The sequence below is a fragment of the Salmo salar genome, unplaced genomic scaffold (assembly GCF_965601325.2).
Source record: "Salmo salar unplaced genomic scaffold, fSalSal1 ptg000721l, whole genome shotgun sequence".
Taxonomy (NCBI): Eukaryota; Metazoa; Chordata; class Actinopteri; order Salmoniformes; family Salmonidae; genus Salmo; species Salmo salar.
The window spans coordinates 227,024-299,112 of record NW_027675475.1 but is presented as its reverse complement, the minus strand read 5'-3'; the positions used below and the strand labels follow the sequence as shown (position 1 = coordinate 299,112).

The 72,089-nt window shown below is 42.2% G+C and overlaps 2 protein-coding genes across 2 annotated transcripts; one reads left to right on the top strand and one right to left on the bottom strand.

Moving 5' to 3' along the window:
- Nucleotides 1-22,107: 22,107 nt before the first annotated feature.
- On the bottom strand, nt 22,108-39,833 carry LOC145877208 (NLR family CARD domain-containing protein 3-like). The gene is made up of 4 exons (XM_082972507.1): nt 39,750-39,833; nt 39,394-39,622; nt 38,289-39,007; nt 22,108-22,218 (listed from the first exon to the last, which is right to left on the bottom strand). Exons 2-4 carry the CDS (start codon nt 39,575-39,577, stop codon nt 22,108-22,110), a joined length of 1,014 nt encoding a protein of 337 aa, XP_082828633.1. The 5' UTR covers nt 39,578-39,622; nt 39,750-39,833.
- A 19,490-nt stretch (nt 39,834-59,323) lies between these two features.
- Nucleotides 59,324-69,878, top strand: LOC145877213 (tripartite motif-containing protein 16). Its single transcript, XM_082972512.1, has 6 exons — nt 59,324-60,207; nt 60,641-60,736; nt 66,509-66,742; nt 67,463-67,622; nt 67,748-67,807; nt 68,039-69,878. The coding sequence occupies exons 1-6, from the start codon at nt 59,611-59,613 to the stop codon at nt 68,551-68,553; spliced, it is 1,662 nt and encodes a 553-aa protein (XP_082828638.1). The 5' UTR covers nt 59,324-59,610; the 3' UTR covers nt 68,554-69,878.
- Nucleotides 69,879-72,089: the final 2,211 nt, after the last annotated feature.

The window sequence follows — 72,089 nt, the reverse complement described above, 5'->3', positions numbered from 1 at the left end:
ACGCTTAAATCCCCTTTATGTCATTATTAAATCACCTTTATTATGTCATTCGTACAGCACCTTAATTATGTCATTATTAGATCACCTTTATTATGTCATTATTAAATCACCTTTAATATGTCATTATTAAATCACCTTTATTATGTCATTATTAAATCACCTTTATTATGTCATTATTAGATCACCTTTATTATGTCATTATTAAATCACCTTTATTATATAATTATTAAATCCCCTTTATGTCATTATTAAATCACCTTTATTATGTCATTATTAAATCACCTTTATTATGTCATTATTAAATCACCTTTATTATATAATAATTAAATCACCTTTATTATGTCATTATTAAATCACCTTAATTATGTCATTATTAAATCACCTTTATTATGTCATTCTTACAGCACCTTTATTATGTCATTATTAAATCACCTTTATTATGTCATTATTAAATCACCTTTATTATGTCATTCTTACAGCACCTTTATTATGTCATTCTTACAGCATTTGTATCTATTTATAAATGTTGATTTGCGACAAAATGGTTTATCAACTTCCATACTGATGCAGTCTGTTTGTAATTACTGTAGCTATCGAGGAGAAGGTCAATTCTGCTACTTGGCTTCGAGCTCAACTCAATTATAGTTGGATTGTCACGTCCTGACCCTAGTAAGTTGTCATTTTCTATAGTAGAGTGGTCAGGGCGTGACAGGGGCTGTTTTGTGTTTTCTATGTTTTCTACAAGACAAGACCGTGGGACAGGATTCCTGTTATATAAGGACAAGACAAGACCGTGGGACAGGATTCCTATTATATAAGGACAAGACAAGACCGTGGGACAGGATTCCTGTTATATAAGGACAAGACAAGACCGTGGGACAGGATTCCTGTTATATAAGGACAAGACAAGACCGTGGGACAGGATTCCTGTTATATAAGGACAAGACAAGACCGTGGGACAGGATTCCTGTTATATAAGGACAAGACAAGACCGTGGGACAGGATTCCTGTTATATAAGGACAAGACAAGACCGTGGGACAGGATACCTGTTATATAAGGACAAGACAAGACCGTGGGACAGGATTCCTGTTATATAAGGACAAGACAAGACCGTGGGACAGGATACCTGTTATATAAGGACAAGACAAGACCGTGGGACAGAATACCTGTTATATAAGGACAAGACAAGACCGTGGGACAGGATTCCTGTTATATAAGGACAAGACAAGACCGTGGGACAGGATTCCTGTTATATAAGGACAAGACAAGACCGTGGGACAGGATTCCTGTTATATAAGGACAAGACAAGACCGTGGGACAGGATACCTGTTATATAAGGACAAGACAAGACCGTGGGACAGGATTCCTGTTATATAAGGACAAGACAAGACCGTGGGACAGGATTCCTGTGAAGACACTGTAAGGACATGGAAGTGTAGTCACCAGCAGACATGGCAGAGGCCTTAGGAGACCCTTTAAGGCATGTCTGTCTGACTGACCAGCTGCACCAGACCAGCCACGATGATGACGCTCTTCAGAAAGTAGAGTTTTAGGGCACAACTTGATACAAAAAAACTCTAATAAAAAACAGAAAGTAAAAAAGGTAAGGTTATGTTAATAGATAATGCGTGTGGTTCTTGTTAGAAAAGAAGGACAAAGCCTTTCTCACTCAGATTTCCTTGGGATATAGTGTAAGCGCAATGGCTCTGTCTCAGCTGTTGAGATCATTGACAATTTATTGTGCAGACCTTATTGAGATAGTGGGATACGGACAGGGTTCCACTAAGGACATTATAAGGACACTAGGGTGTACAAGTACCAGCAGACATGGCTTTATCATCACACTGAAGGGCTTTACTTCAACAGGTGGACATGTACCTTGTACAGTGGCAGCCATTGGAAACACTTTGATGTCATAGCATATGAGGTTTTTTTGGAGACCCTTTAAGAATGGTCTAATGTTCTGTTGGCCATTAGCCCTGTATGGAATGTTTGTGCACATTCCTCAGAGGAAAACAGGAACCAAGTCGTATACTTAGGACAGGATTCAAATGGAGGCTGCGTTGGAGAACACTTGACAGTTAAAGGTAATTTCCGATTCAACCGACATCTGCAGCGTTTACCATAAATTCCATCACTGCTGACACAGGAACATTGCCTTTAAAAAGGTCTAAGGGCCCAGGGATGGGTTTCTACTAAGCTGACATAGGGAATTGTTTTAAGATGGTCATACCAAGTATCATTTAGATAATTCATTTGGACTTTTAGGACCCCTGTAAGTAATGAAAACAGATATTTGATTAGACATTGAATTTGGCCTTACTGCTATTAGCCCACAGAAACACATTGAATAACAACAGTTCTGTAAGGTTATACATGTATATTATGTAGCCTACATAGATAACGCATGCAGACACGTGCACAAAAAACACACATGCAAGCACATGTGTCGGATAGCTACGCACGCACACACACATCCACACACAAACACACCCCAATTAATGATGCGATGGAAGTGAGTCAAATGACCAAATTTCCCTCTAGTGGCCTCATGGGTGGAACCTTATTAATATGTTTCATCATTTCATCATTAATAAACATTATATTGGTTTAAACTGAGAAAATATGGTGTTTCTGTGTCAAATGGTTTTGTTATATTTCAGTCTTCTGTGATGTATATAAAGTGTAATATTGGGAGGCAAACTCAAAATTAAATACACTATATATATATATATATATACACACTATATATGGACACCCCTTCAAATTAGTGGATTCGGCTATTTCAGCCACACCCGTTGCTGACAGGTCTATAAAATCGAGCACACGGCCAAGCGATCTCCATAGACAAACATTGGCAGTAGAATGGCCTTACTGAAGAGCTCAGTGACTTTCAACGTGGCACCGTCATAGGATGCCACCTTTCCAACAAGTCAGTTCATCACATTTCTGCCCTGCTAGAGCTGCCCCGGTCAACTGTAAGTGCTGTTATTGTGAAATGGAAATGTCTTGGAGCAACAACGGCTCAGCCAGGAAGTGGTAGGCCACACAAGCTCACAGAATGGGACCACAGAGTGCTGAAATGAATAGCACGTAAAAATCATCTGTCCTCGGTTGCAACACTCACTACCGAGTTCCAAACTGCCTCTGGAAGCAACGTCAGCACAAACACTGTTCATTGGGAGATTCATGGAATGGGTTTCCATGGCCTGCAGCCGCCACTTTGTAAATGTATTAAACTGTGATAGAGAATCACTCTGTAAATGTATTAAACTGTGATAGAGGATCACTATGTAAATGTATTAAACTGTGATAGAGGATCACTCTGTAAATGTATTAAACTGTGATAGAGGATCACTCTGTAAATGTATTAAACTGTGATAGAGGATCACTTTGTAAATGTATTAAACTGTGATAGAGGATCACTCTGTAAATGTATTAAACTGTGATAGAGGATCACTCTGTAAATGTATTAAACTGTGATAGAGGATCACTCTGTAAATGTATTAAACTGGAATAGAGGGTCACTCTGTAAATGTATTAAACTGTGATAGAGGATCACTATGTAAATGTATTAAACTGGGATAGAGGATCACTCTGTAAATGTATTAAACTGTGATAGAGGATCACTTTGTAAATGTATTAAACTGGGATAGAGGATCACTCTGTAAATGTATTAAACTGTGATAGAGGATCACTCTGTAAATGTATTAAACTGTGATAGAGGATCACTCTGTAAATGTATTAAACTGTGCATTTTACCAGTTCCAGTCCCCTTCCTCCTGGGGATACTTTTTGAGAAGCTCTGTTCTGAGAAACTCAGTTCTGGTGACCAAATAAAAGTACATTCTACTCCAAAATGTATCAAAATAAAATTATGCTGACACCATCTAAAATATAACTTCCACCTCCAGAAATGAGCCCAATAAGATTTTGTTAAAAATGTTAAATTATTTTAACACATTGGACCAAAAACCTGTATGGATGGTATATTATCAGCTATAAGCAATAAACATTATCACCTGCAACCCAACTGATGCAGCATAGTGGCTATAAATACATAGGCTGAAGCATGGGGTTTGTCTATCTATATTATCACCTGTATGAACTGATGCAGCATAGTGGCTATAAATACATAGGCTGAATCATGGGGTTTGTCTATCTACATTATCACCTGTATCAACTGATGCAGCAGTGTCCACATGGTCTGATAAACACTCCTAACAACCCCACCACTAGGAGGTGTCCACATGGTCTGATAAACACTCCTAACAACCCCACCACTAGGAGGTGTCCACATGGTCTGATAAACACTCCTAACAACCCCACCACTAGGAGGTGTCCACATGGTCTGATAAACACTCCTAACAACCCCACCACTAGGAGGTGTCCACATGGTCTGATAAACACTCCTAACAACCCCACCACTAGGAGGTGTCCACATGGTCTGATAAACACTCCTAACAACCCCACCACTAGGAGGTGTCCACATGGTCTGATAAACACTCCTAACAACCCCACCACTAGGAGGTGTCCACATGGTCTGATAAACACTCCTAACAACCCCACCGCTAGGAGGTGTCCACATGGTCTGATAAACACTCCTAACAACCCCACCACTAGGAGGTGTCCACATGGTCTGATAAACACTCCTAACAACCCCACCGCTAGGAGGTGTCCACATGGTCTGATAAACACTCCTAACAACCCCACCACTAGGAGGTGTCCACATGGTCTGATAAACACTCCTAACAACCCCACCACTAGGAGGTGTCCACATGGTCTGATAAACACTCCTAACAACCCCACCACTAGGAGGTGTCCACATGGTCTGATAAACACTCCTAACAACCCCACCACTAGGAGGTGTCCACATGGTCTGATAAACACTCCTAACAACCCCACCGCTAGGAGGTGTCCACATGGTCTGATAAACACTCCTAACAACCCCACCACTAGGAGGTGTCCACATGGTCTGATAAACACTCCTAACAACCAGACCACTAGGAGGTGTCCACATGGTCTGATAAACACTCCTAACAACCCCACCACTAGGAGGTGTCCACATGGTCTGATAAACACTCCTAACAACCCCACCACTAGGAGGTGTCCACATGGTCTGATAAAGACTCCTAACAACCTCACCACTAGGAGGTGTCCACATGGTCTGATAAACACTCCTAACAACCCCACCACTAGGAGGTGTCCACATGGTCTGATAAACACTCCTAACAACCCCACCACTAGGAGGTGTCCACATGGTCTGATAAACACTCCTAACAACCCCACCACTAGGAGGTGTCCACATGGTCTGATAAACACTCCTAACAACCCCACCGCTAGGAGGTGTCCACATGGTCTGATAAACACTCCTAACAACCCCACCACTAGGAGGTGTCCACATGGTCTGATAAACACTCCTAACAACCACACCACTAGGAGGTGTCCACATGGTCTGATAAACACTCCTAACAACCCCACCACTAGGAGGTGTCCACATGGTCTGATAAACACTCCTAACAACCCCACCACTAGGAGGTGTCCACATGGTCTGATAAACACTCCTAACAACCCCACCACTAGGAGGTGTCCACATGGTCTGATAAACACTCCTAACAACCCCACCACTAGGAGGTGTCCACATGGTCTGATAAACACTCCTAACAACCCCACCGCTAGGAGGTGTCCACATGGTCTGATAAACACTCCTAACAACCCCACCACTAGGAGGTGTCCACATGGTCTGATAAACACTCCTAACAACCCCACCGCTAGGAGGTGTCCACATGGTCTGATAAACACTCCTAACAACCCCACCACTAGGAGGTGTCCACATGGTCTGATAAACACTCCTAACAACCCCACCACTAGGAGGTGTCCACATGGTCTGATAAACACTCCTAACAACCCCACCACTAGGAGGTGTCCACATGGTCTGATAAACACTCCTAACAACCCCACCACTAGGAGGTGTCCACATGGTCTGATAAACACTCCTAACAACCCCACCGCTAGGAGGTGTCCACATGGTCTGATAAACACTCCTAACAACCCCACCACTAGGAGGTGTCCACATGGTCTGATAAACACTCCTAACAACCAGACCACTAGGAGGTGTCCACATGGTCTGATAAACACTCCTAACAACCCCACCACTAGGAGGTGTCCACATGGTCTGATAAACACTCCTAACAACCCCTCCACTAGGAGATGTCCACATGGTCTGATAAACACTCCTAACAACCCCACCACTAGGAGGTGTCCACATGGTCTGATAAACACTCCTAACAACCCCACCACTAGGAGGTGTCCACATGGTCTGATAAACACTCCTAACAACCCCACCACTAGGAGGTGTCCACATGGTCTGATAAACACTCCTAACAACCCCACCGCTAGGAGGTGTCCACATGGTCTGATAAACACTCCTAACAACCCCACCACTAGGAGGTGTCCACATGGTCTGATAAACACTCCTAACAACCACACCACTAGGAGGTGTCCACATGGTCTGATAAACACTCCTAACAACCCCACCACTAGGAGGTGTCCACATGGTCTGATAAACACTCCTAACAACCCCACCACTAGGAGGTGTCCACATGGTCTGATAAACACTCCTAACAACCCCACCACTAGGAGGTGTCCACATGGTCTGATAAACACTCCTAACAACCCCACCACTAGGAGGTGTCCACATGGTCTGATAAACACTCCTAACAACCCCTCCACTAGGAGATGTCCACATGGTCTGATAAACACTCCTAACAACCCCACCGCTAGGAGGTGTCCACATGGTCTGATAAACACTCCTAACAACCCCACCACTAGGAGGTGTCCACATGGTCTGATAAACACTCCTAACAACCCCACCGCTAGGAGGTGTCCACATGGTCTGATAAACACTCCTAACAACCAGACCGCTAGGAGGTGTCCACATGGTCTGATAAACACTCCTAACAACCCCACCACTAGGAGGTGTCCACATGGTCCTAAATCACACCGTTTCCTCATTTTGTATCACATTCCAATGATAAAACTGGTCATGTTGCCTAGTGGTTAGAGTGTTGGGAATGTAACTGAAAGGTCACTGGTTTGAATACCTGAGCTGTCAAGGTGTAAATCTGTCTATGTGCCGTTAAGCAAGGCACTTAACCCTAATTTGCTCCAAGGGAACCGTACTACTATGGCTGACCCTGTAAAACAACACATTTCACTGCACCAATATGGTGTTTGTGACAATAAAACATTTTATGTATTTTTCTCTCAATTACAACAATTCATTTAACAATGCTGGTAACAGATCTTGATGACATTCCTCCAAGGACACCTTGACTTGCATTACATTCTCACTGCAGAAAAATATTCTCATGTTATTGAACCATAAATTGTACATATATGTGTTAGATAATAACCCTGGATGATGAATGTGTGAACTATCTTGTCATCTTTTTGGGTAACTACAATGGAACATTCTAGTCTTGAAGGACATGAACTGGCAGAACAGGTTTCAGCAAAGTATGGAGTCATTGTTTTCAGGAAGGTGCAACCATGACGATAGGAGAGACAGGAGGCAGACTAAGGGAAAGGGATAACAAACCAGGGTCACCATACTACTGTCTGACCCTGTACAACAACACATTACACTGCACCTATCATACTACTGTCTGACCCTGTACAACAACACATTACACTGCACCTATCATACTACTGTCTGACCCTGTACAACAACACATTACACTGCACCTATCATACTACTGTCTGACCCTGTAAAACAACACATTACACTGCACCAATCATACTACTGTCTGACCCTGTACAACAACACATTACACTGCACCTATCATACTACTGTCTGACCCTGTACAACAACACATTACACTGCACCAATCATACTACTGTCTGACCCTGTACAACAACACATTACACTGCACCTATCATACTACTATGGCTGACCCTGTACAACAACACATTACACTGCACCTATCATACTACTGTCTGACCCTGTACAACAACACATTACACTGCACCTATCATACTACTGTCTGACCCTGTACAACAACACATTACACTGCACCTATCATACTACTGTCTGACCCTGTATAACAACACATTACACTGCACCTATCATACTACTGTCTGACCCTGTACAACAACACATTACACTGCACCTATCATACTACTGTCTGACCCTGTAAAACAACACATTACACTGCACCTATCATACTACTGTCTGACCCTGTACAACAACACATTACACTGCACCTATCATACTACTATGGCTGACCCTGTATAACAACACATTACACTGCACCTATCATACTACTGTCTGACCCTGTACAACAACACATTACACTGCACCTATCATACTACTGTCTGACCCTGTACAACAACACATTACACTGCACCTATCATACTACTGTCTGACCCTGTACAACAACACATTACACTGCACCTATCATACTACTGGCTGACCCTGTACAACAACACATTACACTGCACCTATCATACTACTGTCTGACCCTGTACAACAACACATTACACTGCACCTATCATACTACTGTCTGACCCTGTACAACAACACATTACACTGCACCTATCATACTACTGTCTGACCCTGTACAACAACACATTACACTGCACCTATCATACTACTGTCTGACCCTGTAAAACAACACATTACACTGCACCTATCATACTACTATGGCTGACCCTGTAAAACAACACATTACACTGCACCTATCATACTACTGTCTGACCCTGTACAACAACACATTACACTGCACCTATCATACTACTGTCTGACCCTGTACAACAACACATTACACTGCACCAATCATACTACTGTCTGACCCTGTACAACAACACATTACACTGCACCTATCATACTACTGTCTGACCCTGTACAACAACACATTACACTGCACCTATCATACTACTGTCTGACCCTGTATAACAACACATTACACTGCACCTATCATACTACTATGGCTGACCCTGTAAAACAACACCTATCATACTACTATGGCTGACCCTGTAAAACAACACCTATCATACTACTATGTCTGACCCTGTATAACAACACATTTCACTGCACCAATCCGCTGTCTGTGACAATAAAACATTTTAAAAGCAAGCTAACATAGAAAATGACAGCATTGATTTTTTTTAAAATATAACAACAGTTAATTTAACAATGCTGGTTATAAATCTTGTTGACATACATCCAAGGACAGCTTGACTTGCATTACACTCTCACTGCAGAAAAAAATATTCTCATGAAATCACATGACTTCTAGTTAGAGAAAAGTATTCCTGTAAACACGGCCTGCTACAAGCAGGAAACAAGTTATGGACCAACTAGAAATGTCACATATCTGTTTGACAGTAAACCTGAAAGATGCATGTTAGAACTATCTTGTCATCTTTTTGGGTAACCACATTGGAACATTCTAGTCTTTAAGGACATGAACTGGCAGAACAGGTTTCAGCAAAGTATGGAGTCATTGTTTTCAGGAAGGTGTACCCATGGCCAGTGGTGTAAAGTACTTCAGTAAAAATACTATAAAGTACTACATAAGTCATTTTTTGGGGGGTATCTGTACTTTACTTTTGAATTTATATTTTTGATAATTTTACATCACTACATTCCCAAAGAAAATAATGTACTTTTTAATCTATACATTTTACCTGACATCCAAAAGTACTCGTTACATTTTGAATGTTTAGACAGGACAGGAAAATGGTCTAATTCACTTATCAAGACAACACATGGTCATCTCTACTGCCTCTGATCTGGCGGAGTCAGGAAACACAAATGCATCTTTTGTAAATTACGTCTTCGTTTTGGTATGTGCCCCTGGCTATCCATACATTTTAAAAACAAGATAATGGTGATGCCTGCTTTGCTTAATAGAAGGAATTTGAAACGATTTATACTTTTAATTTTACTTTTCATACTTAAGTATATTTAGAACCAAATATTTTTAGACTTTTACTCAGGTATGACAATTGGGTACTTTTTCCACAACTGTCTATGATGATAGGAGAGACAGGAGGCAGACTAAGAGCAAGGGCAGCCACCTGAACTACTGCCCTAGAAAAGACAAGGAGCAGTCTACACACACAGCCACCTGAACTACTGCCCTAGAAAAGACAAGGAGCAGTCTACACAAACAGCCACCTGAACTACTGCCCTAGAAAAGACAAGGAGCAGTCTACACAAACAGCCACCTGAACTACTGCCCTAGAAAAGACAAGGAGCAGTCTACACAAACAGCCACCTGAACTACTGCCCTAGAAAAGACAAGGAGCAGTCTACACAAACAGCCACCTGAACTACTGCCCTAGAAAAGACAAGGAGCAGTCTACACAAACAGCCACCTGAACTACTGCCCTAGAAAAGACAAGGAGCAGTCTACACAAACAGCCACCTGAACTACTGCCCTAGAAAAGACAAGGAGCAGTCTACACAAACAGCCACCTGAACTACTGTCCTACAAAGACAAGGAGCAGTCTACACACACAGCCACCTGAACTACTGCCCTAGAAAAGACAAGGAGCAGTCTACACAAACAGCCACCTGAACTACTGCCCTAGAAAAGACAAGGAGCAGTCTACACAAACAGTGAATCTGAGAAAAATGGTTTCAAGTTAGTTTTTTAGTCCATGCATATCAACCATGACCACTGATCTGACCTATGACCCCTAAAACGCAAAAGAAAAGTTCAATATCTAGAAATCTGAATGTGTTTATCCAGCTTTCTTGTTGTTTTTCTGTTTGATGGAACTAGTTGAGAGTTCTGTGTTATTTCTTATTTTATGTACCTTTATTTAACCAGGTAGGCCAGTTGAGAACAAGTTCTCATTTATAACTGCGACCTGGCCAAGATAGAGCAAAGCAGTGTGACAGAAACAACACAGAGTTACACATGGGATAAATGTCACGTCCTGACCAGTAAAAGGGGTTATTTGTTATTGCAGTTTGGTCAGGGCGTGGCAGGGGGGGTGTTTGTTTTGTGTGTTTCGGGGTTTTGACGAATGTTCTATATTTTCTATTTCTATGTTTATTCTAGGTTTCTCTTTCTATGTTGTGTTTTTTCAATGACCTCCAATTAGAGGCAGCTTGGCTCTAATTAGAGGCCATATTTAATGTGTTCGTTTTCACTTGTGTTTGTGGGTGGTTGTTTCCGGTTTAGTCTGTGCACCTTACTGGACTGTTATCGTCGTTATTTTGTTTGAGTGTGTTTACCTTCAATAAATACGAAGATGAGCAATATACCCGCTGCATATTGGTCCGATGATTTTTCCTCTTCAGACGAAGAAGTTTATGACAATAAACAAACGTACAGTCAATAATACAATAGAAAAGTCTATATACAGTGTGTGCAAATGTAGTAAGATTAGGGAGGTAAGGCAATAAATAGGCCAGAGTGGAGAAATCATTACAATTTAGCAATTAAACACTGGAGTGATAGATGTGCAGAAGATGAATGTGCAAGTAGAGATACTGGGGTGCAAAGGATTAAAAAAAGAACAAAATGGGGATGAGGTAGTTGGTTGGGCAATTTACAGATGGGCTATGTACAGGTGCAATGATCGGTAAGCTGCTCTGACAGCTGATGCACTGTGGCACTGTGATAGACTACATCCAATTTGCTGATTAGACTGTTGGAGGCTATATTGTAAATGACATCGCCGAAGTCAAGGATCGGTAGGATAGCCAGTTTTACGAGGGTATGTTTGGCAGCATGAGTGAAGGATGCTATGTTGCAAAATAGGAAGCCGATTCTAGATTTAATTTTGGATTGGAGATGCTTAGCGTGAGTCTGGAAGGAGAGTTTACAGTCTAACCAGACACCTAGGTATTTGTAGTTGTCCACATATTCTAAGTCAGAACCGTCCAGAGTAGTGATGCTTGATGGGCGGGAAGGTGCGGGCAGCGATCGGTTGAAGAGCATGCATTTAGTTTTACTTGCGTTTAAGAGCAGTTGGAGGCCACGGAAGGAGAGTTGTATGGCATTGAAGGTTGTTTGGAGGTTTGTTAACACAGTGTCCAAAGAAGGGCCAGAAGTATACAGAATGGTGTCGTCTGCGTAGAGGTGGATCAGAGAATCACCCGCAGCAAGAGCGTCATCATTGATGTATGTAGAGAAGAGAGTCGGCCCAAGAATTGAACCCTGTGGCACCCCCGTAGTGACTGCCAGAGGTTCGGACAACAAAGCCCTCCGATTTTACATACTGAACTCTATCTGAGAAGTAGTTGGTGAACCAGGTGAGGCAATCATTTGAGAAACCAAGGCTGTTGAGTCTGCTGATAAGAATGTGGTGATTGACAGAGTCGAAAGCCTTGGCCAGGTCGATGAAGACGGCTGCACAGTATTGTCTTTTATCAATGGCGGTTATGATATCGTTGAGGACCTTGAGCGTGGCTGAGGTGCACCCATGATCAGCTCTGAAACCAGATTGCATAGCGGAGAAGGTACGGTGGGATTCGAAATGGTCAGTGATCTGTTTGTTAACTTGGCTTTTGAAGACCTTAGAGATGCAGGGTAGGATAGATATAGGTCTGTAACAGTTTGGGTCAAGAGTGTCCCCCCCTTTGAAGAGGGGGATGACCGCAGCTGCTTTCCAATCTTTGGGGATCTCAGACGACACGAAAGAGAGGTTGAACAGGCTAGTAATAGGGGTTGCAACAGTTTCGGCAGATCATTTTAGAAAGAGAGGGTCCAGATTGTCTAGCCCGGCTGATTTGTAGGGGTCCAGATTTTGCAGCTCTTTCAGAACATCTGCTGACTGGATTTGGGAGAAGGAGAAATGGGGGAGACTTGGGCGATTTGCTGTGGGGGTGCAGTGCTGTTGACCGGGGTAGGTGTAGCCAGGTGGAAAGCATGGCCAGCCGTAGAAAAATGCTTATTGAAATTCTCAATTATAGTGGATTTATCGGTGGTGACAGAGTTTCCTATCCTCAGTGCAGTGGGCAGCTGGGAGGAGGTGCTCTTATTTTCCATGGACTTTACAGTGTCCCAGAACTTTGTCGATGGCGGTTATGATGTCATTTAGGACCTTGAGCGTTGCTGACCAGCTCTGACACAGACTGTGTGTGTCCAGTATGTGTGTGAATGTGTGTGTGTCCAGTGTCTGTGTGTGTGTGTGTCAGTGTGTGTGTGTGTGTGTTATTTCCAGGGACACTGAGGAGGCTTCATAATAAACCCTAAACCCTGGATAGAGGGGCTCAGTGAATGTGGAGGTGAATGTGATCAGGTGGGTCAGTGTGTCAGAGGAGGCTCTATAGAAGGACAGAGTGCCGGCTGGCCAGTCCAGATACACTCCTACTCTGTGGGAGCTGGAGGAGGGGACGTCTATGGTAGTGTGATTATTATTATGCCAGGCAGTGTAACTGTTGTCAGAGCAGGACAGACTCCAGGAATTGTCATTGTATCCAAGACAACAGTCATCAACCCTTCCTCTCCTGCTGATTCCTTTATATGTCACTCCTATATCAGCCCCTCTCCCTCTCCACTCTACCTCCCAGTAACAGCGCCCAGTCAGACCCTCTCTACACAGCACCTGCTGCCAGTCCTGAAATCTCTCTGGGTGATCAGGATATGGCTTCTTCTCTCTTTTATGTGTCACCTTTCTGTTCGCATCAGACAGAGAGAGGAGTCTGTTTACTGTGTTTAGGTCCAGTGTGAGATCACAGACATCTGATGGATGAAACCAGACACAATATTAGAAATCATCATCATTCACACACACACACACACACACACACAAACACACATTGTTAAAGGAACTCTTTGTAAACGTTGGTGTCCCTGATTTCTGCTTCTGTAGAACTACAGATGATATTTAATATGACCAAGTCAGTAATGATGGTGGTCTTTGACTTAACTTGAATTAAGACTTATTCTTAGTCATATTCTTCACAGCAGTCAACACTCACATTTTCTAAGTCCAGGTTTCATTGTGTACTCTCCACCATGTTCCACACTGTAGCGGAAAGCAGAAGAACAGACAGTCATTGAGGGATACACCTGAACACACACACACACACACACACACACACACACACACACACACACACACACACACACACACACACACACACACACACACACACACACACACACACACACACACACACACACACACACACACACACACACACACACACACCTTTGTCCAAGTGGTGGTCAGAATGTTTGTCTTAACTAGCCTGAGAAGTCAAACATGTCTGATATGAACATTGACATAAACCCTCTACATACTTGAGTTTCTCCAGTCTGCAGTGTGGATCCTCCAGTCCAGCAGAGAGCAGTCTGACTCCTGAGTCTCCTGGGTGATTGTAGCTCAGGTCCAGCTCTCTCAGGTGTGAGGGGTTTGACCTCAGAGCTGAGGCCAGAGAAGCACAGCCTTCCTCTGTGACTAGACAGCCTGACAGCCTGCAAAGAGTCAAATCATATTAAAATCACACTGCTATTCTTTGGTGGTGAATATAGTGGCAGTATATTTTTTCAACATATTCAGATATATCAGTGTCCTGAAACCTGCCATATCTATTCATAAATTGAATGAATACATTACATGACATATTAATATTAATACAATTGAATAAATCAATGTGTCATTATTTGAAATGACAAATTATCCTTGACCGCAACGATTACATCAAACTTGTGACTCAAACTCGTTGGTTGCATTTGCAGTTTGTTTTGGTTGTGTTTTGCCCAATAATAAAATGGTGGATGTTGACTGGAGTAACATTCTGTCTAAGTGAGTAGATAACATGTTTCTAAACACTACTAAAAGCATCCTGATGATGCCAGGATTAAGAAAAATCATGAATGAATCATGAATAATAATGAGTGAGAAAGTTATAGAGGCAACAACAAAACATGCTAACCTCTCACCATTACCAATAACAGAGGCTACAACAAAACATGCTAACCTCTCACCATTACCAATAACAGAGGCTACAACAAAACATGCTAACCTCTCACCATTACCAATAACAGAGGCTACAACAAAACATGCTAACCTCTCACCATTACCAATAACAGAGGCTACAACAAAACATGCTAACCTCTCACCATTACCAATAACAGAGGCTACAACAAAACATGCTAACCTCTCACCATTACCAATAACAGAGGCTACAACAAAACATGCTAACCTCTCACCATGTCCAATAACAGAGGATACAACAAAACATGCTAACCTCTCACCATTACCAATAACAGAGGCTACAACAAAACATGCTAACCTCTCACCATTACCAATAACAGAGGATACAACAAAACATGCTAACCTCTCACCATTACCAATAACAGAGGCAACAACAAAACATGCTAACCTCTCACCATTACCAATAACAGAGACTACAACAAAACATGCTAACCTCTCACCATTACCAATAACAGAGGCTACAACATAACATGCTAATAACAGGGGAGGTTAGCATTTTTTATGATCTCTGTGCCTCTTTAACATAAATCTTCAATAATACTCCAACCGGACGATTCAAATGTCTTCAAAAATGTAATGGAACACAGCTACCTCTCACGTGAACGAGTGCAACTGAGGCCATGTCATTCTCACAGTCATCTGACTACAGGACCACTTGTTCGCTCTCTGTTCACTGTAAAAGCCTGAAACAACATTCTAAAGACTTGACATCTAGTGGAAGCCTTAGGAAGTGCAAAATGAACCCTAAGTCACTGCATACTGAATAGGCCAAGACTTGAAAAACTATAACCACTTCCTGGTTGGATTTTTTCTCAGGTTTCTGCCTGCCATATGAGTTCTGTTATACTCCCAGACATCATTCAAACAGTTTTAGAAACTTAAGAGCGTTTTCTATCCAAATCTATTAATAATATGCATATCCTACCTTCTGGGCCCGAATAGCAGGCAGTTTAATTTGGGCACGTCATTCATCCAAATTTCCGAATACTGCCCCCGTCACTAAAAAGTTAACAAACAGATCCCCGACCATTTCAAATCCCAACGTACCTTCTCCGTTATGCAATCTGGTTTCAGAGCTGGTCATGGGTGCACCTCAGCCACGCTCAAGGTTCTAAACGATAACATTACCGCCATCGATAAGAGACAATACTGTGCAGCCATCTTCATCAACCTGGCCAAGGCTTTCAACTCTGTCAATCACCGTATTCTTATCGGCAGACTCAATAGCCTTGGCTTCTCTAATGACTGCCTAGTCTGGTTCACCAACTACTTCTCAGAAAGAGTTCAGTGTGTGAAATCGGAGAGCCTGTTGTCCGGACCTCTGGCAGTCTCTATGGGGGTGCCACAGGGTTCAATTCTCGGGCCGACTCTTTTCTCTGTATACATCAATGATGTTGCTCTTGCTGCTGGTGATTCTCTGATCCACCTCTACGCAGACGACACCATTCTGTATACATCTGGCCCTTCTTTGGACACTGTGTTAACTAACCTCCAATCAAGCTTCAACGCCATACAACTCTCCTTCCATGGCCACCAACTACTTTTAAATGCTAGTAAAACTAAGTGCATGCTCTTCAAACGATTGCTTCCCGCACCCTCCCGCCCGACTAGCATCACTACTCTGGACGGTTCTGACTTAGAATATGTGGACAACTACAAATACCTAGGTGCCTACTTAGACTGTAAACTCTCCTTCCAGACTCATATTAAGCATCTCCAATCCAAAATGAATCTAGAATCGGCTTCCTTTTTCGCAAAACAAAGCCTCCTTCACTCATGCCGCCAATCATAGCCTCGTAAAACTGACTATCCTACCGATCCTTGACTTCGGCGATGTCATTTACAAAATAGCCCGCAACACTCTACTCAACAAACTGGATGTAGTCTATCACAGTGCCATCCGTTTTATCACCAAAGCCCCATATACTACCCACCACTGCGACCTGTGTGCTCTCGTTGGCTGCCCCTCACTACATATCCGTCGCCAAACCCACTGGCTCCAGGTCAAAGCCCCGCCGTATCTCATCTCACTGGTCACCATAGCAACATAGCATGCGCTCCAGCAGGTATATATCACTGGTCATCGCCAAAGCCAACACTTCATTTGGCCGCCTTTCCTTCCAGTTCTCTGCTGCCAATGACTGGAACGAATTGCAAAAATCTCTGAAGCTGGAGTCCTATATCTCCCTCTCTAACTTTAAGCTTCAGCTGTCAGAGCATTGTATCGATCGTATCTGTACACAGCCAATCTGTAAATAGCACACCCAACTACCTCATCCCCATATTATTACTTAAATAAAAGTGAAATAAAATAAAAACAATTATTCATAATCATGGTAGCATCCACATGAATGTAAAAGTGTTCAGAAACATCTTCTATTCTTACTGACAATACAAGTGAAGTGACAAATGTAGAAAAATAATATTGGACCAAACACTAAACTTTTGACTAAATTAATTTTTCCAAATAATTAAGACTTCTTCAAAAGGGAGAACTATATACATAGTGCTTTCAATTCTAAAAGGTAAAATATATATGCATTAATACCTTTAAATAAAAGGTGACATTCTGTACATGATATGAACACCATGCTCAGTTGGTAGAGCATGGTGTTTGCAACGCCATGGTTGTGGGTTCGATTCCCACGGGGGGCCAGCAGAGAAATGAAATGTATGAAGTTGTATGAAATGTATGCATTCACTACTGTAAGTCGCTCTGGATAAGAGCGTCTGCTAACTGACTTAAATGTAAAATGTAAATGTAAAAACATTATATCTCAAATCCAAAATGCTGGAGCATAGCACCAAACACATATGGTGTGGACTATGTGTGTCTGGTAAACACATGTGGATCTGGTGAACAGTTATCACTTGTTGACCAACTACAGGAATACTGACCTCAGAGTCTCCAGTTTACAGTGGGGATTCCCCAGTACAGCAGAGAGCAGCTTCACTCCTGAATCCTTCAGGTCATTGTTACTCAGGTCCAGCTCTCTCAGGTGTGAGGGGTTTGACCTCAGAGCTGAGACCAGAGAAGCACAGCCTTCCTCTGTGACTAGACAGTCTGACAGCCTGTAAAGAGTCAAATCATATTAAAACCACACTGCTATTCTTTGGTGGTGAAAATAGTGGCAGTATATTTTTCTAAACGTTCAGATATATCAGTGTCCTGAAACCTGCCATATCTATTCATAAATGGATGTTTCATTATTAGAAATGACAAATGATCAAAGTATTGCTTGTAGAGAGAAAAATGTATAGTACAACTATTTGAGTAGACTGACCAGACCAGTTTAAAAAGCAGTATCAGTCAAAAGACAGACAGTGAGGTATCAGATATAGATTGTATTGAGTATACAGTCCACACCATATCTATTTTGACAGTGAAGCTAACATTTTAAATGTGGCTCTATACTCCAGGATTTTGGATTTACGATCAAATGTATGATATGAGGTGACAGTATATAATGTCACCTTTTATTTGAGGATATTTTAATACATATCTGTTTCACGGTTAAAAATGAAACCACTTTATGTATCTAGTCCCCCTATTTGAAGAAGTCATAAGTATTCTGACCAATTCATTTATAGTGTATTAAAGTAGTCAAAAGATTAGTGTTTGGTTGTAAACTAGTTGGTTGCATTTGCAGTTTGTTTTGGTTGTGTTTTGCCCAATAATAAAATGGTGGATGATGACTGGATAATTTTCTGTCTAAGTGAGTAGATAACATGTTTCTAAACACTAAATGAATCCTGATGATAACATGATTAATACAAATCATGAATGAATCATGAATAATAATAAGTGAGAAAGTTACAGAGGCTACAACAAAACATGCTAACCTCTAACCATTACCAATAACAGAGGCTACAACAAAACATGCTAACCTCTCACCATTACCAATAACAGAGGCTACAACAAAACATGCTAACCTCTCACCATTACCAATAACAGAGGCTACAGCAAAACATGCTAACCTCTCACCATTACCAATAACAGAGTCTACAACAAAACATGCTAACGTCTCACCATTACCAATAACAGAGGCTACAACAAAACATGCTAACCTCTCACCATTACCAATAACAGAGGCTACAACAAAACATGCTAACCTCTCACCATTACCAATAAGAGGATACAACAAAACATGCTAACCTCTAACCATTACCAATAACAGAGGCTACAACAAAACATGCTAACCTCTCACCATTACCAATAACAGAGGCTACAACAAAACATGCTAACCTCTCACCATTACCAATAACAGAGGCTACAACAAAACATGCTAACCTCTCACCATTACCAATAACAGAGGCTACAACAAAACATGCTAACCTCTCACCATTACCAATAACAGAGGATACAACAAAACATGCTAACCTCTCACCATTACCAATAACAAAGGCTCATTCCTAATTATTCACGATTCATTAATGATTATTCATAATCATGGTAGCATCCACATGAATGTAGAAGTGTTCAGAAACATCTTCTATTCTTACTGACAATACAAGTGAAGTGACTCCAAAATGACAGGACATTATTCACCATTAAGTTTCTATTTGGAAAAATTTACTCTAAAACACAACCCAATTTAACCTGTTATGGCTAGGGGGCAGTATTTTCACGGCTGGATAAAAAACGTACCCGATTTAATCTGGTTACTACTCCTGCCCAGTAACTAGAATATGCATATAATTATTGGCTTTGGATAGAAAACACTCCAAAGTTTCTAAAACTGTTTGAATGGTGTCTGTGAGTATAACAGAACTCAAATGGCAGGTCAAAACCTGAGAGATTCCTTTACAGGAAGTGGCCTGTCTGACCATTTCTTGAACTTCTTTGCCATCTCTATCTTTTACAAAGGATCTCTGCTCTAACGTGACACTTCCTACGTCTTCCATGGGCGCTCAGAGCCCGGGAAAAACCTGAATGTCGTCATCCCAGCCCCAGGCTGAAACACATTATCGCCTTTCTCAAGTGGCCGATCAAGGGACTGTGGGCTTAGGCGCGTGCCCTGGCCGCCCCCGTCTTTGTGATTTTTCCTCTGTTTGCCGAAAAGGAGATTCCCGGTCGGAATATTATCGCTTTTTTACGAGATAAATTGCATAAAAATTTATTTTAAACAGCGGTTGACATGCTTCGAAGTACGGTAATGGAATATTTAGAATTTTTTTGTCACGAATTGCACCATGCGCACGACCCTGATTTACCATTTCGGATAGTGTCTGGGACGCACGAACAAAACGCCGCTATTCGGATATAACGATGGATTATTTTGGACCAAACCAACATTTGTTATTGAAGTAGCAATCCTGGGAGTGCATTCTGACGAAGACAACAAAAGGTAATCAAACTTTTATAATAGTAAATATGATTATGGTGAGTGCTAAACTTGCCGGGTGTCTAAATAGCGAGCCCGTGATGGCTGGGCTATGTACTTAGAATATTGCAAAATGTGCTTTCACCAAAAAGCTATTTTAAAATCGGACATATCGAGTGCATAGAGGAGTTCTGTATCTATAATTCTTAAAATAATTGTTATGCTTTTTGTGAACGTTTATCGTGGGTAATTTAGTAAATTGTTAGCAAATTCCCCGGAAGTTTGCGGGGGGTATGCTAGTTCTGAACGTCACATGCTAATGTAAAAAGCTGTTTTTTGATATAAATATGAACTTGATTGAACAAAACATGCATGTATTGTATAACATAATGTCCTAGGTGTGTCATCTGATGAAGATCATCAAAGGTTAGTGCTGCATTTAGCTGTCTTCTGGGTTTTTGTGACATTATATGCTAGTTTAAAAAATGGGTGTCTGATTATTTCTGGCTTGGTACTCTGCTGACATAATCTAATGTTTTGCTTTCGCTGTAAAGCCTTTTTGAAATCGGACAGTGTGGTTAGATAAAGGAGAGTCTTGTCTTTAAAATGCTGTGAAATAGTCATATGTTTGAAAAATTGAAGTTTTTGTATTTTTGAGGAATTTGTAATTCGCGCCACGCCTATCATTGGATATTGGAGCAGGTGTTCCGCTAGCGGAACGTCTAGATGTAAGAAGTTAAAACTGTAGGCTTCACTGTCCAAACACAGGACTATGTGTGTCACGACTCCCGCCGAAGCCCCTCTCCTTGTTCGGGCGGCGTTCGGTGGTCGACGTCACCGGCTTACTAGTTGCCACCGATCGATGTTTCACTGTTCGCTTGGTTTTGTCTTTATTGTGTACACCTGTTTTGATTTTCCCTAATTATGTTCATTATTTAAACCTCTGCATTTCCTGTTTGTCTTGTCGGTGATTGTTTGTCTGTTTTATGTAGTTGGAGGTGTTTCTCCAAACTATGTATTTTTCGATGAGAAGCTTTATTGATAATTTTAGTAAACACGTTTGTTTACCTTTATCCCTGTGTCCTGCGCCTGACTCCTCCACTTCTCTAAGAAATCCATTACAGAATCACCGACCACGCAATGGAATCAGCAGGAGAAGCCAGTTCTCCTATTCATATGGAGGAGCGCGATCAGCTGCAGGCGAATATGATCCAGAACCTTATGACTGCCATGGATTGCGTGCTGCTGACCATGGAGAGAGTGGAGAGGAAAGGATGTCCAGTCGACGCAGCCACACCACCGCCCTGCACACCTCTGGATCATATCCAACCGCCGTCTAGATCCAGTGGGATTCGGCTCTCGCTCCCGGGAGTGTATGACGGAGCAGCTGCCGGGTGTCAGGGGTTCCTACTCCAGCTGGAGCTCTACCTGGCGGCTGTCCAGCCACCGCCCTCGGGACGCGAGAGAGTGAGCGCCCTCATCTCCTGTTTGACTGGTAAAGCCCTAGAGTGGGCCAACGCCATCTGGGAGGTGGAAGATCCGACTCGGGATAACTACGAGGACTTCTCCCGCCGCTTTCGGGCAGTATTTGATCATCCACCAGAGGAAAAGCGGCGGGGGAGCGCTTGTTCCATTTAAGACAGGAGATCGGGAGCGCTCGGGAGTTTGCACTGGATTTTAGAACTCTGGCGGCTGGTGCAGGATGGAATGAGCGGGCCCTGATCGATCACTACAGGTGTGGTTTGCGAGAGGACGTTCGTAGGGAGCTAGCCTGCAGGGACACCACCCTCCACCTGGACCAGCTGGTGGACTTATCTATCCAGCTGGATAACGTGCTGGCCTCCGGCGGACGTCCGGATCGGGGTCCGTTGGTTCCATCCTCCAGTCCCTTAGACCCAACACCGATGGAGTTGGGCGGGGCTGGTACTAGGGAGACCGGAGGGGAAACCGTTCCATGCACCAGAGGTGACCGCAGAGGACACACTGCTGGTCGGTGCTGGGGAGGTTTTCCAGGTAGTCGAGGTGGTAGGCGGAACACTGGTGGTTCATCTCAGGTGAGTAGGCACACGACTCACCCAGACCCCCCTGTTGCTCACATGTGGTTGTCTATAAGATTTCCGGGGTTTTCCCTGCATTCCCAGCATAAGGCGCTAGTAGATTCAGGCGCAGCTGGGAACTTTATTGATCGGTCTTTGGCCAATAGATTAGGGATTCCTATTGTTCCCGTTGATGTTCCCTTCCCTATACATGCCCTAGATAGTCGTCCTTTGGGGTCTGGGCTGATTAGGGAGGTCACAGTTCCCATTACTATGGTGACGCAGGAGAGTCATGAAGAGAGTATTAGTCTCTTTCTGATTGACGCTGCTGCGTTTCCCGTTGTGTTGGGGCTTCCCTGGTTGGCTTCTCATGATCCTATTATTTCCTGGCAACAGAGGGTTCTCAAGGGATGGTCCTGTCAGTGTTCAAGAAGGTGTTTAGGTGTTTCCTTAGGTGCCACTACGGTGGAAAGTCCAAACCAGGTTTCCACCATGCACATTCCTCCTGAATATGCCGATTTGGCAATCACCTTCTGTAAAGGAAGGCGACTCAATTACCACCCCATCGACCGGGGGATTGTGCGATAAATCTCCTGGAGGGTGCTGCACTTCCCAGGAGTCACGTGTGTCCTCTGTCACAGAAGGAGACGGCGGCTATGGAAACATATGTCGCTGAATCTCTGGGACAGGGATACATTCGACCCTCCATTTCACCTGTCTCCTCGAGCTTCTTTTTTGTGGAGAAGAAGGATGGAGGTTTACGCCCGTGCATTGACTATCGAGGTTTGAACCAGATTACTGTGAAATACAGTTACCCGCTACCTCTGATCGCCAGTATGACAGAGTCATTGCTCAGGGCGCGCTTCTTCACAAAATTGGACCTCAGGAGCGCGTACAACCTGGTGCGTATCAGGGGAGGGGATGAGTGGAAGACGGCATTTAGCACTACTTCTGGGCACTATGAGTACCTCATCATGCCGTATGGGTTAATGAATGCTCCATCCGTCTTCCAATCATTTGTGGATGAGATCTTCAGGGACCTGCACGGGCGGGGTGTAGTGGTGTGTATATAGATGATATTCTCATATACTCCACCACCCGCGCTGAGCATGTGTCCCTTGTGCGTACGGTGCTTGGTTGACTGTTGGAGCATGACCTTTACGTCAAGGCAGAGAAATGTCTGTTCTTTCAACAGTCCGTCTCCTTCCTTGCGTACCGTTTGTCCGCGTCAGGGGTGGAGATGGAGACTGACCGCATTTCAGCCGTGCGTAATTGGCCGACTCCAACCACGGTAAAGGAGGTGCAGCGGTTTTTAGGGTTTGCCAACTACTACCGGAGGTTTATCCGGGGCTTTGGCCAGGTGGCGGCTCCCATTACCTACTTACTGAAGGGGGGACCGGTGCGGTTGCGGTGGTCGGCTGAGGCGGACAGAGCTTTTGGTAACCTGAAGGCTCTGTTTACCACGGCTCCCGTGCTGGCGCATCCTGATCCCTCCTTAGCGTTCATAGTTGAGGTGGATGCATCCGAGGCTGGAATAGGGGCTTGCTATCTCAGCGCTCGGGTAACCCACCAAAACTCCGCCCCTGTGCTTTCTTTTCGAAGAAGCTCAGCCCGGCGGAGCGAAACTATGACGTGGGGGATAGGGAGTTGTTAGCTGTTGTCGGGGCTCTGAAAGCGTGGAGACATTGGCTTGAGGGGGCTAGACACCCTTTCCTCATTTGGACTGACCACCGAAATCTGGAGTATATTCGGGCAGCGATTCTTTCACTCTTTCCTATAAACCAGGTTCCCAGAACGTCAAGGCAGACGCACTGTCCCGGCTGTATGATACAGAGGAGCGGTCCACAGAGCCCACTCCCATAATTCCAGCCTCATGCCTGGTGGCACCGGTGGTATGGGAGGTGGACGCGGACATCGAACGGGCGTCACGTGCAGAACCCACTCCCTCCCAGTGTCCCGTTGGGCGCGTGTACGTGCCGTTTGATGTTCGCGATCGTTTGATCTGTTGGGCCCACACATCACCCTCCTCTGGTCATCCTGGTATAGGTCGGACGGTGCGCTGCCTTACAGGGAAGTACTGGTGGCCCACGTTAGCCAAGGACGTGAGGGTTTATGTCTCCTCCTGTTCGGTATGCGCACAGTGCAAGGCACCTAGACATCTGCCCAGAGGGAAATTACAACCCCTTCCCGTTCCGCAACGACCGTGGTCACACCTATCGGTGGATTTCGTGACGGATCTTCCCCCGTCACGGGGTAATACCACGATCCTGGTCGTTGTGGATCGGTTTTCTAAGTCCTGCCGTCTCCTTCCTTTGCCCGGTCTCCCTACGGCCCTACAGACTGCGGAGGCCCTATTCACCCATGTATTCCGGCACTACGGGGTGCCTGAAGATATAGTCTCTGATCGGGGTCCCCAATTTACGTCTAGATTCTGGAGGGCGTTTATGGAACGCCTGGGGGTCTCGGTCAGTCTTACCTCAGGGTTCCACCCCGAGAGTAACGGGCAGGTGGAAAGAGTCAACCAAGAAGTGGGTAGGTTTCTGCGGTCCTATTGCCAGGACCGGCCGGGAGAGTGGGCATCATTTATCCCTTGGGCGGAGATGGCCCAAAATTCCCTACGCCACTCTTCCACTAACCTTACCCCTTTTCAGTGTGTGCTAGGGTATCAGCCGGTCCTGGCAACATGGCATCAGAGCCAGATCGAGGCTCCTGCGGTGGATGAATGGTGTCGGCACTCGGAGGAGACATGGAACGCTGCCCATGTACGTCTTCAACGAGCCATCAGGCGGCAAAAGGCGAGTGCCGACAGCCACCGCAGTGAGGCCCCGGTTTATGCACCGGGGGATCGGGTCTGGCTCTCGACCCGAAACCTGCCCCTTCACCTGCCCTGCCGGAAGCTGGGTCCGCGGTTTGTGGGGCAATTTAAAGTCCTGAGGAGATTGAACGAGGTTTGTTATAGGTTACAACTTCCCCCTGATTATCATATTAACCCCTCGTTCCATGTGTCTCTCCTCAGGCCGGTGGTGACTGGTCCGCTCCAGCAGTCGGAGATACGGGAGGTTCCTCCGCCCCCTCTGGACATCGAGGGGGCCCTGGCATATACCGCACGAGCCATTATGGACTCCAGACGTCGGGCGAGGGGCCTTCAGTACCTCGTGGAGTGGGAGGGGTATGGCCCGGAGGAGCGAAGCTGGGTACCGGCGGAAAACATCCTGGATCCGTTGTTAATCCAGGATTTTCACCGCTTCCGTCCGGATCGCCCTGCTCCCCGTCCTCCGGGTCATCCCCGAGGCCGGTGTCGGCACGCTGCTGGAGCCGCGCGTCGGGGGGGGGGGGGTACTGTCACGACTCCCGCCGAAGTCGGCCCCTCTCCTTGTTCGGGCGGCGTTCGGCGGTCGACGTCACCGGCTTACTAGTTGCCACCAATCGATGTTTCACTGTTCGTTCGGTGTTGTCTTTATTGTGTACACCTGTTTTGATTTTCCCTAATTATGTTCATTATTTAAACCTCTGCATTTCCTGTTTGTCTGGTCGGTGATTGTCTGTTTTGTGTAGTTGGAGGTGTTTCTCCAAACTATGTATTTTTCAATGAGAAGATTTATTGATAATTTTAGTAAACACGTTTGTTTACCTTTATCCCTGTGTCCTGCGCCTGACTCCTCCACTTCTCTAAGAAATCCATTACAATGTGTGTCTGGTAAACACATGTGGATCTGGTGAACAGTTATCACTTGTTGACCAACTACAGGAATACTGACCTCAGAGTCTCCAGTCTGCAGTGGGGATTCCCCAGCCCAGCAGAGAGCAGCTTCACTCCTGAATCCTTCAGGTCATTGTTACTCAGGTCCAGCTCTCTCAGGTGTGAGGGATTTGAACTGAGAACTGAGGCCAACACTTTACAGGATGTGTCTGTGAGTTTACAGCCAGTGAGTCTGCCAACACAGAAGAAATACAATGACAGACAGGTTGTATTAAAATGATACGCTTAGCTTTCTGTTTACGCTGTTACCCTGCACAAATAATGTGTTGGGTTTGACCACCGAGCTGAGACCAGAGAAGCACAGCCTTCCTCTGTGACTAGACAGCCTGACAGCCTGCAAAGAGTTAAATCATCTTGTAGAGAGAAAAATGTATAATACAAATATTTTAGTAGACTGACCAGACCAGTTTTAAAGCAGAATCAGTCAAAAGACAGACAGTGAGGTATCAGATTTAGATTGTATTGAGTATACAGTCCACACCATATCTATTTTGACAGTGAAGATAACATTTTAAATGTGGCTCTAAACTCCAACATTTTGGATTTCAGATCAAATGTTTCATATGAGGTGACAGTATATAATGTCACCTTTTATTTGAGGATATTTTAATACATATCTGTTTCACCATTTAGAGATATAAAAGCACTTCATGTATCTAGTCCCCCTATTTAAAGAAGTCATAAGTATTCTGACCAATTCATTTATAGTGTATTAAAGTAGTCAATAGATTAGTGTTTGGTTGTAAACTAGTTGGTTGCATTTGCAGTTTGTTTTGGTTGTCTTTTGACCAATAAAAAAATGGTGGATGATGACTGGATTAATCTTCTGTCTAAGTGAGTAGATAACATGTTTCTAAACACTAAATGAATCCTGATGATGCCATGATTACTACAAATCATGAATGAATCATGAATAATAATCAGAGAGAAAGTTAGAGACTACACAAAACATGCTAACCTCTCACCATTACCAATAACAGAGGCTACAACAAAACATGCTAACCTCTCACCATTACCAATAACAGAGGCTACAACAAAACATGCTAACCTCTCACCATTACCAATAACAGAAGCTACAACAAAACATGCTAAGCTCTCACCATTACCAATAACAGAGGCTACAACAAAACATGCTAACCTCTCACCATTACCAATAACAGAGGATACAACAAAACATACTAACCTCTCACAATTACCAATAACAGAGGCTACAAAAAAACACGCTAACCTCTCACCATTACCAATAACAGAGGCTACAACAAAACATGCTAACCTCTCACCATTACCAATAACAGAGACTACAACAAAACATGCTAACCTCTCACCATTACAATAACAGAGGCTACACAAACATGCTAACCTCTCACCATTACCAATAACAGATGCTACAATAAAACATGCTAACCTCTCACCATTACCAATAACAGAGGCTACAACAAAACATGCTAACCTCTCACCATTACCAATAACAGAGGCTACAACAAAACACGCTAACCTCTCACCATTACCAATAACAGAGGCTACAACAAAACATGCTAACCTCTCACCATTACCAATAACAGAGGCTACAACAAAACATGCTAACCTCTCACCATTACCAATAACAGAGGCTACAACAAAACATGCTAACCTCTCACCATTACCAATAACAGAGACTACAACAAAACATGCTAACCTCTCACCATTACCAATACCAGAGGATACAACAAAACATGCTAACCTCTCACCATTACCAATAACAGAGACTACAACAAAACACTTGTTGACCAACTACAGGAATACTGACCTCAGAGTCTCCAGTTTACAGTGGGGATTCCCTAGTCCTGCAGAGAGCAGCTCCACTCCTGAATCCTTCAGGTCATTGTTACTCAGGTCCAGCTCTCTCAGGTGTGAGGGGTTTGAACTGAGAACTGAGGCCAACACTTTACAGGATGCGTCTGTGAGTTTACAGCCAGTGAGTCTGCCAACACAGAAGAAATACAATGACAGACAGGTTGTATTAAAATGATACGCTTAGCTTTCTCTGTTTACGCTGTTACCCGTTTACAAATAATGTGTTGGGTTTGACCACAGAGCTGAGACCAGAGAAGCACAGCCTTCCTCTGTGACTAGACAGCCTGACAGCCTGCAAAGAGTCAAATCATATTAAAATCACACTGCTATTCTTTGGTGGTGAAAATAGTGGCAGTATATTTCTTCAACATATTCAGATATATCAGTCATGAAACCTGCGATATCTATTCAGAAATTAATGTATCATATTATAAATTACAAATGATCAACGTTTTGCCTGCAGATAGAAACATTTATAGTACAAATATTTGAGTAGACTGACCAGACCAGTTTAAAAGCAGTATCAGTCAAAAGACAGACAGTGAGGTATCAGATTTAGATTGTATTGAGTATACAGTCCACACCATATCTATTTTGACAGTGAAGATAACATTTTAAATGTGGCAATAAACGCCAACATTTTGGATTTCAGATCAAATGTTTCATATGAGGTGACAGTATATAATGTCACCTTTTATTTGAGGATATTTTCATACATATCTGTTTCACCATTTAGAAAAATGAAAGCACTTTATGTATCTAGTCCACCTATTTAAAGAAGTCATATATTCTCTGACCAATTCACTCATAGTTGCTTAAAGTAGTCACAAGTTGAGTATTTGATCCGATATTCCTTGAACGCAGCGACTACATCAAGCTTGTGACTCAACCTCGTTGATTGATTTTGCAGTTTGTTTTGGTTGTGTTTTGGGTTGTGTTTTGCCCAATATTAAAATGGTGGATGGTGTAACGTCTGCTTCCAGCTCACACTCTCATACACATAGATCCCCCTGAACGCAGCTCACTCTCCAGATCCCAGTCACCTGAATTCTGATCACTTGTTCATACACCTGTATGTCATTATCAAACTCTATTTAGTTCAGTTCTTTGCACCCCCATCATTGTGAAGTGTTGTTTGTTTTGTGACACAAGGCTATACGGAGGGCTGCATTTCCCGTGATTTACTCCTCCCGTGAAAGATAGTTTTTGCCTGCCTCACTAATGATGTCTTTTGCCGTTTCCCTGCCTGTACTGTTGCCTTTTTGGAACCCCTGTGTATGACCTTCTGCCTGCCCCTGGACCCAGCTACCTGCCTCCTCCTGTGGTCCTTTACAATAAACACCTGGTGAGCCCTGAGCTTGAAACCAGCTCTCTGTCTCCCATCGTGTTCATTACAGATGGTGACTGGAGTAATTTTATTTACAAGTGAGTAGATAACATGTTTCTAAACACTACTAAAAGCATCCTGATGATGCCATGATTAAGAAAAATCATGAATGAATCATGAATAATAATGAGTGAGAAAGTTACAGAAGCTACAACAAAACATGCTAACCTCTCACCATTACCAATAACAGAAGCTACAACAAAACATGCTAACCTCTCACCATTACCAATAACAGAGGATACAACAAAACATGCTAACCTCTCACCATTACCAATAACAGAGGTTACAACAAAACATGCTAACCTCTCACCATTACCAATAACAGAGGCAACAACAAAACATGCTAACCTCTCACCATTACCAATAACAGAGGATACAACAAAACATGCTAACCTCTTACCATTACCAATTTATTTATTTATTTCACCTTTATTTAACCAGGTAGGCAAGTTGAGAACAAGTTCTCATTTACAATTGCGACCTGGCCAAGATAAAGCAAAGCAGTTCGACACATATAACAACACAGAGTAACACATGGAGTTAAACAAATGTAACCCTCTCACCAGGCTTGAATATGACTCTCACAATATTAACATATGTAGAGTATATCAACAGCATGGGATGTTAGGTGAGAAGGACATCTCCAATAAGAATTCCTATTGTAAACTATCTAGGGTTATGACAATAGGGTATTAACTTCAGATGAAATGATTATAGGTTTCTGTTATTGAATCAGGATAAACCATCCCATGCATTAAATTGAAACAATTAATGACTCCACCAAGGCAACATACATAACTTTCCATGTGTATTAAAACATTTTCAAACACAAATACATGTTCAGACACAACATCAAAAGAAATAAAAAAATAATAAACCCCAATGAGTCGTGCACAACCCGTGTCCAAATTAAGCCCCTCACATTGTGGTTACTCACGACTTGGTAGATATTCCCTCAGCGAAGTATGGCAGTTCCATGCAGGTTTCCTCACCAAGTCCAAGGCAGCACAGCTACCCATGCAGACAGTACTCCTTAGTAACCGATATCCCCATGGCAACACGAACTCGTTAAGCTTCCCAAGCAATTATCTCCCGGTGTCACACGATGCTAGGCTAACCTCTAGGCTGGCTAATACCTCCACGATGAGACGGTAGCTTCAGTCTTTACTAAGTTTTAACAAAATTATAACAACTCTTTTATTAAATAAAACATGTATTTCCCTTCATGTCTTAGTAGCTATGGGTTTTGTTGTAGTTCTGTCGTCTTCTTTTATAATTTTTCTTCACCAACCGTCCTGAGGTAAAACGTCCATCCTTTCATCAACGTCTTTTTCCCTCCCGTTAACCAGGTCAACTCCCATTGGCCACAACTTAACAAGCGACCTTATTGGTCAAAACGTAAACTTCAAAGTAAAACAAACTATTCACTTATACATTAAATAAATATTTCTTCAAAAAGCATAATGCATTAACAACATTACAGTTTAGGAGCAATTCAATCATCTTTTAAATATAATACCAATTAATTATAACAAATAAACTCAATACTTGTTTCAAACAAGGGTATTACACAAACATACAGTCAATAATACAGTAGAAAAATAAGTCTATATACAATGTGAGCAAATGAAGTGAAATAAGGGAGGTAAAGGCAAAAAAAAGGCCATGGTGGCAAAAAAAATAAAATAGAGCATGAAAAACACTGGAATGGTAGATATGCAGTGGAAGAAAGTGCAAAGTAGAAATAGAAATAATGGGATGCAAAGGAGCTAAATAAATAAATACAGTAGGGGAAGAGGTAGTTGGGCTAAATTATAGATGGGCTATGTACAGGTGCAGTAATCTGTGAGCTGCTCTGACAGCTGGTGCTTAAAGCTAGTGAGGGAGATAAGTGTTTCCAGTTTTAGAGATTTTTGTAGTTCGTTCCAGTCATTGGCAGCAGAGAACTGGAAGAAGAGGCGGCCGAAGGAGGAATTGGCTTTGGGGGTGACCAGGGAGATATACCTGCTGGAGCGCGTGCTACAGGTGGGTGCTGCTATGATGACCAGTGAGCGGAGATAAGGGGGGACTTTACCTAGCAGGGTCTTGTAGATGACCTGGAGCCAGTGGGTTTGGCGACGAGTATGAAGCGAGGGCCAGACAACGAGAGCGTACAGGTCGCAGTGGTGGGTAGTACTGTATATGGGGATTTGGTGACAAAACGGATGGCACTGTGATAGACTGCATCCAATTTATTGAGTAGGGTATTGGAGGCTATTTTGTAAATGACATCGCCGAAGTCGAGGATCGGTAGGATGGTCAGTTTTATAAGGGTATGTTTGGCAGCATGAGTGAAGGATGCTATGTTGCGAAATAGGAAGCCAATTCTAGATTTAACTTTGGATTGGAGATGCTTAAAGTGAGTCTGGAAGGAGAGTTTACAGTCTAACCAGACACCTAGGTATTTGTAGGTGTCCACATATTCTAAGTCAGAAGCATCCAGAGTAGTGATGCTGGACGGGCGGGCAGGTGCAGGCAGCGATCGGTTGAAGAGCATGCATTTAGTTTTACTTGTATTTAAGAGCAGTTGGAGGCCACGGAAGGAGAGTTGTATGGCATTGAAGCTCGTCTGGAGGTTAGTTAACACAGTGTCCAAAGAAGGGCCAGAAGTATACAGAATAACACCAATAACAGAGGGGGTCTGATCTTTGTGCCTCTGTAACTTTCTCATTCATCATCATTAACGATTCATTCATGATTATTCATAATCATGGTAGCATCCACATGAACGTAGAAGTGTTCAGAAACATCTTCTATTCTTACTGACAATACAAGTGAAGTGACTCCAAAATGACAGGACATTATTCACCATTCAGTTTCTATTAGGAAAAACATCATCCAAAACACAACCAAGACAAACTGCAAATGAATTCAACAAGTTTGTAGAATCACAAGCTTAATGTAATCACTGCAGGCATGGAATATGGTACAACTACTAAACTTATGACTACTTTAATACAATATAAGTGAATTTGTCCAAATAATTAAGACTTATTCAAATGGGAGAACTACGTACAGAAAGTGCTTTAATTTCTAAACGGTAAAACAGATATGCATGAAAATACCCTCAAATAAAAGGTGACATTATGTAAGGTCACCTAATATGAAACATCTCAAATCCAAAATGCTGGAGCATAGCACCACATTTAAAACTGTAAGCTTCACTGTCCAAACACATATGGTGTGGACTATGTGTGTCTGGTAAACACATGTGGATCTGGTGAACAGTTATCACTTGTTGACCAACTACAGGAATACTGACCTCAGAGTCTTCAGTCTGCAGTGTTGATCCTCCAGTCCAGCAGAGAGCAGCTCCACTCCTGAATCCTTCAGGTCATTGTTACTCAGGTCCAGCTCTCTCAGGTGTGAGGGGTTTGACTCCAGAGCTGAGACCAGAGAAGCACAGCCTTCCTCTGTGACTCCACAGCCTGACAGCCTGCAAAGAGTCAAATCAAATTAAAATCACACTGCTATGCTTTGGTGGTGAAAATAGTGGCAGTATAATTTTTCAACATTTTTCAGATATCAGTGTCCTGAAACCTTACATATCTATTCGTAAATTAATGTATCATCATTAAAAATGACAAATGATCAAAGTATTGCCTGCAGATAGAAACATATATAGTACAAATATTTGAGTAGACTGACCAGACCAGTTTAAAAAGCAGTATCAGTCAGAAGACAGACAGTGAAGTATCAGATTTAGATTGTATTGAGTATACAGTCCACACCATAGCTATTTTGACAGTGAAGCAAACATTTTAAATGTGGCTCTGTACTCCAACATTTTGGATTTCAGATCAAATGTTTCATATGAGGTGACAGTATATAATGTCACCTTTTATTTGAGGATATTTTCATACATATCTGTTTCACCATTTAGAAAAATGAAAGCACTTCATGTATCTAGTCCCACTATTTAAAGAAGTCATGTGTTTTCTGACCAATTCACTCATAGTGGCTTAAAGTAGTCACAAGTTGAGTATTTGATCCGATATTCCTTGAACGCAGCGACTACATCAAGCTTGTGACTCAAACTCGTTGATTGATTTTGCAGTTTGTTATCGTTGTGTTTTGGGTTGTGTTTTGTCCAATATTAAAATGGTGGATGGTGAAACGTCTGCTTCCAGCTCACACTCTCAAACACGTAGATCCCCCTGAACGCAGCTCACTCTCCAGATCCCAGTCACCTGAAATCTGATCACCTGTTCACACACCTGTATGTCATAATCAAACTCTATTTAGTTCAGTTCTTTGCACCCCCATCATTGTGAAGTGTTGTTTGTTTTGTGACACAAGGCTATTCGGAGTGCTGCATTTCCCGTAATTTACTCCTCCCATGAATGATAGTTTTTGCCTGCCTCACTAATGATGCCTTTTGCCGTTTCCCTGCCTGTACTGTTGCCTTTTTGGACACCCTGTGTATGACCTTCTGCCTGCCCCTGGACCCAGCTACCTGCCTCCTCCTGTGGTCCTTTACAATAAACACCTGCTGAGCCCTGCGCTTGAAACCAGCTCTCTGTCTCCCATCGTGTTCATTACAGATGGTGACTGGAGTAATTTTATTTACAAGTGAGTAGATAACATGTTTCTAAACACTACTAAAAGCATCCTGATGATGCCATGATTAAGAAAAATCATAAATGAATCATGAATAATAATGAGTGAGAAAGTTACAGAAGCTACAAAAAAACATGCTAACCTCTCACCATTACCAATAACAGAGGCTACATCAAAACATGCTAACCTCTCACCATTACCAATAACAGAGGCTACAACAAAACATGCTAACCTCTCACCATTACCAATGTATTTATTTATAAGCACCTCACATTGTGCTTACTCACTACTTGGTAGATATTCCCTCAGCGAAGTATGGCAGTTCCATGCAGGTTTCCTCACCAAGTCCAAGGCAGCACAGCTACCCATGCAGACAGTACTCCTTAGTAACCGATATCCCCATGGCAACACGAACTCGTTAAACTTCCCAAGCAATTATCTCCCGGTGTCACACGATGCTAGGCTAACCTCTAGCTGGCTAATACCTCCACAACGAGACGGTAGCTTCAGTCTTTACTAAGTTTTAGCTAAATTATAACAACTCTTTTATTAAATAAAACATGTATTTCCCTTCATGTCTTAGTAGCTATGGGTTTTGTTGTAGTTCTGTCGTCTTCTTTTATAATTTTTCTTCACCAACCGTCCTGAGGTAAAACGTCCATCCTTTCATCAACGTCTTTTTCCCTCCCGTTAACCAGGTCAACTCCCATTGGCCACAACTTAACAAGCGACCTTATTGGTCAAAACGTAAACTTCAAAGTAAAACAAACTATTCACTTATACATTAAATAAATATTTCTTCAAAAAGCATAATGCATTAACAACATTACAGTTTAGGAGCAATTCAATCATCTTTTAAATATAATACCAATTAATTATAACAAATAAACTCAATACTTGGTTCAAACAAGGGTATTACACAAACATACAGTCAATAATACAGTAGAAAAATAAGTCTATATACAATGTGAGCAAATGAAGTGACATAAGGGAGGTAAAGGCAAAAAAAGGCCATGGTGGCAAAGTAAATACAATATAGCAAGTAAAACACTGGAATGGTAGATATGCAGTGGAAGAAAGTGCAAAGTAGAAATAATGGGGTGCAAAGGAGCTTAATAAATAAATACAGTAGGGCAAGAGGTAGTTGGGCTAAATTATAGATGGGCTATGTACAGGTGCAGTAATCTGTGAGCTGCTCTGACAGCTGGTGCTTAAAGCTAGTGAGGGAGATAAGTGTTTCCAGTTTTAGAGATTTTTGTAGTTCGTTCCAGTCATTGGCAGCAGAGAACTGGAAGGAGAGGCGGCCGAAGGAGGAATTGTCTTTGGGGGTGACCAGAGAGATATACCTGCTGGAGCGCGTGCTACAGGTGGGTGCTGCTATGGTGACCAGTGAGCGGAGATAAGGGGGGACTTTACCTAGCAGGGTCTTGTAGATGACCTGGAGCCAGTGGGTTTGGCGACGAGTATGAAGCGAGGGCCAGACAATGAGAGCGTACAGGTCGCAGTGGTGGGTAATACAGTGGGGAAAATTTTTATTTTATTTTTTTATTTCCCTCATTAAAATGCAAATCAATTTATAACATTTCTGACATGAGTTTTTCTGGATGTTTTTGTTGTTATTCTGTCTCTCACTGTTCAAATAAACCATTAAAATTATAGACTGATCCTTTCTTTGTCAGTGGACAAACATACAAAATCAGCAGGGGATCAAATACTTTTTTCCCCCACTGTATATGGGGCTTTGGTGACAAAACGGATGGCACTGTGATAGACTGCATCCAATTTATTGAGTAGGGTATTGGAGGCTATTTTGTAAATGACATCGCCGAAGTCGAGGATCGGTAGGATGGTCAGTTTTATAAGGGTATGTTTGGCAGCATGAGTGAAGGATGCTATGTTGCGAAATAGGAAGCCAATTCTAGATTTAACTTTGGATTGGATATGCTTATAGTGAGTCTGGAAGGAGAGTTTACAGTCTAACCAGATACCTAGGTATTTGTAGTTGTCCACATATTCTAAGTCAGAACCGTCCAGAGTAGTGATGCTGGACAGGCGGGCAGGTGCAGGCAGCGATCGGTTGAAGAGCATGCATTTAGTTTTACTTGTATTTAAGAGCAGTTGGAGGCCACGGAAGGAGAGTTGTATGGCATTGAAGCTCGTCTGGTTAGTTAGTTAACACAGTGTCCAAAGAAGGGCCAGAAGTATACAGAATAACACCAATAACAGAGGGGGTCTGATCTTTGTGCCTCTGTAAATTTCTCATTTATCATTATTCACGAATCATTCATGATTATTCATAATCATGGTAGCATCCACATGAATGTAGAAGTGTTCAGAAACATATTCTATTCTTACTGACAATACAAGTGAAATGACTCCAAAATGACAGGACATTATTCACCAATCAGTTTCTATTTGGAAAAACATCATCCAAAACACAACCAAGACAAACTGCAAATGAATTCAACAAGTTTGTAGAATCACAAGCTTGATGTAATCACTGCAGGCATGGAACATGGGACTAAATACTAAACTTATGACTACTTTAATACAATATAAGTGAATTTGTCCAAATAATTAAGACTTCTTCAAATGGGAGAACTACGTACAGAAAGTGCTTTAATTTCTAATTGGTAAAACAGATATGTATGAAAATACCCTCAAATAAAAGGTGACATTCTGTAAGGTCACCTAATATGAAACATCTCAAATCCAAAATGCTGGAGCATAGCACCAAATGTAAAACTGTAAGCTTCACTGTCCAAACACATATGGTGTGGACTATGTGTGCCTGGTAAACACATGCGGATCTGGTGAACAGTTATCACTTGTTGACCAACTACAGGAATACTGACCTCAGAATCTCCAGTTTACAGTGGTGATTCCTCAGTCCAGCAGAGAGCAGCTTCACTCCTGAATCCTTCAGGTCATTGTTACTCAGGTCCAGCTCTCTCAGGTGTGAGTGGTTTGACTCCAGAGCTGAGACCAGAGAAGCACAGCCTTCCTCTGTGACTCCACAGCCTGACAGCCTGCAACGAGATCATCATGACTTCACAAACACACTGTTAATTTAACACCAGTAGTGTAGAAGGACAACGGTAGATGCATTAGGTTTATTCTCTCAAACAACATATAGATTCATCTTCCGTCTCCTAGAATTGTATGGTCATATTGTTATACTAGATTGAATATCTGATTCAATATGTTATTCAATATAATATTATATACATATTATAATACATATTTTTCTCTAAACTGAATATTTCCTCCAGATGATTCTTCCAGATGATGTCATTTTATTTACTCACAGAGCAGCTCTGGAGGCTTTGACCACTGGCAGCAGCCTCAGAAGACCTTCCTCTGATCTGGAGTATTTCTTCAGGTCAAACACATCCAGCTCCTTTTCTGAAGTCAGCAACACAAAGACCAGAGCTGACGACTGTGCAGGTGACAGGTTGGGTTCTGAGAGACTTCCTGATCTCAGGTAGCTTTGGATCTCCTCCACTAGAGAATGGTCATTCAGTTCATTCAGACAGTGGAACAGATTGATGCTCCTCTCTGGAGAAGGATTCTCCCTGATCTTCTCCTTGATGTAGTTCACTGTGTCTTCATGGCTCTGTGAGCTGCTTCTTGTCTTTGTCAGTAGACCTCGTAAGTGCTTCTGATTGGACTCCAGTGAGAGGCCCAGAAGGAAGCGGAGGAAAAGGTCCAGGTTTCCTGTCTCACTTTGTAAGGCTTTATCCACAGCACTCTTGTAGACAGTAACTTCAGACTTGTCTCTGTACAGCAGAGAAAAGATGCTGGACTTTGTTTGCTGTTTGTCCATGAGATTCTCATTTTTGTTGATGAATGAGAGGAACACATACACAGCAGCCAGAAACTCCTGAATGCTCAGATGAACGAAGCAGTACACCTTGTCTTGGTACAGAACACATTCCTCTTTAAAGATCTGTGTGCACAATCCTGAGTACACAGAGGCTTCATTGACATCAATGCCAGCCTCTTTCAGGTCTTCTTCATAGAAAATCAGATTGCCATTCACTAGCTGTTGAAAAGCCAGTTTTCCCAGTGACAGAATGCTCTCTTTATTCCAGTGTGGACCTGTCTCTTCTTTCCCAAGATACTTTTCATTCTTCTGTTTGGTATGAAACACCACAAGGTGTGTGTACATCTCAGTCAGAGTCTTGGGCATCTCTTCTCTCTTATGTTTCAGCATGTGTTCGAGGACTGTTGCAGAAATCCAACAGAAGACTGGAATGTGGCACATGATGTGGAGGCTCCTTGATGTCTTTATGTGTGAGATGATTCTGCTGGCCAGGTCCTCATCACTGAATCTCTTTCTGAAGTACTCCTCCTTCTGTGGGTCATTGAACCCTCGTACCTCTGTCACCTGGTCAACACACCCTGAAGGGATCTTATTGGCTGCTGCAGGTCGGGTAGTTATCCAGAGGAGAGCAGAGGGAAGCAGATTTCCCTTGATGAGATTTGTCAGCAGAACATCCACTGAGGTTGACTCTGTGACGTCCCAACAGATCTTGTTCTTCTGGAAGTCTAGGGGCAGTCGGCACTCATCCAGACCATCAAAGATGAACACAACTTTGTACTTGTCGAAGTTTGAGATTCTTGATTGTTTGGTTTCCATTGAGAAGTGATAGAGAAGTTCAATCAAAGTGTGTTTTTCCCCTTTCATCAAATTCAGCTCCCGAAAAGGGAATGAAAACACAAATTGAACATCCTGATTTGCTTTTCCTTCAGCCCAGTCCAGAATGAACTTCTGCACAGAGACTGTTTTTCCAATGCCAGCGACTCCCTTTGTCAGCACAGTTCTGATTAGTTTGTCTTGTCCAGTTAAGGGTTTGAAGATGTCGTTACATTTGATTGCAGTCTCTGGTCTTGCTTGTTTCCTGGTTGTTGTCTCAATCTGTCTCAGCTCATGTTCATTATTGACCTCTCCTGTTCCTCCCTCTGTGATGTAGAGCTCTGTGTAGATCTTATTGAGAAGTGTTGGGTTTCCTTGTTTAGCGATCCCCTCAAATACACATTGAAACTTCTTCTTTAGATTAGATTTGAGTTCACGTTGGCAAATCACAGCAAGCTCATCTGAATGAAGAAATAACACAGAGGATATTAATATTACGTCTGTTTTAATGTCTACAGTATTGAAGGACTGTTAAAGTTTTAAAATAATAATTTATTCTCTTAAGTGACTGTATAAATGTATCAATGTTTTCTTAATGCATTACAGACTGGTGTGACTGATTATATTATTATTGGTGTTATTGATGGTATTATTAATGTTGTCTCTCTCTGTCTCTCTCTCTAAATTAATCAACACAACACATCCCTTCTGCTACTTGATGAGGTCACAAGGTGTTGTGTTAAGGTTGCTACAATATCATTGAGTTACACAGCTACTTTAGCTGTACTTTAGCCACAGCTTTTAAATGTTATAAAACAGCATTCAACATGAGGCAGACATATCTTACATTTCTCCAGTGTGTCAGCAAGCTCCTTCCGGTTCATTTTCCTCAGGACGTGCAGTGTGATCTTCAGAGCCCCCTCTCTGGCACTGCTCTCCTGCTTCTCATCTTCAGCATCCACCACTTCCTCCTCCTGCTTCTGACTCTCAAAGCCTTCTGGGAGTTCAGGACCAAGAATCCTCTTGAACATCTTCAGCTCGTTCTTCACAAATGTTATAATTTTCTCTTCAAGCAACTGAAATAAATCAAGTAAATAAGTTAAGCAAGAGAAGAAATGCTTTCTCATTAACACATGAATTAATAATTGAAAGAAACATTACTTGAGGAAAACAAAAACAAATGTACATAACAGGATCACATACACTGAATATAGAGTCCAGGTCTGTTTGATGACTCTGGGAAGACTGACCACTGAGAATCTCTGACTCTGATCTCTCCTGTTGGTTTCTGTGGACAAAACATGAGATTACAGTACACACACACACACACACACACACACACACACACACACACACACTGTTTTAGGACTATGAAAATGGACTAAAGTAGGAGAAATGACTAGAGACAGTGTTGTTTAACACACTGACCATGACCCATGAGTTCTTCTTACCTTTGTTCAGTAGAAAAGTCTCCCTCTCTAAAGTGTATAGGATGATTCATAGACTTGTCACTCTTCATGGACACACAGCTGGGAACAGGGGAGGCTGGTCTCTCCTGCTTGATTGGTCTTCAACACAACAGAGACAAACATTACATCTCTCATCTACTCTGATCTCAGATGGGGAACATAAGAAGAGTTCCAAAACGCAACATATCACTTTACAGAAATGAGCTTTTATTGTTTAAAGAAATTATGTATAAATTATTACATCTCTCACAGACAAGGATTTGTTTCAAATCTATCACTTGATGGTTTCATTTCAGAGAGACAAAAATCTTTTTTTTTATGCAAAATGCTATATATCTCCCTCACTCTCAAATGTGACCGACCGGCTCAATTTGGTAATTAACTAAATAACTACATATATAGTGATTTTGGTTTATGTCAGTTTAATTGTTTGTTATGGTATAAGTTGTTATTTTATTGTAAGTGATAAAATTAACTAGTAATTCTCAGTAATTACTACTTTAGTAAGGAATAACACATTTTTTAAGCACTACTGCAGTTGCTAAATAATTTCAATAGATGGGAGCATAAGACCACAATGACATTTCAGAATATTAGTTTAGTTTTCTCCCTGGATACACCACCACTCCCCGCGCTTCCTGCAGAACCCCTGCAGTACCTCCGCAGACCCCGGATTGAGAACCCCTGATTTAGCAGATGCTCTTATCCAGAGAGATTTACAGTAGGAGCATTCACCTTAAGATAGCTATTTATTTAGGAAATAAACTTAATGAATTCTTCATAAAATTGTCATCTTACCTCTTAGCTTTGGTGTCATGTCCCCCAGAGAGACGCATTTTGGAGGCAGGGGCCCCCTCCTCTCTCTCCCCAGAGAGATGCATTTTAGAGGCAGGGCCCCCCTCCTCTCTCTCCCAAGAGAGATGCATTTTAGAGGCAGAGCCCCCCTCCTCTCCCTCCCCAGAGAGACTCATTTTAGAGCACTGACCCCTGTAAACAGAGATCCAGCATGTTGGTTGTGGTTAACACAGTGACAACTAAACAGAGATCCAGCATGTTGGTTAACACAGTAACAACTAAACAGAGATACAGCATGTTGGTTGTGGTCAACACAGTAACAACTAAACAGAGATCCAGCATGTTGGTTGTGGTCAACACAGTGACAACTAAACAGAGATCCAGCATGTTGGTTGTGGTCAACACAGTGACAACTAAACAGATATCCAGCATGTTGGTTGTGGTCAACACAGTAACAACTAAACAGAGATCCAGCATGTTGGTTGTGGTTAACACAGTGACAACTAAACAGAGATCCAGCATGTTGGTTGTGGTTAACACAGTGACAACTAAACAGAGATCCAGCATGTTGGTTGTGATTAACACAGTGACAACTAAACAGAGATCCAACATGTTGGTTGTGGTTAACACAGTGACAACTAAACAGAGATCCAGCATGTTGGTTGTGGTTAACACAGTGACAACTAAACAGAGATCCAGCATGTTGGTTGTGGTTAACACAGTAACAACTAAACAGAGATCCAGCATGTTGGTTGTGGTTTACACAGTAACAACTAAACAGAGATCCAGTATGTTGGTTGTGGTCAACACAGTGACAACTAAACAGAGATCCAGTATGTTGGTTGTGGTTAACACAGTGACAACTAAACAGAGATCCAGTATGTTGGTTGTGGTTAACACAGTGATGTCCTAAACAGAGATCCAGCATGGAAAATAATCCTGCAGAAACAGGACATTTTAATTATTGTGTGGATTATAATTAATGAACCGTTTTAAAATGGAAAAGTGGAATTTATCATCTTCAGAAACCTATTCTAAAGTTTAATTACACTCAAATACACTACAAGTTTAGTTTTTCTGCAACAGGGTGATCAAATTAAGATCCTAAATCTGTACAGATTTTATGTCTTTATCTGAAAAGGGCAGTTTGAGTTATTAGCAATAACATTGCAACTGTCAGGTGATGTAAACCTCTGTGATTGGATGTTATAGACCCCCATACATATCCCCATGTACAATTATGTGTACAGATGTAGGATCTTAATTTCATCACCCCCCACTACAGAAGAACTTTCCAGCAATGCAGGAAATGTAAAACTTGTAGTGTATTTGAGGTTTAAAAAAGCTTCTGAAGTTTATAATTTCCACTTAGAAATTTCAGACTTGAGTTTTCCTTACGAAAAATGTAGTAACCCCTTCAAAAATGTCCATTAATTATAATTAACATAATAATTCACATTTTCTGTTGCTGCAGGAATATTTTCCTGCTGTAGTAAACTGGCTCAAATTAAGATCCTACATATGTACGTGCAAATGTACTTGGTGAATAAAGGTGATTGTGATTCTACAAAGGTTGAGTCTCTAGATTCCCTTGCTGCTCTGGAGAAATAATGAAATGGTTGTCATGGTGATTTAAACAGGGACCTGGTTACCTCCCAACTCTGATGTCATTTGTTACATTTCACCCTGTTGATAAAGGCAGCTACAAGGATGAACCCAGAAGACACCTCTAAATCAACACTCACTGATATTATCCTGAAATCCTTTCACTCATATTGTGGTGTCTCTTCGTTTAACAGATAGTCTATGATATTAATATTGTAGCAAACAGTGGTGCAGGGCAGTGAACCCAGGTCGCTGGTGAACAAGGAAAACACCCTATGCATCGCACAAATAGGGTTAACCCAGTATTTATTTATTTATTTTACTAGGCAAGTCAGTTAAGAACAAATTCTTATTTTCAATGATGGCTTAGGAACAGTGGGTTAACTGCCTTGTTCAGGGGTAAACAACCGATTTTTACCTTGTCAGCTCAGGGATTTGATCTTGCAGCCTTTCGGTTACCAATCCAACGCTCTAACTAACCACTAGAGCGTTGGAGCGCAGCTACCTGCCGCCCCAAGTAGGGTTAACCCAGTATCAGTATCAATAGGGTTAACCCAGTATCAGTATCAATAGGGTTAACCCAGTATCAGTATCAATAGGGTTAACCCAGTATCAGTATCAATAGGGTTAACCCAGTATCAGTATAAATAGTGTTAACCCAGTATCAATATCAATAGGGTTAACCCAGTATCAGTATCAATAGGGTTAACCCAGTATCAGTATCAATAGGGTTAACCCAGTATCAGTATCAATAGTGTTAACCCAGTATCAGTATCAATAGGGTTAACCCAGTATCAGTATCAATATGGTTAACCCAGTATCAGTATCAATAGGGTTAACCCAGTATCAGTATCAATAGGGTTAACCCAGTATCAGTATGAATAGGGTTAACCCAGTATCAGTATCAATAGGGTTAACCCAGTATCAGTATCAATAGTGTTAACCCAGTATCAGTATAAATAGTGTTAACCCAGTATCAGTATCAATAGGGTTAACCCAGTATCAGTATAAATAGGGTTAACCCAGTATCAGTATCAATAGTGTTAACCCAGTATCAGTATAAATAGGGTTAACCCAGTATTAGTATAAATAGGGTTAACCCAGTATCAGTATCAATAGTGTAATCCCAGTATCAGTATAAATAGGGTTAACCCAGTATCAGTATAAATAGGGTTAACCCAGTATCAGTATCAATAGTGTTAACCCAGTATCAATAGTGTTAACCCAGTATCAGTATCAATAGTGTTAACCCAGTATCAGTATCAATAGTGTTAACCCAGTATCAGTATAAATAGTGTTAACCCAGTATCAGTATTAATAGTGTTAACCCAGTATCAGTATCAATAGGGTTAACCCAGTATCAGTATCAATAGGGTTAACCCAGTATCAGTATCAATAGTGTTAACCCAGTATCAGTATCAATAGTGTTAACCCAGTATCAATAGTGTTAACCCAGTATCAATAGTGTTAACCCAGTATCAGTATCAATAGTGTTAACCCAGTATCAGTATTAATAGGGTTAACCCAGTATCAGTATCAATAGTGTTAACCCGGTATCAGTATCAATAGTGTTAACCCGGTATCAGTATCAATAGTGTTAACCCAGTATCAGTATCAATAGTGTTAACCCAGTATCAGTATCAATAGTGTTAACCCAGTATCAGTATCAATAGTGTTAACCCAGTATCAGTATCAATAGTGTTAACCCAGTATCAGTATCAATAGGGTTAACCCAGTATCAGTATACATAGTGTTAACCCAGTATCAGTATCAATAGGGTTAACCCAGTATCAGTATCAATAGGGTTAACCCAGTATCAGTATTAATAGTGTTAACCCAGTATCAGTATTAATTAGTCCCGTGCTTCGACTACTCAGACCCCTCACACATCCGGTCCATTCTGATGACCTCACAGACACCATACCACTTCTGACACCAATGTAGCAAACAGCTGGGCAGGGAAGTGAACCCAGGTCGCACCTGTAAAAGGTCAACAACCGACGCATCGCGCCATTGGCACCAATTGGGTCACTTGGTTGGAATTGTGAAGTGGCTCAATTACATTATCATATGAAATGTAGAGAATCACTACACTATAGAGGAACTATTATACAATTACATTATCATATGAAATGTAGAGGATCACTACACTATAGAGGAACTATGATACAATTACATTATCATATGAAATGTAGAGGATCACTGCACTATAGTGGAACTATGATACAATTACATTATCACATGAAATGTAGAGGATCACTGCACTATAGTGGAACTATGATACAATTACATTATCACATGAAATGTAGAGGCTCACTACACTATAGAGGAACTATGATACAATTACATTATCATATGAAATGTTAAATGTAGAAGTATAATATCTGAATATTGATATATTGAATTTGACTTGACCACGTCCAGTCTGCTCCATTTATATGATTAAACTGACACCAACCTGTCTCAGTAGTAGTAGACTGTTAGGAGTGTTTTACTGTCATTCACTATACTAACATTACACCAACCTGTCTCTGTAGTAGTAGACTGTTAGGAATGTTTTACTGTCATTCACTATACTAACATTACACCAACCTGTCTCAGTAGTAGTAGACTGTTAGGAGTGTTTTACTGTCATTCACTATACTAACATTACACCAACCTGTCTCAGTAGTAGTAGACTGTTAGGAGTGTTTTACTGTCATTCACTATACTAACATTACACCAACCTGTCTCAGTAGTAGTAGACTGTTAAGAGTGTTTTACTGTCATTCACTATACTAACATTACACCAACCTGTCTCAGTAGTAGTAGACTGTTGGGAGTGTTTTACTGTCATTCACTATACTAACATTACATTTAATTTATCTACACACTTTACAATAATCCCTGGCAGGATTCTCACCTTGTAACCTGACTTCATTGCGATTATTTTCTGTTCTGTTCTGTATATTCTGATGGGTGAGGCCTGAGCTGGAATGTGAAGTTAACTGAAGCTGGCTAGCTTTAGAAAACCAGTATATCAAGCCTGTATCATAGTATACCCCTCAGGCTACGTTCAGGTTTCAGCAAGAGGCAGGTATCAACATGCCGAGTCGTAGGCAACAACCTGGGTTGTATTCATTAGTTTACTCCACAGCCAACAGTTTTAAGATGTTAAATAAAACATAAACCGTTTACTCTAAACGCTGTACAATGTGACCTAAACGGTTTCTGTTGCCAAACGTTTTGCTACGGTGGGCACTAATGAATACACACAAACTGTTTTGAGGAAGTGTAAGTTGTTGTTAGTCTCTCCACAATATTTATTTGTCTCTCTTTCACACAAAATACCTTTCTGAGTGAAAAGCATTAACAGTTGATTAGAAAGAGAACATGTTTGTTTGTTACTTGTTGTGTTTTAAGCCTGTTTTGAGAAGACAAGTCTATAGACCTATGATACAGTACACTCTTAGAATAAAGGGATCCAAACGGGTCCTCCGGCCGTCCCCATAGGAGAACGCTTTTGGGTTCCAGGTAGAACCCTTCTGGCTTCCATGTAGAACCCTCGGTGGAAAGGGTTCTTCACGGAACCCAAAAGTGTTCTACCTAGTACCAAAAAAAGGGTTCTACAAAGGGTTCTCCTATGGGGACAGCCAAAGAACCCTTTTAGATTGTAGATAGTGTAGGAGCGATCACCCTGGGGCACACAGATGGGCACAGAACGAATTCACCCCACACATCTAATTTATATCCAAAACATTTTAAGGAGAGTAGGACTATTATAACACTGTCCACCAAAAATATAATTAACTATATGAATACACATAACAATATCATCAACTATATTAATACACATAACAATACCATCAACTATATGAATACACATAACAATATCATCAACTATATTAATACACACAACAATATCACCAACTATATTAATACACACAACAATACCATCAACTATATGAATACACACAACAATATCATTAACTATATTAATACACATAACAATATCATCAACTATATGAATACACATAACAATATCATCAACTATATTAATACACACAACAATACCATCAACTATATTAATACACATGACAATCGTCGTCTTACCTTTTATCTCTCAATAGAAACAGAGTCTGAATGATCATTCGGTCGTCGAAAGTTACTTTCGTTTGCTCTGCTCATTTACATATCAGGTTCTGCCTGTTCTCTCTCCGAGTCCCTCTCTCTTTACAGCTCTTACAATGTGCCTTGGCAAACATTCTACAACTGTCTGGAAAGGTGTATGAAAGTGTGACCCAGACACAGACCTAGAGCTGTGGAGTCATGATGTAGGAGACCCAGACACAGACCTAGAGCTGTGGAGTCATGATGTAGGAGACCCAGACACAGACCTAGAGCTGTGGAGTCATGATGTAGGAGACCCAGACACAGACCTAGAGCTGTGGAGTCATGATGTAGGAGACCCAGACACAGACCTAGAGCTGTGGAGTCATGATGTAGGAGACCCAGACACAGACCTAGAGCTGTGGAGTCATGATGTAGGAGACCCAGACACAGACCTAGAGCTGTGGAGTCATGATGTAGGAGACCCAGACACAGACCTAGAGCTGTGGAGTCATGATGTAGGAGACCCAGACACAGACCTAGAGCTGTGGAGTCATGATGTAGGAGACCCAGACACAGGCCTAGAGCTGTGGAGTCATGATGTAGGAGACCCAGACACAGACCTAGAGCTGTCATGATGTAGGACAACCAGATTCAGACCTAGAGCTGTGGAGTCATGATGTAGGAGACCCAGACACAGACCTAGAGCTGTGGAGTCATGATTTAGGAAACCCAGACACAGACCTAGAGCTGTGGAGTCATGATGTAGGAGACCTGGACACAGTCCTAGAGCTGTGGAGTCATGATGTAGGAGACCCAGACACAGACCTAGAGCTGTGGAGTCATGATGTAGGAGACCCAGACACAGACCTAGAGCTGTGGAGTCATGATGTAGGAGACCCAGACACAGGCCTAGAGCTGTGGAGTCATGATGTAGGAGACCCAGACACAGACCTAGAGCTGTGGAGTCATGATGTAGGAGACCCAGACACAGACCTAGAGCTGTGGAGTCATGATGTAGGAGACCCAGACACAGACCTAGAGCTGTGGAGTCATGATGTAGGAGACCCAGACACAGACCTAGAGCTGTGGAGTCATGATGTAGGAGACCCAGACACAGACCTAGAGCTGTGGAGTCATGATGTAGGAGACCCAGACACAGACCTAGAGCTGTGGAGTCATGATGTAGGAGACCCAGACACAGACCTAGAGCTGTGGAGTCATGATGTAGGAGACCCAGACACAGGCCTAGAGCTGTGGAGTCATGATGTAGGAGACCCAGACACAGACCTAGAGCTGTCATGATGTAGGACAACCAGATTCAGACCTAGAGCTGTGGAGTCATGATGTAGGAGACCCAGACACAGACCTAGAGCTGTGGAGTCATGATTTAGGAAACCCAGACACAGACCTAGAGCTGTGGAGTCATGATGTAGGAGACCTGGACACAGTCCTAGAGCTGTGGAGTCATGATGTAGGAGACCCAGACACAGACCTAGAGCTGTGGAGTCATGATGTAGGAGACCCAGACACAGACCTAGAGCTGTGGAGTCATGATGTAGGAGACCCAGACACAGGCCTAGAGCTGTGGAGTCATGATGTAGGAGACCCAGATACAGTCCTAGAGCTGTGGAGTCATGATGTAGGAGACCCAGACACAGACCTAGAGCTGTGGAGTCATGATGTAGGAGACCCAGACACAGACCTAGAGCTGTGGAGTCATGATGTAGGAGACCCGGACACAGACCTAGAGCTGTGGAGTCATGATGTAGGAGACCCAGACACAGACCTAGAGCTGTGGAGTCATGATGTAGGAGACCCAGACACAGACCTAGAGCTGTGGAGTCATGATGTAGGAGACCCAGACACAGGCCTAGAGCTGTGGAGTCATGATGTAGGAGACCCAGACACAGACCTAGAGCTGTGGAGTCATGATGTAGGAGACCTGGACACAGACCTAGAGCTGTGGAGTCATGATGTAGGAGACCCAGATACAGACCTAGAGCTGTGGAGTGATGATGTAGGAGACCCAGACACAGACCTAGAGCTGTCATGATGTAGGAGACCCAGACACAGGCCTGGAGCTGTGGAGTCATGATGTAGGAGACCCAGACACAGACCTAGAGCTGTGGAGTCATGATGTAGGAGACCCAGACACAGACCTAGAGCTGTGGAGTCATGATGTAGGAGACCTGGACACAGACCTAGAGCTGTGGAGTCATGGTGTAGGAGACCCAGACACAGACCTAGAGCTGTCATGATGTAGGAGACCTGGACACAGACCTAGAGCTGTGGAGTCATGATGTAGGAGACCTGGACACAGACCTAGAGCTGTGGAGTCATGATGTAGGAGACCTAGACACAGACCTAGAGCTGTGGAGTCATGATGTAGGAGACCCAGACACAGACCTAGAGCTGTGGAGTCATGATGTAGGAGACCCAGACACAGACCTAGAGCTGTGGAGTCATGATGTAGGAGACCCGGATACAGACCTAGAGCTGTGGAGTCATGATGTAGGAGACCAAGACACAGACCTAGAGCTGTGGAGTCATGATGTAGGAGACCCAGACACAGACCTAGAGCTGTGGAGTCATGATGTAGGACAACCAGATTCAGACCTAGAGCTGTGGAGTCATGATGTAGGAGACCTGGACACAGACCTAGAGCTGTGGAGTCATGATGTAGGAGACCCAGACACAGACCTAGAGCTGTGGAGTCATGATGTAGGAGACCCAGACACAGACCTAGAGCTGTGGAGTCATGATGTAGGAGACCTGGACACAGACCTAGAGCTGTCATGATGTAGGAGACCCAGACACACACCTAGAGCTTGATTTTTTTTGTCTGACGGTTATTGTCATGCAAAAGACTGCTGACCTGAAGGTAAATTACTGTTAATTAACTTTGACACGTATAGCAACTACAGGCCTCCACTGTCTACAAGCCTCATACAAACCACTGTCTACCAGCCTCATACAAACCATTGTCTACAAGCCTCATACAAACCACTGTCTACCAGCCTCATACAAACCACTGTCTACAAGCCTCATATAAACCACTGTCTACAAGCCTCATACAAACCACTGTCTACAAGCCTCATACAAACCCCTGTCTACAAGCCTCATACAAACCACTGTCTACAAGCCTCATACAAACCACTGTCTACAAGCCTCATACAAACCACTGTCTACAAGCCTCATACAAACCACTGTCTACCAGCCTCATACAAACCACTGTCTACAAGCCTCATATAAACCACTGTCTACAAGCCTCATACAAACCACTGTCTACAAGCCTCATACAAACCCCTGTCTACAAGCCTCATACAAACCACTGTCTACAAGCCTCATACAAACCCCTGTCTACAAGCCTCATACAAACCACTGTCTACAAGCCTCATACAAACCACTGTCTACAAGCCTCATACAAACCACTGTCTACAAGCCTCATACAAACCACTGTCTACCAGCCTCATACAAACCACTGTCTACAAGCCTCATACAAACCCCTGTCTACAAGCCTCATACAAACCCCTGTCTACAAGCCTCATACAAACCACTGTCTACAAGCCTCATACAAACCACTGTCTACAAGCCTCATACAAACCACTGTCTACAAGCCTCATACAAACCACTGTCTACAAGCCTCATACAAACCCCTGTCTACCAGCCTCATAAAAACCACTGTCTACAAGCCTCATACAAACCACTGTCTACAAGCCTCATACAAACCACTGTCTACAAGCCTCATACAAACCACTGTCTACAAGCCTCATACAAACCCCTGTCTACAAGCCTCATACAAACCACTGTCTACAAGCCTCATACAAACCACTGTCTACAAGCCTCATACAATCCCCTGTCTACAAGCCTCATACAAAACACTGTCTACCAGCCTCATACAAACCCCTGTCTACAAGCCTCATACAAACCACTGTCTACAAGCCTCATACAAACCACTGTCTACCAGCCTCATACAAACCACTGTCTACCAGCCTCATACAAACTACTGTCTACAAGCCTCATACAAACCACTGTCTACAAGCCTCATACAAACCACTGTCTACCAGCCTCATACAAACCACTGTCTACAAGCCTCATACAAACCACTGTCTACAAGCCTCATACAAACCACTGTTTACAACCCTCATACAAACCACTGTCTACAAGCCTCATACAAACCACTGTCTACAAGCCTCATACAAACCACTGTCTACAACCCTCATACAAACCACTGTCTACCAGCCTCATACAAACCACTGTCTACAAGCCTCATACAAACCAGTGTCTACCAGCCTCATACAAACCACTGTCTACCAGCCTCATACAAACCACTGATGAGCACCTTTGGAACATCTACATAAAAAAATGATGAATCAATTTAATACACACCATCACAATGAATCCATTATTTATTTTAGGCAGATCTAAATAAACATGTATTATAGAAGAACGGAATATGAGTTGGCCTACTGAATGTTATCTGGCTATGCTCCATGCCATAGGATGTAGGCTTGTTCATTTAGTAGACTAGATACTGTATGTTATCTGGCTATGATATAGGCTGTAGACTTGTTCATTTAGTAGACTAGATACTGTATGTTATCTGGCTATGATATAGACTGTAGGCTTGTTCATTTAGTAGACTAGATACTGTATGTTATCTGGCTATGATATAGACTGTAGGCTTGTTCATTTAGTAGACTAGATACTGTATGTTATCTGGCTATGATATAGACTGTAGGCTTGTTCATTTAGTAGACTAGATACTGTATGTTATCTGGCTATGATATAGACTGTAGACGTGTTAATTTAGTAGACTAGATACTGTATGTTATCTGGCTATGATATAGGATGTAAACTTGTTCATTTAGTAGACTAGATACTGTATGTTATCTGGCTATGATATAGACTGTAGGCTTGTTCATTTAGTAGACTAGATACTGTATGTTATCTGGCTATGCTCCTTGTTATAGGATGTAGGCTTGTTCATTTAGTAGACTAGATACTGTATGTTATCTGGCTATGCTCCTTGTTATAGGATGTAGGCTTGTTCATTTAGTAGACTAGATGGGTCTATACATATAAGTCATGTGCCATTATTTTATATTATATGATTTTATAGTAATAATAATATAACTGTATTTTGCTTGAATGAAATAAAAAGGATATTTGTATCATTCCAGAGTGAGTGTTCATATGAAGTGTCTATGTTGAGTATAAAAGTGATAATTTTAAACTGTTATTTGGCAACTTTAGTTGTGAATGATACAAACTTTAGTAAATCCAATTCTAAAGGGTAGTTTCACCAGGACATCTAACTGAGGCATTTCAACAGTGGTACAGCAACAGGTAGTCAGGAAGACATGCACTTATTAAACACATCCCCTACATTCATCTAGAAATAAAACAGACTTTATTATAGTGTCACCAGGACATCTAACTGAGGCATTTCAACAGTGGTACAGCAACAGGTAGTCAGGGAGACATGCACTTATTAAACACATCCCCTACATTCATCTAGAAATATAACAGACTTTATTATAGTTTCACCAGGACATCTAACTGAGGCATTTCAACAGTGGTACAGCAACAGGTAGTCAGGGAGACATGCACTTATTAAACACATCCCCTACATTCATCTAGAAATATAACAGACTTTATTATAGTCTCACCAGGACATCTAACTGAGGCATTTCAACAGTGGTACAGCAACAGGTAGTCAGGAAGACATGCACTTATTAAACACATCCCCTACATTCATCTAGAAATATAACAGACTTTATTATAGTCTCACCAGGACATCTAACTGAGGCATTTCAACAGTGGTTCAGTAACAGGTAGTCAGGGAGACATGCACTTATTAAACACATCCCCTACATTCATCTAGAAATATAACAGACTTTATTATAGTTTCACCAGGACATCTAACTGAGGCATTTCAACAGTGGTACAGCAACAGGTAGTCAGGGAGACATGCACTTATTAAACACATCCCCTACATTCATAACAGACTTCATTCTAAAAATATAATGTTGAGTATATTATCAAAATATTGCCACTTTATTCTCGAAATATTGCCACTTTTAAAAGTACTATCAAAAAAGTGTGACTTTAGAGAGAGAGAAAAAAGAAAGAAGGGATTGAGGGGTAATTTAATCAGATTGGCTTTTTGGACAGGTCAGAGTCAATGTTTGAAGCTGTTGGCAATACACTGTAGATGTATGTGTTCAAAAGTAGCTCCTAATGTCTTCAAATCCCTGGGGAGAGAGGAGCTGCTACCCCTGGGGAGAGAGGAGCTGCTACCCCTGGAGAGAGAGGAGCTGCTACCCCTGGGGAGAGAGGAGCTGCTACCCCTGGGGAGAGAGGAGCTGCTACCCCTGGAGAGAGAGGAGCTGCTACCCCTGGGGAGAGAGGAGCTGCTACCCCTGGGGAGAGAGGAGCTGCTACCCCTGGAGAGAGAGGAGCTGCTACCCCTGGGGAGAGAGGAGCTGCTACCCCTGGGGAGAGAGGAGCTGCTACCCCTGGGGAGAGAGAGGAGCTGCAACCCCTGGGGAGAGAGGAGCTGCAACCCCTGGGGAGAGAGGAGCTGCACATTGTAAGAGCTGTAAAGAGAGAGGGAGTGGAGAGAGAACAGGCAGAACCTGATATGTAAATGAGCAGAGCAAACGAAAGTAACTTTCAACGACCGAATGATCATTACAGACTCTGTTTCTATTGAGAGATAAAAGGTAAGACGACGATTGTCATGTGTATTAATATAGTTGATGGTATTGTTGTGTGTATTCATATAGTTGATGATATTGTTATGTGTATTAATATAGTTGATGATATTGTTATGTGTATTCATATAGTTGATGATATTGTTATGTGTATTAATATAGTTGATGGTATTGTTGTGTGTATTAATATAGTTGATGATATTGTTATGTGTATTCATATAGTTGGTGATATTGTTGTGTGTATTAATATAGTTTATGATATTGTTATGTGTATTAATATAGTTGATATTGTTATGTGTATTAATATAGTTGATGATATTGTTATGTGTATTCATATAGTTAATTATAATTTTGGTGGACAGTGTTAAAATAGTCCTACTCTCCTTAAAATGTTTTGGATATAAATTAGATGCGTGGGGTGAATTCGTTCTGTGCCCATCTGTGTGCCCCAGGGTGATCGCTCCTACACTATCTACAATCTAAAAGGGTTCTTTGGCCGTCCCCATAGGAGAACCCTTTGTAGAACCCTTTTTTTGGTACTAGGTAGAACCCTTTTGGGTTCCGTGAAGAACCCTTTCCACAGAGGGTTCTACATGGAAGCCAGAAGGGTTCTACCTGGAACCCAAAAGCGTTCTCCTACGGGGACGGCCGGAGGACCCGTTTGGAACCCTTTATTCTAAGAGTGTACTGTATCATAGGTCTATAGACTTGTCTTCTCAAAACAGGCTTAAAACACAACAAGTAACAAACAAACATTTTCTCTTTATAATCTACAGTTAACTCTTTTCACTCAGGAAGGTATGTTGTGTGAAAGAGAGACAAATAAATATTGTTCGAGAGACTAACAACAACTTACACTTCCTCAAAACAGTTTGTGTGTATTCATTAGTGCCCACCGTAGCAAAACGTTTGGCAACAGAAACCGATTAGGTCACATTGTACAGCGTTTAGAGTAAACGGTTTATGTTTTATTTAACATCTTAAAACTGTTGGCTGTGGAGTAAACTAATGAATACAACCCAGGTTGTCGCCTACGACTCGGCATGTTGATACCTGCCTCTTGCTGAAACCTGAACGTAGCCTGAGGGGTATACTATGATACAGGCTTGATATACTGGTTTTCTAAAGCTAGCCAGCTTCAGTTAGCTTCACATTCCAGCTCAGGCCTCACCCATCAGAATATACAGAACAGAACAGAAAATAATCGCAATGAAGTTTCAAGGTGAGAATCCTGCCAGGGATTATTGTAAAGTGTGTAGATAAATTAAATGTAATGTTAGTATAGTGAATGACAGTAAAACACTCCTAACAGTCTACTACTACTGAGACAGGTTGGTGTAATGTTAGTATAGTGAATGACAGTAAAACACTCCTAACAGTCTACTACTACTGAGACAGGTTGGTGTCAGTTTAATCATATAAATGGAGCTGACTGGACGTGGTCAAGTCAAATTCAATATATCAATATTCATATATTATACTTCTACATTTAACATTTCATGTGATAATGTAATTGTATCATAGTTCCACTATAGTGCAGTGATCCTCTACATTTCATATGATAATGTAATTGTATCATAGTTCCACTATAGTGTAGTGATTCTCTACATTTCATATGATAATGTAATTGTATCATAGTTCCTCTATAGTGCAGTGATCCTCGCTATATGAGCCACTTCACAATTCCAACCAAGTGACCCAATTGGTGCCAATGGTGCGATGCGTAGGTTGTTGGCCTTTTACATGTGAGACCTGGGTTCACTTCCCTGCCCAGCTGTTTGCTACATTGGTGTCAGAAGTGGTATGGTGTCTGTGAGAACATCAGAATGGACCGGATGTGTGAGGGGTCTGAGTAGTCGAAGCACGGGACTAATTAACATATTGATACTGGGTTAACACTACTTATACTGATACTGGGTTAACACTATTGATACTGATACACTATTGATATTGATACTGGGTTAACACTATTGATACTGATACTCGGTTAAACCTATTGATACTGATACTGGGTTAACACTACTTATACTGATACTGGGTTAACACTATTGATACTGATACACTATTGATATTGATACTGGGTTAACACTATTGATACTGATACTGGGTTAACCCTATTGATATTGATACTGGGTTAACACTATTGATACTGATACTCGGTTAAACCTATTGATATTGATACTGGGTTAACCCTATTAATACTGATACTGGGTTAACCCTATTGATACTGATACCGGGTTAACCCTATTTATACTGATACTGGGTTAACCCTATTAATACTGATACTGGGTTAACCCTATTGATACTGATACTGGGTTAACCCTATTGATACTGATACTGGGTTAACCCTATTGATACTGATACTGGGTTAACCCTATTGATACTGATACTGGGTTAACACTATTGATATTGATACGGGGTTAACACTATTGATATTGATACTGGGTTAACACTATTGATACTGATACTGGGTTAACCCTATTGATACTGATACTGGGTTCACACTATTAATACTGATTCTGGGTTAACCCTATTGATACTGATACTGGGTTAACACTATTGATACTGATACTGGGTTAACCCTATTGATACTGATACTGGGTTAACACTATTAATACTGATACTGGGTTAACCCTATTGATATTGATACGGGGTTAACACTATTGATATTGATACTGGGTTAACACTATTGATACTGATACTGGGTTAACCCTATTGATACTGATACTGGGTTCACACTATTAATACTGATTCTGGGTTAACCCTATTGATACTGATACTGGGTTAACCCTATTAATACTGATACTGGGTTAACACTATTGATACCATAATGGGTTAACACTGTTGATATTGATACTGGGTTAACCCTATTGATACTGATACTGGGTTAACCCTATTGATATTGATACTGGGTTAACACTATTGATACTGATACTGGGTTAACACTATTGATACTGATACTGGGTTAACCCTATTGATATTGATACTGGGTTAACACTATTGATACTGATACTGGGTTAACACTATTGATACTGATACTGGGTTAACCCTATTGATACTGATACTGGGTTAACCCTATTGATACTGATACTGGGTTAACACTATTGATACTGGGTTAACCCTATTAATACTGATACTGGGTTAACACTATTGATTCCGATACTGGGTTAACACTGTTGATACTGATACTGGGTTAACACTATTGATACTGATACTGGGTTAACCCTATTGATACTGATACTGGGTTAACCCTATTGATACTGATACTGGGTTAACACTATTGATACTGGGTTAACCCTACAAATACTGATACTGGGTTAACCCTATTTATACTGATACTGGGTTAACCCTATTTATACTGATACTGGGTTAACCCTATTAATACTGATACTGGGTTAACCCTATTAATACTGATACTGGGTTAACCCTATTGATACTGATACTGGGTTAACACTATTTATACAGATACTGGGTTAACCCTATTGATACTGATACTGGGTTAACCCTATTGATACTGATACCGGGTTAACACTATTGATACTGATACTGGGTTAACCCTATTGATACTGATACTGGGTTAACACTATTTATACTGATACTGGGTTAACCCTATTAATACTGATACTGGGTTAACCCTATTGATACTGATACTGGGTTAACAGTATTTATACTGATACTGGGTTAACACTATTGATACTGATACTGGGTTAACACTATTTATACTGATACTGGATTAACCCTATTTATACTGATACTGGGTTAACACTATTAATACTGATACTGGGTTAACCCTATTGATACTGATACTGGGTTAACACTATTGATACTGATTCTGGGTTAACCCTATTGATACTGATACTGGGTTAACACTATTGATACTGATACTGGGTTAACCCTATTGATACTGATACTGGGTTAACACTATTTATACTGATACATTTACATTACATTTAAGTCATTTAGCAGACGCTCTTATCCAGAGCGACTTACAAATTGGTGCATTCACCTTATGATATCCAGTGGAACAACCACTTTACAATAGTGCATCTAAATCTTTTAAGGGGGGGGGGGGGGGTTAGAAGGATTACTTTATCCTATCCTAGGTATTCCTTAAAGAGGTGGGGTTTCAGGTGTCTCCGGAAGGTGGTGATTGACTCCGCTGTCCTGGCGTCGTGAGGGAGCTTGTTCCACCATTGGGGTGTCAGAGCAGCGAACAGTTTTGACTGGGCTGAGCGGGAACTGTGCTTCCTCAGAGGTAGGGGGGCCAGCAGGCCAGAGGTGGATGAACGCAGTGCCCTTGTTTGGGTGTAGGGCCTGATCAGAGCCTGAAGGTATGGAGGTGCCGTTCCCTTCACAGCTCCGTAGGCAATCACCATGGTCTTGTAGCGGATGCGAGCTTCAACTGGAAGCCAGTGGAGAGAGCGGAGGAGTGGGGTGACGTGAGAGAACTTGGGAAGGTTGAACACCAGACGGGCTGCGGCGTTCTGGATGAGTTGTAGGGGTTTAATGGCACAGGCAGGGAGCCCAGCCAACAGCGAGTTGCAGTAATCCAGACGGGAGATGACAAGTGCCTGGATTAGGACCTGCGCCGCTTCCTGTGTGAGGCAGAGTCGTACTCTGCGAATGTTGTAGAGCATGAACCTACAGGATCGGGTCACCGCCTTGATGTTAGTGGAGAACGACAGGGTGTTGTCCAGGATCACGCCAAGGTTCTTAGCACTCTGGGAGGAGGACACAAGGGAGTTGTCAACCGTGATGGCGAGATCATGGAACGGGCAGTCCTTCCCCGGGAGGAAGAGCAGCTCCGTCTTGCCGAGGTTCAGCTTGAGGTGGTGATCCGTCATCCACACTGATATGTCTGACAGACATGCAGAGATGCGATTCGCCGCCTGGTTATCAGAAGGGGGAAAGGAGAAGATTAATTGTGTGTCGTCTGCATAGCAATGATAGGAGAGACCATGTGAGGATATGACAGAGCCAAGTGACTTGGTGTATAGCGAGAATAGGAGAGGGCCTAGAACAGAGCCCTGGGGGACACCAGTGGTGAGAGCGCATGGTGCGGAGACAGATTCTCGCCACGCCACCTGGTAGGAGCGACCTGTCAGGTAGGACGCAATCCAAGCGTGGGCCGCGCCGGAGATGCCCAACTCGGAGAGGGTGGAGAGGAGGATCTGATGGTTCACAGTATCAAAGGCAGCAGATAGGTCTAGAAGGATGAGAGCAGAGGAGAGAGAGTTAGCTTTAGCAGAGCGGAGAGCCTCCGTGACACAGAGAAGAGCAGTCTCAGTTGAATGCCCAGTCTTGAAACCTGACTGATTAGGATCAAGAAGGTCATTCTGAGAGAGATAGCAGGAGAGCTGGCCAAGGACGGCACGTTCAAGAGTTTTAGAGAGAAAAGAAAGAAGGGATACTGGTCTGTAGTTGTTGACATCGGAGAGATCGAGTGTAGGTTTTTTCAGAAGGGGTGCAACTCTCGCTCTCTTGAAGACGGAAGGTACGTAGCCAGCGGTCAAGGATGAGTTGATGAGCGAGGTGAGGAAGGGGAGAAGGTCTCCGGAAATGGTCTGGAGAAGAGAGGAGGGGATAGGGTCAAGTGGGCAGGTTGTTGGGCGGCCGGCCGTCACAAGACGCAAGATTTCATCTGGAGAGAGAGGGGAGAAAGAGGTCAAAGCACAGGGTAGGGCAGTGTGAGCAGGACCAGCGGTGTCGTTTGACTTAGCAAACGAGGATCGGATATCGTCAACCTTCTTTTCAAAATGGTTGACGAAGTCATCCGCAGAGAGGGAGGAGGGGGGGGGAGGGGGAGGAGGATTCAGAAGGGAGGAGAAGGTAGCAAAGAGCTTCCTAGGGTTAGAGGCAGATGCTTGGAATTTAGAGTGGTAGAAAGTGGCTTTAGCAGCAGAGACAGAAGAGGAGAATGTAGAGAGGAGGGAGTGAAAGGATGCCAGGTCCGCAGGGAGGCGAGTTTTCCTCCATTTCCGCTCGGCTGCCCGGAGCCCTGTTCTGTGATACTGTGTTAACACTATTGATACTGATACTGGGTTAACCCTATTGATACTGATACTGGGTTAACACTATTGATACTGATACTGGGTTAACCCTATTGATACTGATACTGGGTTAACACTATTGATACTGATACTGGGTTAACACTATTTATATGTTAAGGGCTCTAACATTGGAACAAAACTATTTGTCTCCCTCTTGATGTTGCTTGCAGTTCCTCTCTCTCTTCCTGCATTCCTCTAACCCCTCCCTCCCTCTAACCCCACCCCTCTGGCAGAACCAGGAAATCCATCCCCCTTCACAAACTCTCTTCTGAGGAAACGAAACTGATCTGAGTCTCTGTCTCGTCTGTCTGTGTGAGAGTGAACAACCGTCCAAATGGCTCAACAGGGAGTTCTGCTGGACCAGGACCAGTTCTGTTGTTCTGTCTGTCTGGATCTACTGAAGGAACCAGTCACCATCCCCTGTGGACACAGTTACTGTAGGAGCTGTATTGAGGGCTGCTGGGATCAGGATGTTCTGAAAGGGGTCTATAGCTGTCCTCAGTGCAGACAGACCTTCAGTCCGAGGCCTACGCTGAGTAAAAATAACATGTTGGCTGAGCTGGTGGAGAAACTGAAGAAGACAGGACTCCAGGCTGCTCCCCCTCCTGCTCTGTGCTATGCTGGACCTAGAGATGTGGCGTGTGATTTCTGCACTGGGACCAGAAAGCAGAAAGCCCTCATGTCCTGTCTGGTGTGTCTGGCCTCTTACTGTGAGACTCACCTCCAATCTCACTACGAATTTCCTGCTTTGAAGAGGCACAAGCTGGTCAAAGCCACCGCACAACTACAGGAGAAGATCTGCTCTCATCATGACAAACTGCTGGAGGTTTACTGTCGTACCGATCAGCAGTGTATCTGTTATCAGTGTACAATGGATGAACATAAAGGCCATGATACAGTGTCAGCTGCAGCAGAGAGGACTGAGAAACAGGTAAGACCAGAACAACTTGTTGGTGACTGTCTGATAAACAAAGAATTAAAGATACAGTAGGAACTAAGGCTGTTTGAATATGAGATCATTGAAATGAAATGGATCCTCAGCAGAACAAATATGAACACAAACCTTGAGTATATTGATATGTGAACCCAGATTCTCCAGATGTATCACCATTTTATAATGTCAAACACTATTATCATTCTGAATGGCCTTTTATGAGTCCAAAGTTCAGTCTCAACCTGTTGATACATGTAGTCCTACCATAAAAACTATAATCATTCACATAGCAACAAATAAATATCATTTAGTAAATGGACCATCCATTTTTTTAGATCTTCCTCTCTATGGGCCCTATGTCACATTACTATACTATTGATCTACTGGACTAATAAAGCTTGATAGCTCATTGAAGAGTGATTCTCCACAGAGGCAGCTGGGGATGAGTCAGCAGAAGGTCCAGCAGAGATTCCAGGAGAGAGAGAAGGAGCTGAAGGAGCTCCAACAGGCTGTGGAGTCTCTCAAGGTGAGTATTGTTGACCAGAGGAGACACACCATTTCACCTGTCTCCTCCAGTCAGAGAGAGAGAGAGAGAGAGAGGTAGAGGGGCCCCTATCCAATCCCACTGACCCCACTGTTGGGAACAGGTTGTCACTGCTGAGGCAGTGAAGAAAGTAGAGGAGGATGGGTCAAGGCTGAGGGGTCCTGAGAGGATCCCTGTGAGTAGTAGATCTGTGACAGCACAGAGGGACAGGCCAACGAGTGATATATGCTTCAGTAAGGTTGGCTTCTTAGTGTTCATAGCAAATGGTTATCAACTGTACCGCAGAAATGGAATGTAAATCACAGAACAAAAATTGGCTTCTTAGTGTATTTGGTCATACTAGATTTGACTTCAGAAGAGTTCCAGGGTGTGTTGAGTGGTGGTGTCCCGTCCTCCCAGGCCGTTGGCCTGGTGCAGGAGCAGATAGGGTCAAAGTAGTGGAATGGGGTAGTGGGTTTTAATGAGTGTAGGGTTAGTTGGCCTGGTGCAGGAGCAGATAGGGTCAAAGTAGTGGAATGGGGTAGTGGGTTTTAATGAGTGTAGGGTTAGTTGGCCTGGTGCAGGAGCAGATAGGGTCAAAGTAGTGGAATGGGGTAGTGGGTTTTAATGAGTGTAGGGTTAGTTGACCTGGTGCAGGAGCAGATAGGGTCAAAGTAGTGGAATGGGGTAGTGGGTTTTAATGAGTGTAGGGTTAGTTGGCCTGGTGCAGGAGCAGATAGGGTCAAAGTAGTGGAATGGGGTAGTGGGTTTTAATGAGTGTAGGGTTAGTTGGCCTGGTGCAGGAGCAGATAGGGTCAAAGTAGTGGAATGGGGGTAGTGGGTTTTAATGAGTGTAGGGTTAGTTGGCCTGGTGCAGGAGCAGATAGGGTCAAAGTAGTGGAATGGGGTAGTGGGTTTTAATGAGTGTAGGGTTAGTTGGCCTGGTGCAGGAGCAGATAGGGTCAAAGTAGTGGAATGGGGTAGTGGGTTTTAATGAGTGTAGGGTTAGTTGGAAGGGTGTTTTTTAGTATTATCATAATTTCCCCTTTTCCCATTTTGTAAATTTAAGGTTAAACAGTTAGCTAAAATAACTTTAAAACAAGATATAATATATATTAATGTTCCACTGGGTAGAGGTGAGGACAAATGTGAGATCAGAGACATTTTGATAGATGTGTGGCAGAAGAGATGGGACTCTGAGCACAAGGGACGGCATTTATATGCCCTCCAAAGAAAGGTCGGTGGACCAAGGTTCAAAGGTCAGATTAGGAAGGAAGAGGTGGTGTTTCCTCGATTGTGTTTAGGACATTGTACATTGAACTGGTCCTTACATCTGGTTGGCAGCATGTGAATGGTTTGTGTCTGGAGGGTATTGTCAATGAAACGGTGGAGCATGTGTTGTTATATTGTTGTAAGGATGTAGAAGAGAGGGAAAGATTGAAGTGTAGGGTCATATTGAGGTTGGATGGGGTTGGGGGGTTTGGAAGGGATTTGGGGGATGGGGGAGGGTCTATTAGAAGTTAGTAGGGATCTTTTTTATTTTCTCAGAAGTACTGAGTTAGGTAGGAGGATTTAGAAATGGTGTAAACCGTGATTGAACACACTCCAGCACAGTAGGAGGCGCCACGCTCCTTTAACCTCTATGGGACCGGCGGGACGAATTCGTCCCACCTACGTAACATCCACTGCCAGCCTGTGGCGCGATTTTCAAAATCTTCAAAATCCTATTACTTCAATTTCTCAAACATATGACTATTTTACAGCCATTTAAAGATAAGACTCTCGTTAATCTAACCACACTGTCCGATTTCAAAAAGGCTTTACAACGAAAGCAAAACATTAGATTATGTCAGCAGAGTACCAAGCCAGAAATAATCAGACACCCATTTTTCAAGCCAGCATATAATGTCACCAAAACCCAGAAGACAGCTAAATGCAGCACTCACCTTTGATGATCTTCATCAGATGACAACCCTAGGACATTATGTTATACAATACATGCATGTTTTGTTCAATCAAGTTCATATTTATATCAAAAACCAGCTTTTTACATTAGCATGTGACGTTCAGAACTAGCATACCCCCCGCAAACTTACGGGGAATTCGCTAACATTTTACTAAATTACTCACGATAAACGTTCACAAAAAGCATAACAATTATTTTAAGAATTATAGATACAGACCTCCTCTATGCACTCGATATGTCCGATTTTAAAATAGCTTTTTGGTGAAAGCACATTTTGCAATATTCTAAGTACATAGCCCAGGCATCACGGGCTCGCTATTTAGACACCCGGCAAGTTTAGCACTCACCATAATCATATTTACTATTATAAAAATGTCATTACCTTTTGTTGTCTTCGTCAGAATGCACACCCAGGACGTCTACTTCAATAACAAATGTTGGTTTGGTCCAAAATAATCCATCGTTATATCCGAATAGCGGCGTTTTGTTCGTGCGTTCCAGACACTATCCGAAATAGTAAAGAAGTGTCGCGCGCTTGGCGCAATTCCTGACAATAAAATTCAAAGTATTCCATTGCCGTACGTCGAAGCATGTCAACCGCTGTTTAAAATCAATTTTTACGTCATTTTTCTCGTAGAAAAGCGATAATATTCCGACAGGGAATCTCCTTTTCGGCAAACAGAGGAAAAAATCCCAAAGGCGGGGGCGGTCGGGGTCACGCGCATAAGCTAGTGTCTCTTGATGGGCCACTTGAGAAAGGCGATAATGTGTTTCAGCCTGGGGCTGGAATGACGACATTCTCTTTTTTCCCGGGCTATGAGAGCCTATGGAAGACGTGGGAAGTGTCACGTTAGAGCAGAGATCCTTAGTAAATGATAGAGATGGCAAAGAAGTTCCAGAAATGGTCAGACAGGCCACTTCCTGTAAAGGAATCTCTCAGGTTTTGACCTGCCATTTGAGTTCTGTTATACTCACAGACACCATTCAAACAGTTTTAGAAAATTTAGGGTGTTTTCTATCCATATGTAATAAGTATATGCATATTCTAGTTACTGAGTAGGAGTGGTAACCAGATTAAATCGGGTATGTTTTTTATCCAGCCGTGTCAATGCTGCCCCCTAGCCCTAACAGGTTAACGTTGGTTTGAGGACCTCCATTATACCATAGAAGAAGAAGAAGTTGGTAACGTGAGGTTTTGTCGTTCGTGAAGAGTGCAGCTATTCTTTTGCCTATTTTCCAAATGTATTTTGTCATGGTGGGAGGGTTTGTTTATCGGTTTCCACTGTTTATCGGTTAGAGTTGAGGAGGGAGTAGGGTAGTTTGATGTCCTCAACCGAGTGGAGAAGAAACGCTGTCTCTTCAGGTGCGTTGTGGAGAATGGTGTGGAGGAATTATTGATCCTGGTCGGTGAACAGGTGGGAGAGGAACATATACACTCTGTATCCAGAATGAACAAGGCGGTGGTTGTGGTAATGTAAAAGGTGAGTCTTGTTACCCGGCTAGTTACCAGTATGATTTATGTGAGGGGTTGTGTTGGTGCTGATTTCGACAAGAGTAGTGGTGTCTAATCTGCCTCCGTTTATTACCACCGAACAGATCCGTAAAGAGTTGGTTCGTTTTGCTAAATGTGGAAGTGTTTATCTGAACGAAATTCAAGGTTAAACAGGGGAGGGGTGGTACACAGGGTTTGTTAGCACAGAGGAGCCCAGTGATATAATATTATATATATAATATTACTATATGTCCCAGCTGTTTGCTGTGGTTTTGAAGTAATTCTCTTCCAGCCCGCGTTAACCTTGTAGGTTTACCTCAGGTAACTTATTATTAACTATCCTTGTAGGTTTACCTCAGGTAACTTATTATTAACTATCCTTGTAGGTTTACCTCAGGTAACTTATTATTAACTATCCTTGTAGGTTTACCTCAGGTAACTTATTATTAACTAAACTTGTAGGTTTACCTCAGGTAACTTATTATTAACTACCCTTGTAGGTTTACCTCAGGTAACTTATTATTAACTAAACTTGTAGGTTTACCTCAGGTAACTTATTATTAACTATCCTTGTAGGTTTACCTCAGGTAACTTATTATTAACTAACCTTGTAGGTTTACCTCAGGTAACTTATTATTAACTATCCTTGTAGGTTTACCTCAGGTAACTTATTATTAACTATCCTTGTAGGTTTACCTCAGGTAACTTATTATTAACCATCCTTGTAGGTTTACCTCAAGTAACTTATTATTAACTAGGTTACAGCTATTTAGTGAGGAAGCTCACTGTTCACCTGTTTATAGATTGTAGTGACTTACAGGGATGGTTGGCGCAAAGCCTTCAAACGTTAAACATATTCTGGTCATGGTTAACTGTATATATATTTTTTTATTATATAAAAAGGTGTACATTCTCAAAAAATCGCATGTCCCTGTAATCTTTTTCAAGATGTGGCCGATTTAAACAGTCAGAAGAAAGAATAAAAAGAAATAACCTTTTTTTATTTGTTTCTAAATGGCTGCTGGGTAATATGATAATCGTTGAAATCTGTTGGTTCGTAGACATCAAATAGAGAGAATGCTGCGCAGGTTCACTGAGTTGTAAACCTAATGGATAGGTGGAGATCATATATTTGTAGCTCTGACTCAGTTGCTACCTCAGATTATGAGCCTATCAAGTGTGGTGAATGAGGTATGTAGTTCCCACAGAAGACCACAGGGAGGAGCAAGAGAGATATAAACCCATACAGTTTATCTCTTTAAATACCCTGAACCTAACAATCAATCTAATGTATTTATGAAATCCTTTTTACATCAGCAGATGTTACAAAGTTTTGTACAGAAACTCTAACCCTACGTATAACCTGTTTTATCCTGAACCCTAATTCTAGGGTAGGGTAGCCTACAACCCCTTTAGAAACTATTATAGTAATAATATTATGTTAGTAAATACCATTATAGTACTAAATAGGTTCTATTGTTATTTTTTAAATAAAACCTATGTATAGTACTTAGCATTTAACTGTTTTTTTGTTATTTTATTATATTTATTATTTAGAGGAGTCAGTCTAAATAATGAAAAGTTAAGTTATTGCCAGACTTTTTAATGAAACCTTTATTTAACCAGGTGGGCCAGTTGAGAACAAGTCCTTTATTTAACCAGGTAGGCCAGTTGAGAACAAGTCCTTTATTTAACCAGGGAGGCTAGTTGAGAACAAGTCCTTTATTTAACCAGGTAGGCCAGTTGAGAACAAGTCCTTTATTTAACCAGGTGGGCCAGTTGAGAACAAGTCCTTTATTTAACCAGGTGGGCCAGTTGAGAACAAGTCCTTTATTTAACCAGGTAGGCCAGTTGAGAACAAGTTCTCATTTACAACTGCGACCTGGCCAAGATAAAGCAAAGCAGTGTGACACAAACAACAACACAGAGTTACACATGGAATAAACAAACGTACAGTCAATAACACAATAGAAAAGTCTATATACAGTTGTGTAAATGAGGTAAGATAAAGGAGGTAAATTAATAAATAGGCCGTGGTGGCGAAATAATTACAATTTAGCAATTAAACACTGGAATGATAGATGTGCAGAAGATGAATTTGCAAGTAGAGATACTATTAACTAACTGCTATCTCTCTGTCCCTCTCTCTCTCTCTGTCCCTCTCTCTCTCTCTGTCCCTCTCTCTCTCTCTGTCCCTCTCTCTCTCTCTGTCTGTCTCTGTCTCTCTGTCTCTCTGTCTCTCTCTCTCTCCTTCCTCTCTCTCTCTCTCTCTCCTTCCTCTCTCTCTCTCTCTCTCTCTCTGTCTCTCTCTTAACAGCGCTCTGCACAGTCAGCAGTGGAGGACAGTGATCAGATCTTTACTGAGCTGATCCGCTCCATTGAGAGAAGGAGCTCTGAGGTGAAGGAGCTGATCAGAGCCCAAGAGAAGGATCAAGTCAGTGAAGCTGAAGGAGTCCTGGAGCAACTGAAGCAGGAGATAGCTGAGCTGAGGAAGAGAAGCACTGAGCTGGAGCAGCTCTCACACACAGAGGATCACATCCATTTCCTCCAGGTAACTAAACTGTCTTGTTACATGTGATATGAAATTAACTATATGTGAAACTATTCATCTCAATCATTATGTTGTCCTCTCTCTCTCTCTCTCTCTCTCTCTCTCTCTCTCTCTCTGTCTCTCTGTCTCTCTCTCTCTCTCTCTCTCTGTCCCCCTCTCTCTCTCTCTCTCTGTCCCCCCCTCTCTCTCTCTCTCTCTCTCTGTCCCTCTCTCTCTGTCCCTCTCTCTCTGTCCCTCTCTCTCTGTCCCTCTCTCTCTGTCCCTCTCTCTCTCTGTCCCTCTCTCTCTCTCTGTCTCTCTCTCTCTGTCCCTCTCTCTGTCCCTCTCTCTCTCTCTCTGTCCCTCTCTCTCTCTCTCTCTGTCCCTCTCTGTGTCCCTCTCTCTCTCTCTCTCTCTCTCTCTGTCCCTCTCTGTGTCCCCCTGTCCCTCTGTCTGTGTCCCTCTGTCTGTGTCCCCCTGTCCCTCTGTCTGTGTCCCCACATCTCTCTGTGTCCCTCTCTCTGGGTCTCTCTGTGTCTCTCTGTCCCTCTGTGTCCCTCTCTCCGTGTCCCTCTCTCTGTGTCCCTCTGTCCCTCTCTCTCTCTCTCTCTCTCTCTCTCTCTCTCTCTGTCTCTGTCTCTCTCTGTCTCTGTCTCTCTGTCTCTCTCTCTCTCTGTCTCTCTCTCTCTCTCTCTCTCTCTCTCTCTGTCTCTCTGTCTCTGTCTCTCTCTCTCTCTCCAGAGTTATCAGTCTCTCTCCAGTATCAGTGTATCTTCAGACTTACCCAGCATCGTTGTCCGTCCTCTTCAGTACTTTGGAGATGTGAGTAAGACTGTGTCTGAACTGAGAGAGAAACTAGAAGACTTCCTTAAAGGAGAATGGACCAAGATCTCCACTACAGGTGTGTTGAAAACAATCAGAACATCAACTTTAGACCATTGAAAGTTCCCTACTAGTCATATACATGTGGAATATGGTATGATGATAACATTCCCTCTCTCTGTCAATGTGTTTGTGTGTCTGTAGTGAATATAGTGGAGGTTGTTCTGCCTCCAGAGCCCAAGACCAGAGAACAGTTGTTACAATGTGAGTCTCTTTATTGTGAAGTAACTAACAGTCTCTTTTTACTGCCACTCCTAACAATCCCTCTAGAAATATATAGCAATAGTAGATCTAATCAAAGACTGGGTATCTATCTGACTCCTCATATTTCTCTGATTTGATCTCTGCTGTGCTCTAATCAAAGACAGGGTAGATACAGTATCTGACTTAACTTATTGTTCTGACTCCCCTCATTGGTCTCTGCTCTTCTCCCAGATTCCTGTCAGCTCACACTGGACCCAAACACAGCAGGCACACACCTCTCTCTGTCTGAAGGGAACAGAAAGGTGACCTATACAGACCAAGACCAACCATATCCTGACCATCCAGACAGATTCACCAACGAGTACCAGGTTCTGTGTAGAGAGGGTCTGTCTGGACGCTGTTACTGGGAGGTGGAGTGGACTGGGGGGTGGGTTATTACAGCAGTCTCATATAAAGACATCAGCAGAACAGAGACAGATAATAGATTTGGATTCAATAACAAGTCCTGGAGTTTACAGTGCTATAGTGATGGTTATTATTTCAGACACAATGATGTTGAGACTGAAGTATCAGGCCCTCAGTCCTCCAGAGTAGGAGTGTACCTGGATCACAAGGCAGGTACTCTGTCCTTCTACAGTGTCTCTGACACAATGACCCTCCTCCACAGAGTCCAGACCACATTCACTCAGACCCTCTATCCTGGGTTTAGGCTCTATAATAGTACTGCTGAGCTGGTTAAACTGTAGTAGGGTCCACATAGATACTAGTCATGCTGGTGTAGTCTATAGCTGAGCTGGTTAAACTGTAGTAGGGTCCACATAGATACTAGTCATGCTGGTGTAGTCTATAGCTGAGCTGGTTAAACTGTAGTAGGGTCCACATAGATACTAGTCATGCTGGTGTAGTCTATAGCTGAGCTGGTTAAACTGTAGTAGGGTCCACATAGATACTAGTCACGCTGGTGTAGTCTATAGCTGAGCTGGTTAAACTGTAGTAGGGTCCACATAGATACTAGTCATGCTGGTGTAGTCTATAGCTGAGCTGGTTAAACTGTAGTAGGGTCCACATAGATACTAGTCATGCTGGTGTAGTCTATAGCTGAGCTGGTTAAACTGTAGTAGGGTCCACATAGATACTAGTCATGCTGGTGTAGTCTATAGCTGAGCTGGTTAAACTGTAGTAGGGTCCACATAGATACTAGTCATGCTGGTGTAGTCTATAGCTGAGCTGGTTAAACTGTAGTAGGGTCCACATAGATACTAGTCATGCTGGTGTAGTCTATAGCTGAGCTGGTTAAACTGTAGTAGGGTCCACATAGATACTAGTCATGCTGGTGTAGTCTATAGCTGAGCTGGTTAAACTGTAGTAGGGTCCACATAGATACTAGTCATGCTGGTGTAGTCTATAGCTGAGCTGGTTAAACTGTAGTAGGGTCCACATAGATACTAGTCATGCTGGTGTAGTCTATAGCTGAGCTGGTTAAACTGTAGTAGGGTCCACATAGATACTAGTCATGCTGGTGTAGTCTATAGCTGAGCTGGTTAAACTGTAGTAGGGTCCACATAGATACTAGTCATGCTGGTGTAGTCTATAGCTGAGCTGGTTAAACTGTAGTAGGGTCCACATAGATACTAGTCATGCTGGTGTAGTCTATAGCTGAGCTGGTTAAACTGTAGTAGGGTCCACATAGATACTAGTCATGCTGGTGTAGTCTATAGCTGAGCTGGTTAAACTGTAGTAGGGTCCACATAGATACTAGTCATGCTGGTGGTGATGGTCCCCAGATGTGATGATTTATTCTGCTCTGTTTTATGTACGATCCTTATTTTCTGACTGATTTGAATTTGAAGAGATTTAAGGTTTTCATATTTGATAAAATACAATGTCCATTTCCATGAATCATGATGTCTGGTGTTGATGTAACAACAGGTGGTCTTTTTAATCCACTATCCAGAGTCAGGAACAGATGAAGTTAGGTCTGCTACTGTTCAGTGATTAAATATATACTTCTGTGAATATATGAACCATTTCCTTCAAAAAAGAAACTGCTCACATTCTGGAGAGAAACTTTGTAAGGACTGTGTGTGTTTTTTGTGTAAATAGTTTCTGAAAAAAGTGTGTCCAGCTCAAATACTGATTGTTGTTGTAAATGAGCGTTCTAAATGAGCGTTCTAAATGAGCGTTCTAAACGAGGGTTCTAAACGAGGGTTCTAAACGAGGGTTCTAAACGAGGGTTCTAAACGAGGGTTCTAAACGAGGGTTCTAAACGAGCGTTCTAAATGAGCGTTCTAAATGAGCGTTCTAAACGAGGGTTCTAAATGTGTGTTCTAAATTGAGAGGTAGCCTGACTGCCATTAGGTACCGAGATGAGATCCTCAGACCCCTTGTGAGACCATATGCTGGTGTGGTTGGCCCTGGGTTCCTCCTAATGCAAGACAATGCTAGACCTCATGTGGCTGGAGTGTGTCAGCAGTTCCTGCAAGAGGAAGGCATTGATGCTATGGACTGGCCCGCCCGTTCCCCAGACCTGAATCCAATTGAGCACATCTGGGACATCATGTCTCGCTCCATCCACCAACGCCACGTTGCACCACAGACTGTCCAGGAGTTGGCGGATGCTTTAGTCCAGGTCTGGGAGGAGATCCCTCAGGAGACCATCTGCCACCTCATCAGGAGCATGCCCAGGCATTGTAGGGAGGTCATACAGGCACGTGGAGGCCACACACACTACTGAGCCTCATTTTGACTTGTTTTAAGGACATTACATCAAAGTTGGATCCGCCTGTAGTGTGGTTTTCCACTTTAATTTTGAGTGTGACTCCAAATCCAGACCTCCATGGGTTGATAAATTGGATTTCCATTGATTATTTTTGTGTGATTTTGTTGTCAGCACATTCAACTATGTAAAGAAAAAAGTATTTAATAAGATTATTTCTTTCATTCAGATCTAGGATGTGTTGTTTAAGTGTTCCCTTTATTTTTTTGAGCAGTATAAATACTACTTTATTCATCTCAATACCAGTACAATATAAATACTACTTTATTCATCTCAATGCCAGTACAATATAAATACTACTTTATTCATCTCAATAACTGAACAATATAAATACTACTTTATTTATCTCAATACCAGTAGCCCACCAAGTACAATATTAATACTACTTTATTCATCTCAATAACAGAACAATATAAATACTACTTTATCTCAATACCAGTAGCCCACCAAGTACAATATAAATACTACTTTATCTCAATACCAGTAGCCCACCAAGTACAATATAAATACTACTTTATTCATCTCAATGCCAGTACAATATTAATACTACTTTATTTATCTCAATACCAGTACAATATAAATACTACTTTATTCATCTCAATACCAGTACAATATTAATACTACTTTATTTATCTCAATACCAGTACAATATAAATACTACTTTATTCATCTCAATACCAGTACAATATTAATACTACTTTATTCATCTCAATAACAGTAGCCCACCAAGTACAATATAAATACTACTTTATTCATCTCAATACCAGTACAATATAAATACTACTTTATTCATCTCAATACCAGTACAATATAAATACTACTTTATCTCAATACCAGTAGCCCACCAAGTACAATATAAATACTACTTTATTCATCTCAATGCCAGTACAATATTAATACTACTTTATTTATCTCAATACCAGTACAATATAAATACTACTTTATTCATCTCAATACCAGTACAATATTAATACTACTTTATTCATCTCAATAACAGTAGCCCACCAAGTACAATATAAATACTACTTTATTCATCTCAATACCAGTACAATATAAATACTACTTTATTCATCTCAATGCCAGTACAATATAAATACTACTTTATTCATCTCAATACCAGTACAATATAAATACTACTTTATTCATCTCAATACCAGTACAATATAAATACTACTTTATTCATCTCAATACCAGTACAATATAAATACTACTTTATTCATCTCAATGCCAGTACAATATAAATACTACTTTATTTATCTCAATACCAGTAGCCCACCAAGTACAATATAAATACTACTTTATTCATCTCAATGCCAGTACAATATTAATACTACTTTATTCATCTCAATAACAGAACAATATAAATACTACTTTATTTATCTCAATACCAGTAGCCCACCAAGTACAATATAAATACTACTTTATTCATCTCAATGCCAGTACAATATTAATACTACTTTATTCATCTCAATACCAGTAGCCCACCAAGTACAATATTAATACTAC

Coding starts and splice junctions, on each gene's coding strand:
- LOC145877208 (XM_082972507.1), bottom strand. CDS start 39,577: ATGTTCAAGAGGATTCTTGGTCCTGAACTCCCAGAAGGCTTTGAGAGT. Junction 39,008..39,393: donor TGCTGACACACTGGAGAAAT/GTAAGATATGTC, acceptor TTCTTCATTCAG/ATGAGCTTGCTGTGATTTGC. Junction 22,219..38,288: donor GTGTTGACCAGGTGACAGAG/GTACGAGGGTTC, acceptor CGGTCTCCCTAG/TACCAGCCCCGCCCAACTCC.
- LOC145877213 (XM_082972512.1), top strand. CDS start 59,611: ATGGCTCAACAGGGAGTTCTGCTGGACCAGGACCAGTTCTGTTGTTCT. Junction 60,208..60,640: donor CAGAGAGGACTGAGAAACAG/GTAAGACCAGAA, acceptor GATTCTCCACAG/AGGCAGCTGGGGATGAGTCA. Junction 60,737..66,508: donor AGGCTGTGGAGTCTCTCAAG/GTGAGTATTGTT, acceptor CTCTCTTAACAG/CGCTCTGCACAGTCAGCAGT.